The 72,089-nt window shown below is 34.9% G+C and overlaps 3 protein-coding genes, 1 non-coding gene and 1 pseudogene across 4 annotated transcripts; 3 read left to right on the top strand and 2 right to left on the bottom strand.

Moving 5' to 3' along the window:
- The first annotated feature begins 23,858 nt into the window (after positions 1–23,858).
- On the top strand, positions 23,859–24,230 carry LOC141702056 (putative mitochondrial protein AtMg00820). The gene has a single exon (XM_074505757.1). The coding sequence runs from the start codon at positions 23,859–23,861 to the stop codon at positions 24,228–24,230; it is 372 nt and encodes a 123-aa protein (XP_074361858.1).
- Positions 24,231–26,761: 2,531 nt separating this feature from the next.
- LOC141702054 (putative WRKY transcription factor 75) lies at positions 26,762–28,816 on the top strand. The gene is made up of 3 exons (XM_074505756.1): positions 26,762–27,180; positions 27,289–27,444; positions 28,349–28,816. Exons 1-3 carry the CDS (start codon positions 26,846–26,848, stop codon positions 28,506–28,508), a joined length of 651 nt encoding a protein of 216 aa, XP_074361857.1. The 5' UTR covers positions 26,762–26,845; the 3' UTR covers positions 28,509–28,816.
- A 3,574-nt stretch (positions 28,817–32,390) lies between these two features.
- On the bottom strand, positions 32,391–33,899 carry LOC141702053 (uncharacterized). Its single transcript, XM_074505755.1, has 2 exons — positions 33,430–33,899; positions 32,391–32,836 (listed from the first exon to the last, which is right to left on the bottom strand). The coding sequence occupies exons 1-2, from the start codon at positions 33,778–33,780 to the stop codon at positions 32,624–32,626; spliced, it is 564 nt and encodes a 187-aa protein (XP_074361856.1). The 5' UTR covers positions 33,781–33,899; the 3' UTR covers positions 32,391–32,623.
- A 3,535-nt stretch (positions 33,900–37,434) lies between these two features.
- LOC141702055 (uncharacterized) lies at positions 37,435–47,415 on the top strand (annotated as a pseudogene).
- Positions 47,416–47,839: 424 nt separating this feature from the next.
- LOC141702057 (small nucleolar RNA R71) lies at positions 47,840–47,944 on the bottom strand. The gene has a single exon (XR_012566993.1). It is a non-coding gene; the product is annotated as a small nucleolar RNA R71 (small nucleolar RNA).
- Positions 47,945–72,089: the final 24,145 nt, after the last annotated feature.

Genomic DNA, 72,089 nt, shown 5'->3' with positions numbered 1-72,089 from the left:
ATATGCATTATCTTGTGATAGTGCATGATTGTTATTAGCAAATTTTGCGATATATTGGAGCATGCTGATATGGTATATATGCATGTCTATTTCATAATCTGGTTATCTATCTGTTGATTTCAATGCTTATAGTTGCATAATACCTATGCTAGAAATAAGCAAGTAGTTGCGTATACCCTTAGTATAGGGGATAAAAGGTGAACATATTTCTAAACCGGGAGTCGATGTTCCCGAGTATATTATATATATATATTTATATATATATGGATATAGTTTTTAAAACTATGGATCGAATAAGGTTTATTCGATACTTTTATTTTACTTAATTGAATATTAATTTGAGTATTCATTCGAGGGCTTATGACTCAGTTTATTTTATTATTTGAATATAATTTGAGTATTCATTCGAGGGCTTATGACTCAGTTTATTTTATTATTTGAATATAATTTGAGTATTCATTCGAGGGCTTATGACTTAGTTTATATTATTATTGAATATTACTTGGATATTCATTTGAGGATGTATGACTCCTTTATTTTATGAATATTATTTATAGTATTCATTCGAGGTATTATGACTCCGCTTATTACTTAATAATATTCTTTATTGTATTAAAGAATAAGGTGTCGATAATCAAACTTACTTTTGATTATTCAAATAAAGATATTACTTTCGTATAAGTATATCTTTGATTATTTGCTATTCATTTCAAGTATAAGTTTTAATACTTCTACTTCAATTATTTTATAAAGATTATTCTTTATGGGAATATTATTTAAATAATAATATTCAGACATTTTCTAAATATTCTGGGGACTGATTTACTTCATTAAATCAGCTTCACTCCAAACATTCTTAAAAATGTTTTGCGAGTCTTCAAAATGATTTTTAAAAGTTAGAGCGGATCCCAAAACTCATTTTTTTTAAGATCCTCCTTTCGAAGGGGATTTAAATACTCGCTCAAAACCTGAGGGATCCGGCTCTGTGGTGTGTTTTATATTCGTAACAAGGTTGCTGTTTTGATAAATGAATTGATTACTTACCCAACACTCGGGAAGTAAAATTCTTGGAACAAGTTAATCCATTAACAGGCATCGCCTGGGAAATATCGGTGAGTTCTCCTTTCCAAATAGATACGACTTCTTGGTGGAGCCGTATCAACAAGTTTCTACTTGGGGAAAGTGGGGACAAGCTTTACGTTTCAGAGTCATGGATTTCATCTGAACTAGGAGTGGCGTAAGTGGCCGAGTAGCGCCGGCCCAGCCTTATTATATTGGCCCAAATGGCCTGGAAGTTCCGCTAAGGCGGTCCATTCCTTAGGAGTTCAGTGTTCGGTTGACAAGTAAATCCGACAGGTTCTCCTCTACATGTAGAAAATGGTGGGGTTGTACTACTACGACTGATCATCGTAAGTGGTCTTCCTGGCGCGGCAAACTCCCGTAATGAGTTCATCATCCAATTGGATAATTTCTGCAACACTACCCAGAGCACTTCGATAGAAAGGCTACGGTTGGGCGATTGTTGAGTGTTGGCAGGGTCAAGTTTTCAAAATGATGTTTACATCAAATGAAGTATCTCGTAACTTCATTTTATTTTGATAATATTTTAAAGATTTAATCTATTCAAATCTTGCCTTATAGTCTCATCTATGTGATGAACTTTTGAAGCTAATTATAACTTGAACGGTGGTAGTTCAAGTAGTATTTGGGAAAGATATAAGTATATTGGGGTATCTTGTAACTTCATCTTTTAAACTTATATCTAATTAATAATTGTCTTATGAATGACAAAGATTTTCAGAAAAACGTTGAGACAAGGTTAGATATATGAGATCACCTTGCAACGATATTTTTTTTATACAGTTATACACTGGGACTTTGTGTATATTATGCATGGAAGAGGACTTCCAATATTTTGAAAAGTATATATGTATATATATATATACTGAATATTTTGCGACTTCATCGCATTAAGATATCAACTTGGTTCATTTCTTTTGACCAAGACTTTCATGAGTACTATGAGAAGGCTCATATATTGTTAATCATTATACATATTATTTTGGTGGGCTTGCTGCTCACCCTTGCTTTCTTCTTTCATCACACAACATCAGATAGACAAGATGAACCGGACCAAGCTCCCGATTCGCAAGAGGTTAGGAGACGTTCCGCAGTTTTCTAGAAGCACTGATGCCGCCATAGCTGAGGTAGGAACTACCAATAGGCTAGGCTTTCAACTTTTGATGTATCAGATTATGTATATTTATGAATTGTAATAATGGCAAAGAAATGTAAATTTATTCAGAAACCTGTTTAAGGTGTATTGGCATATAATTGTGGAATAAAATGACTTGTGATTATTTTTGGATATTCATCTCTGAGACTATAACTTGTGGTGTGTGTGTTTATTGTGGGGTCACAGTACAGAGTAGTTGATTATTTATTAAGATTGGGTGTTGTTAAGGGAAATGGAACTCGTGACAACCCGGATCCCCGACCCCGGATTTGGGGGTGTTACAGAAATGGTATCAGAGCCAAGCGTTATAAACCTCAGAGATGATGTGACGTTAAGATAATAAGTTAACCAAGATAATAAGAACTCTTTCCAAGTTCATAGTCGGGCTACCTAACGTAGTACTGACAGTTAAAACCCTTATGGGAACCCTTATAAATATCGTGATAGGAGCGTAGTTCGTTATCGTATATGGTAGCGGAACTCCGAACCCTGAGGTTGAGGAGCAACAGTGTGATGATGTTTTATTACTAATTGGAGATCGGATTGTGGATCCGATAGAGTGTCCTAATGCAGGACCGGATGATGTTGATATTGAGGATGTAGCGGTTGAGGATGTTGTCCTAGAAGGGATAGTTGTTGAGGAGGATCCCATGGAGGATCCTGACAAGATTGGATAAAGGACCACTGATGAATTGATGACCATGGTTAGGTCGACTACCAGAGGTAGGATTGGCCGGTCACTACCGGAGGTTCGTTCAAGTTTGTAAAGATAGTAGCCCCTTTAACGCGGCTTACTTGTAAGACTGAGAAGTTCGAATGGATAAAGAAATACGAGAACAGCTTTCAAGAACTGAAGCAGAGGTTGGTGATGGCCCCTATGCTGGCGTTGCCAGATGGAAAAGGAGATTTTGTGAAGTGTAGTGACGCTTCGCACAAGGGCTTAGGGTGCGTGCTTATGCAGCACGGTAAGGTAATCGCGTACATGTCAAGACAATTAAGGTAATATGAAATTCGATATCCCCGCCCATGAGCTTAGGCTCGTGGCAATAGTTTTACCCTAAAGATTGGAGGCACTACTTGTATGGAGAGAAGTGCGAGAATTACCTCAGCCATAAGTGCTCTAGTACATTTTCACGTAGAAAGAGCTCAACATACGCCCGGGGAGGCGGTTAGAGCTAATCAAGAATTATGATTGGGAGATTCTGTATCATTCGGGGAAAGCCAATGTGGTGGCTGATGCCATTAGTAAAAAGGAGAGACTCAAGATGATAATGCCTTTGGGAGAGTTTATAAGAGATTTTGAGAAAATGGAAATAGTAGTGAAGGTAACCGGAGCCGGTACCGAAAAGCTGTTTGAGATAGCAATACAGCCCGAATTATTGGAAAAGAACATATTGTGCCAGTAAAAGTGATGAATGAAGGCAGAGAGCCAACAAATAGATATGAGATTAATACCGAGAGAGATGATAAGGGAATAATGAAGTATTCCTATAGAATTTGGGTTCCAAATGTTTAAGAGCTTAAAGATGAAATCTTAGATGAAAGCTAGTTTGAGGAATAAGAGTTAGAGCAAACCCTGAACGTGATAGTCAGGGAGGTTGCCACCAAGACAAAAGGAACCCATAACATGATGAAGTGGAAAATGAGGATTTAAATTATATAAGATGACCCCAATTATGGGGAGTAGGAAGAAATATTTAGACTGAGGAAACAAAAGTCGAGTAAGGACAGGAGACCCGAGATGGTACCCCTATACGGCAATTCATGGACCTGTCTAAAGAGAACTTAGACTATTATCCCCAACCACCACCCTGAGGAGACAGTGCGGTGGGAAATTCTTTCATGACCTTTAAGTCGCTAAGCTCTCAGAGTTCCAAGGAACAAGCTGACCCAGTCGAGGTAAGAGCCTGGCTAAAGGAAATAGATGAATCATTTGAGATTCTAAATGATTGACGAACCACAAAAGACTGTTTTGTCACTTACCCTCCTAAGAGAGAGACCACCCGCTGGTGAAAGGCCAAGGAAGGCACGGAGCAAGAGATTATAATAAACTGATTTAAGTTCAGTCAATTGTTTTCAGGAAAGTACTTCCCAAGGTTATGGAGATAGTGTAAAAGCTTAAGAGCCAGAACAAAGGCAGACGAGTATGATGAATTATGAATCTAAGTTGTAAAAGTTATCAAGATTCGTTCTGAAGACACGAATCCAGAATGACGGGATGTTTGAAATCAATGCTTATGTTGTGTTGGTTCATGAAATAACGATAAGAGAAAGGAATATAAAGGCAAGAGAGTTTGAGGAACGATAAGGGAGTTGGGTATGAGGAAACCCTAAAGACTCGTAGAAATAGAAATAGAAAAGTATGTAATTGTCCGGATGAGAGTGATTCACCATGAGTTAAATTGATGGTTGAAGGTATAAGAGATACATATATTTTATCCCCTGTAAGTTGGGAAGATTCGAGGAAACCTTGAGATAATTCGAAGGATAAATAATGAGACGCGGATAGACTGAGGAGACAAGAAAGTAAGAAATTAAGAAAATTGGATGAAGGAAGTGACCTTCAAGAAGGTAAAGTGTAAGACCGGTGGCATGATACCCAGAAAGGGAGACGCCAGATATGAAAGATATCCCAACATTGAGATGACTGTTGAGATAAATAACAAAAGTAAATAAGGAATTATTAAGAAGAAGTTCACGTTGAACATGACCAATATCTTCCAGAACATCCATGTTATCATTACCAAATCAGGAAAGAAAAGCGGATGACCATTGTTATCTTTTGGAGGCCATATGGATTGACCTCAATTTGAATAAGGATGCTATTATGAAGTTAGGTATAGACTATCGAGGTGGGAATGATTGAATAAGACACCCTTATCAGGGATATATGACTTGATTTATCCGTGGAAGGATGCAGGTACCTTTTAAAGGTGGAATTAAGGATAGAACATTGGTAACTTAAAATGAATCCTAGGGGACTGCATAAAGGTTGGCATGTCACCCTTAATAGGGACAGTATGAGTTTTGACAGTATGATTGGGAAAGGGTTAAGGTAACAACAACCTTTAAGGATCAGTGGAGAAATTTTTCAGAAGTATATAGACAATGGTTCTAGTAATAGTAAATGGTATCTTGATATGCCCTGTATCTAGGGAATACAGGAGGAACGATTCAAGGAAAACCTTAGGGGTTTTACAAGGAGAAAGGTAATATTCAAAAATTCTCAAGAATAGAAATGTTGATAAAGGAAATATGACGTAATTATAATGTTGCCAAGTGGGGCACGTGTTAAACCACGAGAAAGTATGGATCGAACCAGTAATGGTCGAAATTATTCAGGGCAATTAGGACTTAAGATAAAAGATGTTCTAATTATGATTGAGAGTCAGTCATGACAGTGATTAACCTCTAAAGACTGAGGCAATAACTTATGGAAAAATGGTGATTTTTTTTTACTCATCAGATTTTAAGGAAAGCATTTTCACATAAGCTGTGATTGAAATAAGGTAGAAAATTTATTTGGAGATGGTTAAAGTGACATTGACTGTAAGGAAATTTTACTATTAGGAAAGGCCAAAGAGGTGGCCGACACTTTAAAGGTAAGAGGATAATTATAGGCGCTTGTGCCAAAAGAATACAGTGATGATGGTTAAAACTGTGAAGGTTGTATTATGGTTTGGAAGATTGACATTCCTTCTGATGACTGTGCAATACCCAACTGTAATAGTAGTTGGTAAAGGTTTAATTCGTGTAATCGCCATGAATGGGCTATCTATCTTAGAAGGTCCTATCTTGAGATAAGCCAGGACCATGTTTCAAAAAGGACTAGACGAACCTTTGAGTAAGTCTTCTATTTAAGGCATATGATTTAGAATGGTATTAACCTGCTATCGTTGCTTTGATTGAAACTCTTCTGTAATTTTATCTGCTTCATGTCATGTATGTATGCCAGGATCAGGAGTGTTCTTCATGAATCATGAATGGTGATTATGTTACCTCCTTAGAAGAATTCGATACGATATGTATGGACTCCGTATAGTTAGCTATTAAGACTTCAAGGAAAATGAATGACTACAGTAGGTCACTGGTGGACCATAGTAAGGCAGCAATGATTCTGCGAGTAATGAGCTGATTACAACCGTGAGAGTTGTATTGGAATGGTTGTTGAGATTGAGTACCACTAATCGGGTCGTGGTAGTGTATAAGTTATCATTGATAGACTAATTAAGTAGAGTGTCTACCTATTGAATATTTATTCTTTCTTATCAATAGAGAGTCGTATTACTATATGAGGAAGGTTGCGGTACAAGCATAGAATTTTAGTAACGGTGATGTCTGGAATGAAAACCCAGATTCGATTTTCGATATCGAAGGAGTTTCAAAGGTGATTGTGTACAAGCTCGATGAAGAGCATGGGTCCATAGAATGATGGACGGAATAGAAATATTTAGGCATGGGAAATACGATGCTATAATACTTGATGTTGATATAAATACATATATGTTTTGTTCTCCTATGACAAACCTCTATAGTTCAGAGGTAGATTCCAAGCCAGATATTTTATGGCAATATTTTTTTACATATATACAATGCTCTTCAGTTCGTTCTTTTCTCTTCTTTTCATTTCAAGTAAGCTGAGAAGAACAACCCTTCCAGAAGGGGAGGTATTGCCGAATGACTATCTATCTTTGTGATAGAAGCCACGCTTCACATAAGGGATTGGGTTGTGTGTTAATGCAACACAGTAAGGTGATCGCGTATGCGTCAAGACAGTTGAAACCACATGAGTTGAAGTACCCGACGCATGACTTGGAACTAGCCGCCATAGTGTTCGCACTAAAGATTTGGAGACATTACCTCTACGGAGAAAAGTGTGAAATCTACACGGATCACAAGAGTTTAAAGTACATTTTCACTCAGAAGGAGCTCAATATGAGGCAGAGGAGATGGCTGGAATTGATCAAGGACTATGACTGTTCGATAAATTACCATCCTGGAAAGGCGAATGTTGTGGCCGATGCTCTAAGTAGGAAGGAGAGACTAAATATGATGACAACATCAAAGGAATTATCTGAAGAAATTAAGAGATTTGAACTGGAACTTTGTGATTGTGGAAAAGTTGAAGAAGTTTGTCGTGCAATGACTTTTCAGCCAACACTAGTGGAAAAGATAAAGAAATGTCAAGAAGAAGTAATGGAGAAAGAGAAAAATCAGTTATCTGGAGAAGAGATTAATACTCAAAGGGATGAGCAAGGGATACTAAGGTTTTCTTCCAGAATATGGATTCCTCATGTACCTGAAATAAAGAATGAGATCCTACACGAAGCCCACAATTCGAAATTTTCAATCCACCCGGGAAGTACCAAGATGTATCGGGACTTAAAGAAAAACTTTTAGTGGCCAAATATGAAGTGAGACATAGCGGAATGGGTTGCGAAGTGTTATACTTGTCAGAAAGTGAAGGCAAAACATCAACGACCAAGCGGATTAATTCAGCCCCGAAAGATTCCGGAATGGAAATGGGAAAATATCGCTATGGACTTTATAGTAGGACTACCGCGAACGAAATCCGGGCATGACGCTATATGGGTTATAGTTGACCGTCTTACAAAGTCAGCGTATTTCCTTCCAATTAACGAGAAGTCGTCATTAGACAAATTGGTTCATCTGTATGTGCGCGAAATCGTACTAAGGCATGGAGTACCTGTATCAATAGTTTCAGATAGAGATCCCCGATTTAACTCGAGATGTTGGAAGCAATTTCAAGAATGTCTTGGCACGAAATTGAATATGAGCACGACATACCACCCGCAGACTGATGGACAAAGCGAAAGGACAATTCAAACAATCGAAGACATGTTGCGCAGTTGTGCGATCGATTTTGCAGGAAGTTGGGACGACCACTTGCCGTTGATTGAATTCTCTTACAACAATAGCTATCATTCCAGTATCGGCATGCCACCATACGAAGCTTTGTAAGGGCAAAAATGTAGATCACCAACAAGTTGGGATGAAGTAGGAGAAGGAAGGATTCTCGGCTCAGAATTGGTACAATAATTGCATAACTCAGTCAAGTTAATTCAGAAAAGGCTACTTGCTGCTCAAGATAGACAGAAGAAGTATGCGGATCCGGCACGTAAGGATGTTCAATTCCAAATTGGTGAAGCTGTTTTGTTGAAGGTGTCACCTAGAAAAGGGTTGTCTAGATTCGGCAAGAAAGGGAAGTTAGCACCTAGATACATAGGTCCTTTTGAAATTTGGAGTCAAGTAGGGAAGGTGGCCTACGAGTTGGCCTTACCACCTCAGTATCAGCACGTGCATAATGTGTTCCATGTGTCATTGCTTAAGAAGTACAACCCTGACGCTAGCCATATAATAGAATATGAACCAGTAGAAATTCAGGCAGACCTGTCATTTGTGGAGCAACCGGTCAAAATACTCGACTGGCAAGAGAAGAGTCTTAGAAATAAGTCAGTAAAGTTAGTAAAAGTACTTTGGAGGAACCCTAAGGTCGAAGAATCGACTTGGGAGTTAGAGTCTGATATGCGTTCCCGGTATCCTCATCTGTTCTCTTAGATTCTGGGGACAGAATCCCTTAAGGGGGAGAGGATGTTACACCCGGCATTTCTGTGTAATATTAATTGTAAATTTGGTGTAATTATAAAGCCGAATGCCAATATATTCAACTATTGTATGCTTGTGTGAATGAGAATTTCTGCGTCTTAAATTTTCGTTATGTGGTATATGAATTTTCAAAGCAAAAATTTATTTATTTCTTTCATTTTTGATTTATAAGGAATATTTTTAAACCTTGAATAAATATCTTTTTAAAAGTTATTTGTTCACAAAATTCAAAAGTAGTTTTATAAAATTTCTAAAAATCCAAGTTATTTTATGGTATAAATTTTATAATTTTTGAACTTGTGTTTTATTTTATAAAAATAAATCTTTATAAATGTTAATTGTTATAATTAGCAAATTACATAGTTGTCCTTGCATGCAAATCCTTTCTATTCAATCCAAAAGGGCTAAAGAGACAATTACCACCCCACTAACTCTTATTTTCTAGCCAAATTCCTCCTTTACCCTTGCATGCAAAATGATCCAAGTTTAAGTGGAAGGGTGGTCATGTCAATTCCTATTTCCACTCACATTTGTCAAAACAAAAACCATAAAATAAGTAAAGACATGATCATTTCACACATCACTCACCACCACACTCTTTCTTCCCTCCCTCCTCTCTCTCACTCTCGGTTTTCCCCCCTCACTCTCGGGATTTGCCGAGATCAACCCCCTCCCCATTTTCTTTCTTTCTCAATCAAGTTCCACCTTCTAAAACAAGTAAATGTTACTTCCTATGCCATGATCACTTATATTTTAAAGAGTTTTGAGTAGGAAGTTTAAGTTTTAAGGTTGCATGTTAAGGTTTTAGTTGAAACTCAAAGTACAACCTTGATTCTTGTGAGTTTAAGGTTGTTTTTTAGAGGACTACAATGAATGGTGAAGTGCCAAGTCTTGAGAAGAAAACTCTTGATGTTAAATGGCCATTCCCTTCCATTTCATTCGGCCATGACCATAGGGGAGCCGAATGAATGGTTCTTGAGACCATTCTTGTTGCTTTGTTCAATTTTTGCATGTTTATGTGATGATGGCTTGAATTTTGTAGTAAAAATTTGCTGAAACTCCTTGCATGATAAGTGATCATCTAGATATAGCTCATGCAAGGCTTGCATGTAAATTTCTTGGTAAAACATAATTAGAAAACATGTTGTTTGGCTTGCAAAACTCGAAGACATGCATGCATATGGATTTCATTTAGAATGTTATAAGATTTTGATCATTTGGAATGATTTTATTAGTAAGCTTCAATTTCAGTAGGAATAATGTGTTAATATTGATTAATGCTTCTTGATGCATGGTAATAAGTCGTGTATATCTTTTATAATATGCATAACTTGTTGTTTCAAAAACTTGATGATTTGTGAGTTGTGAAATGTGGTTTCTTTTGTTTTGCGATGATTGCACCTTAGGTAAGGATGATCTCCACCAAGATTATTTTGAGTTTAAGGGAGTTACTTTAGTAGATCACCATGTTTAAGTCTTGTTTTGGGTATTGGGTTGTTGGTGGTTGAGTTGTCAAGACAAAACCTTGGAGAAAGGAGAGTTATAGTTTCTGCAGAAAATCAGTTTAGTACCCTGAGGTTTAGAGTGAGTTTTGACCATGTCATTGATGTGCACTTTGAGGCCCAAGCCACCAGAAGTTATTATTGGGAGTATATAAAAGTTTTTAGGTGTTGGTTGGAGGTTTGCATGTCATTTGGTTAGGTGCACAAGTAGAATAACAAAATTTGTCCAGCAGGGGACAGTTTTGTTGCAACTTAGAAATAGGGAGATTTGACCATGTCATGGGTAGGACCTCATTAGGCCCTGTTGGGCCTTAGTTAGAGGGAGTGTCAGAGAAGTTTTTCCAACCATATTTCATAGGATATGAGTTAGAACCATGTGTCACAAGTTAATTCAAGTTCGGGTGTTTTCTGCCCAGGAAAACAGGGGAACCATGGACTTTGAGCTTAGGCCCAAGAAGTTCCAAGCCAGGCCCTTGAGCCACATCAAGTTTGGGAGATGCCCTTAGGTCAGGAGAGTCTTGTGTAAGAGTTTTAAAGGTAAACCTATAGTTTAAGGGTGTCAAATGCACTCAAGAAACCATAGTTGTCATTCTGAAATTTGCACCAGTGAACACTTTCACTTAGCACATAGTTTTAGAACACTTAGGAGTGAGATTTAATATGACCACCATAGTTGTAAGATAGTATAAGGTCAGTAGAATAAAAGGCACAATTGAGGGTCAATAGGTCTTGGATAGTTTAGTAAAGGCACATCGAGTTAGGAAGCCAAAATTAGAAGACTTTGTCTAGTTTAGCGACCAAGTGACTTAAGTTGGGGGATCGAGATCATCCAAGCCTAGTGTTGCATTATGGTGTATATGGTGTTATTTGGTATTAATATATGATATGTGATTATGTGACTATGTGTGTGCAACTATAAATTAAAGGTGAATATAAATTAAGTGCATATAGGCCTAAGTGCCATCCGTGTTTAAATTCGGGTTGTAAATAGGTTAAGTTGGTGAGAGTATATTATAATGAGGATTATTATTATTTATGTAGGATCTCGAGACGAGGGAAAACTTGCCATTAAGGTCGAGTGAAGCTCCAGTTGTTGCTCCTACCAGTTAGACCAGACCAGCCTTTCTCAAGGCAAGTGATTCAACTTGTCCCTCATATTTACTGCTAATAGTTCATGCATTGCTGCAACTATCCTGAGTCATTTTGATATATATATATATATATATTTAAGTCAAGCGTACCTTATGTTTATCCTTGAAATGCCATGAACCCTTGAGTACGTATTGCAAGTAGTTCAAAAGTCTTATCATGATAGTATATTAAAGTAATTTGAATGCCATAATAAAAGAAAGGGTAGTTACAACTCTTGGTTGATTCTCTTGATTAACATGCTGATGATTCCTAAGTATTGATATCTCATCCTGATACTTGAACCCCTATAGAACATTACCTTGAACCCTAAAAGCCAGATACTTATCAAAGTGATTCCTCATTGATTGATACTCCTCTTTCTTATCCTGAAGCTTGACAATTCTGATATATCCTGAGTTAAAGATCATTTCTGCATACCTTAACACCCTTAGTATTCTTGAAGCTTATCTTCTTGATGATCCAGCACTTGAACCTTGATGAGAAACCATTGCTTTAAGCCCAATTTGGCATTACCCTTTATAATTTCCAATAGCCTCACTAAATCCCCTTGTCTAATCTTTGATATATGAAAACCATTCAGTTACTTTAATAAAGTATAGTTTTGTGAATCATGGCCCTGAGATTTAGTACCATATTTCCCGTGTTTCGAGTTGATCTATAATCCCTTGATAAAAAAAAAAGAAAAAAAATGTTTACTGTAAAAGAGATTTTGTTATAAATCGGCATCAATTTTTGAAATAAATAAAATGTGGGTTTTCAGTCCCAAAGGGGGATAAATGTTTTCTTTGAATAGTGGATCTGAACTAAGACGCGAGTCATTTCCACACTTATATTAGGCTTAAAAGTTGCCTAGGGATTCCCATTAATGTTTTAGAACCCAGCGAGGTTCGGGATTACTTCGCGGCTGATCACCGGCTGTAATCTGTAGCGTCATAAAATGATTTTGATTAAGATATGATTTTGAAATTGTTTAGATACAAACGGAATGATGCCATCACCCAAAGTTTTATCTCTCGTTATCACTGGTTATGTCTTCCCATTGACATTCTTTAATATATATCTCGATTTATGATTTGTATCGTATTGTTTAGCACTTGTGGAGCATTTGGCTCACTCCTTGCTTTACCCTGATATTTCAGCTAGCAGCTATGGTTAGATTCAAGCAGACTGCCCGTAAGACTTGTGATGCTGATGCTTATGTTCGAGCTTAGGTAGAATAAGTGATAGTAGTTTGTGTGAGGACTCGTTATTTAAAATCAGTTGTAATAGATGGTAGTGTTGGGCTGTTCCAAACCCTAAACTGTAAGATCTTGGATTTGGGTATGTTTATTTATTTGTTGTGATAGTTATATTTAATTTGTTGTTTAAGTTGGGGTGTGACAGGGTTAGTCTTGTTAACATGCATAAATTTGTGTTCAGCAATCTTCTCACAAATTGGGGGAAATTGTTGTATAAGACATGCCTGTACTTTAACAATACTAAGACAATTTGTCAACCCTAAGTAAGTTGTATTGTTATCTTAGTTTGTATTTGTACTTGTAACACTTAAAGTCTGTAAAAATGCAAAGGAGCAGACTGGAGTCTTTTTCCTGAAACAGTATCTAGCCTAAGGATTCTATCTGGAAGAAGATTAAGGTGATCATGCCTCAGAGAATTTTGAAGAAGCTTGGAGTTGAATAAATCTGTTTGAATAAATCTGTTTGAATAAAAATACTCTAAGTCAAGATCTCTACAAGTCACAGATTTAGTGTTATAGAGAAGTCATTTGAGAACTCCAAATGACTTATCGAGAAGTCAGGAAAGCTACTAGAGAACTCAGAGAGATATCGACAAGTCAAGAAGACATGAAGGTTGGAGATATCGACAAGTCATTTCTTCACTAGAGAACTCAGAGTTATCGACAAGTCTACATTCATTAGAGAACTCTGAGTTATCGATAAGTCAAAGTCCACTAGAGAACTCAGAGATATCGATAATTCAAAATTCACTAGAGAACTCTAAGTTGTCGACAAGACAAAGTGAAGACATGATGCTGAGAGATCTCGACAAGCTAAAGTTTCGTTCGAGAACTCAGAGACCTCTATAAGTCAAATTCACTAGAGCATTAGAGATCTCGATAAGTCATTATACTTATCGAGATGTCAAGATCTCTATATGCCTAATTGGAGAGCTCGAGTAAAATTCTCAAAGTACAAAATCACAGACCAGTTCAATATTCAAGATTAACAATCAACAAACAATCCAAACAACTGGATTGACAAGTCTATAAAAAGCAGCTTGAAGAATGTGCAAGATCAATGGTGAAGTTTAACTGACAGAGGAAGATTAAAATTATCACAGGATGCTGAAGATATGCTAAGCCAGAAATCGAAGATCTACTTTTCTATAAATAGAAATGACAAGTGACACTTTAGAAAAGCTAATAACATGTCTTATTGTACACTGTGTAAACCAGCAGTTAACTGAATTATAAAGTTAACACTGGTCCTTCAGTCAATTATAACAATTTAGATAGAAATCTTGTAACTCTCTCAAGAAGAAGCTAAGCTCTTTATCAACAAAGAGCCTAGAAATTTTGTAGTAAAATATTCTTAATTTTAATATAAAATTAAGTGAGTTTTGAAGATTTGTGTTCTTTATTTTCTGCAAGCTTATTTTCTGCATGAACACATTTTACTACAAGATTTAATTTACTTTGTTCAACCATAAACATTCAAGAAAAGCCTAAAAACAGAAAAACACATTCACCCCCCCCCCCATGTGTTATTCATTTCCTAACATAAACAATCTGTGGTAGCTGAAGATCAGGATCAGAAAATGCACAAGGAACCTCAACATAAAAGGAAGTTCAGATACAAAATCTTTCCCAAAAGAAGACTAGACTTCAATGATGATAAGATGGAAGATTACATTCCCAACCAGTCTACATCTACAACTCAAACATCCAAGCCCTCAGTAGTGCATGATGAATTTAAGGTGGATCCTACAAAGAACTTTCATGGTGAACCAATAGTTCCCAAGGATGAGCCTATAGACTGGGATAATTTGCCTCTTCCTGAGCTTAATTTACTAATCTTCAACAAGCTAAAGAAGACAAAGACAAGATTAATCAAGAAGGTCAAGCCTGTGAAACTCAAAACCAAAACCTTAACCAAAACTCAACCAACTGTCAGCAAGAGAGATCTTCTATATATCTATGACATCAAGGAGTTTTCAGATATAAATCTCTACATGGATGAACTAGAAGAAGTGAGAGAAATTGATACTCATAGGAATCTCCCTGAAAGACTGGTGTTCAAATATAAGGGTGGGAAAGAGATCATATGGCCCCTTTACAGGATTTTTCAGGAAAGCTATTCTGTTTTGATAAAGATCTTCTCATCTTTCAAGAAAATTTTTGGATTTAACGTAACTGCCAAGAGAATGATTCTAAAGAAGATAAAAGAACTAAGGATCATAAAAGCCTCAGATGCACTCCCAAGCACTCTATCAATTCCCTTCTCAGGAAACAGAGTGCACTTGAGGCCTTACCGGCTAATGGAATTCATGGATGAAAAAGGTGTTAGGAGATTCTTCAGGCTGGATGACCAATTGAGCATCTCAAGCAATGAGACTCTATTGGAAATGCAAGAAAAGCTAGATTTATCAAATGCTGAAGAACATGAATTTCACATACAACTCCAAAATCAAATAGAAGAGAACAACAGGAAGCTTGGGAAGAAATTAAGACAATCAGGGAAATAGATCACATTTGCTCAAACTAGAGGAGCACCTTGAAAATGATTGTGAGAACTCTTTGTACACTTTACTTTGCTCAATTTTCAAATAAACTGTAGCACTTACAAGTTTTATCTAGCATAATTCAATCTGTACATTTATGGTGTTTTGTTATCATCAAGTTTCTCTTAATTTATGGCTATAATTCCAGTAGACATAAATTGGGGGAGATTGTTAGGAATATGTTGTGAACTTGATGATAAGTTGAACAAAACACCTTAGTAGATTTAACTTAGTATTTTTATAGCTCTCTACGGATGTTATACAATAGTCCCGACATATGAACTTTATAGTCCCGACGGATGACAACTGAACATCCATCGAGAGTGTAACTTATGTAACAATAAGTCTTGTAGCATATTTCTGCAAATAATAATGTTTTAGTTGAGTAGATGTTGTAGGATTCTTTTAAGTCATGCTGACTACTAGATTGATATGCAGAATAGGTTGGCTAATTGTAAATATAAGATGTCTTGTAATTCTGTATAAGTGAAATAGAGTCAAGTGGCAGAAAGACTCTCAACGGATAATCTACAAAGGCTACCGACGGATGACCAACATAGTCCCGACAGATGATCATAATTCAAAAGAGCAGTTGACAGCGACAACACAGTCACATGCGTCAGGTGTTTGCAAATGGAATGTGGCAGCCTAATTTCAAGGTTTAGAGAACAAAAAAGCATTGCCATTTCCATGAAATTATGAAGATATTCAAAGATGCTGGATAGAGTAATGAAGTAACATGAAATTTGACTAGAAATAATCTTTGTTTTAGTTGTTTTTTGTCTTTTTATCATGTAACTTGGTAGTATATAAACCAAGTGTAGCAAGTAGAACAACTAACTAAGCAAGCATTATTTTCAGAGAGATAGAAAAAGATGTATCTATTAAGCATCTCCCTATAATTCTGTAAGTTCACTTATAAGCAGCTGTGTGCAACTCAAGCATCACAGAGTTCTCATCTTTATATATATATATAGTGGATAAGTTCAAATCCACCATAAAGTTTTAAAGCCTTGTGTTTTTTTGCTTTGTGTTTTGATTTTCATTTTACTATTCATTCCGCACTTCTTGCAAAATCAAACACAGTTATATATTAAATAAGAACATTCTTAAAATCAGAGAAAGAAGCCAGAATTACATTCAACCCCCCTTCTGTAATTTTTGTTGCATTGTTTGGGAATAACAATGGTCATATAGCGTATCAGGTCTTAAAGGATTTACATGCTCTAGAGCAGGGAGATAAATCAGTGGAAATTTACTATCATATGATGAAAAACTAATGATATAAATATTCAGCATTGAAACATGTGATTCCTTGTAAGGTTGGATGTGTTTGTGAAACTCATAAACTTCAGGAAGCAAAAGAATAAATGAATAAATTATTGCAGTTGTTAATTGGGTTAAATGAAAAATTTTCTTATGCTAGAGGTCAATTTCTAATGATAAATCATTTGCCAACAATTGCTCAAGCTTTCTCTTTAATTAAACAAGAAGATAGGCAGAGGCAAGGAGCACAGTTTCCCATATCCTTCTTCACTAATGCTAGTTATTGACAGAATAATTCTGGTAGATAAATAACTCACATTGATGGCACATCAGTTTTGTCTAAGAAATTATCCTTGAAGTGTACATACTGTTAGAAAGAAGAACACCTTAAAGAAAGTTGTTTCAATCTCATTGATTATCCACCAAAGGGTAAAGGTAGAGTAAGGTTTAATGTTTCTTCTTCTGGAATTGAGGCAAAGGTTCAACCACATGCTATGCAGGATGTTGTTCCTGGTAGCAATGTTACAACAGATACACCAAATGCTTTGGATAAACTACAACATCAAGTCACTTAAATGGCATCTAACATGCGTTAGATGATGCAGAACAACACCAGAAGATCATATTAATGGTAGGTTTGGCATGTTCGATGTTGTCTTTATCTTCTCCTGATATGAGGTATCTTGTGTTATAGATATCGGTGATGTTGTATTTTGGGGTATAAAAATACTGCGGGAATAAAATTAAAACTGTAAAAATTAAATAAAAACTGAAACCCACCGCAAGATCCATGCGAAAAACAATATTAAATTCATGAATAAGATGTTTACCTTAAAGAGCATTATGTTTATAGTTGTCAAAAGGAGATCCAAGTTTTAACCGAATACCACGTATTCCGCCTTAACGATCTACGTCGTAGAGGTATTCACGCGAAAGCCGGTACGGAGGAGGCGTGTACTAGCACCAAGAGCGGGCCTAATTTCTCCTCTCTCTCTCACCTTTTGCTGCTAGTGTTTTATGTTTTTATCTAATAAAAATATAACCTTAATTTTAACCTTAAGTATAGTTACATAGAGACGCCAAAAATAGTCCTAACCCTTATTCAAGTTAGAGTTTATTAAAATCTGAAATTCGATTTATTTAATATTTAAATCTAACTCAATTATCAAATAACAACTGATTTCGGATTTAATAATATACAAATTTAAATTTCATTCATCCCATTAATTAAGTCCAACTTAATTAATAATAAATCATTCGAATTTTCTATTTAATTCAAATCTGAATTTAAATTAAAGATTCCTTCAAACTTTTTTTGTGTGAACCTATAGGTTATTATTCGTTGGAAATAATTTAAATATCTCATATTTAAATTATAAATAATGAGCGGTATCTAGTAATACATCATTGATACCCAAGTAATAATAATTAAATCGGTGAACGATTAAACCTTTCGTGAATAATGTACAATGTCATATAATACATTTAATCATATATTATAGATTAAACTCGAGACATGTTTTTGTGTCATCCTCTTCATGGTTTAATCAAGGTTTCCTTGATCAATGAGTAGACTATCATTTCAAATCAAAACTTGAGCGCAGCGCCACGCATTTCATAGTCTAGCTCACATAAGAGGGCAATAATATCACTCTAAAATAAAAGGGTTAAATCATTTTTAGATCATTCATATTTCTCATGCAATTCATAATATACCCGAATTCCACTTTTATCGTTACCCGGTCAAAGGCAACTTTTAATGTAATCAAAGTATATTAATCATCATATAGAAATATAATGATTTCAAGTCGAAAGACCATTACATCATTATCACTGTGAGAATTACTTATGACACAACAAACATCTATAATCTCACATTGGGTCTATCCAACACCATGTATACTAACATTTGCGTGTATCTTCGACTTTAGTATATCACTATACCTATGATCAAAGAGATGTGATCATCAGTCAACAAACACACTACTCTTAATGCATTATTATTGTCTCTTAATAATAATACTCGGCTAGGGATATTTAGGAATATCAATACTATTCACATAGTCTCATTTCTAAATCATGTACTTAGAGATATAAAATGCATATTATATTTCAAGGAAATTTATTAATCTATTATTTATATCGCAGTAAATTAAGACATAATAAATTATAAAAAGAATAATCGATAGAATATAAACATTAATAATTCAAAAATATTATAAACAAAATATAATAGGGTTGTCTGTAGGGCCAAACACTAACAGGTGTTTCCCATCATATGAGTTGTGAAAAATCTTTGTTCACTCATATTCATACTACAACACATCCAGTGCACATTGCTTTACCAATGGTCAAATTATTGAAGTTAATCAAATAAGAGTAGTTTCACTTGCACCAGACTTAGATCTTCTTAATGTTCTATTTGTTCCTAAATCCAACTATAATTTTCTTTTAATAAGCAAATTAATTCATTACTCCAAAGTTAAGGTCAATTTCACTTATGATCAATACCAAGCAAGAACATGGGCCACTGGTAAAGATTGTTTGTACTACTTTTCTCCACATTCTCAAACAGCGCATCCTTCTGTTGGGTATTCACAACATGCAAATCTTAGTAGTGTCAATGTAGTTTCCATTACTGATGAATTTTGTACCAAACTTTGGCATTTAAGACCGGGCATGCCCCTAATTCTTTTTAGGCCATATATCTAATATTCATCAACTTATAGATTGTAATAAAAAGTGCCTTGTATATCCTTTATCTAAGCAAACTATGTTAAGTTTTTTACATCATAGTTCTTCTCATGCCGCATCTTTGTTTGCTTTAATTCATAAGGATGTATGGGGTCCATATCATGTTTCTACTAATCAAGATTACAAATATTTTTTGATCATTGTTGATGATTATAGTCGAGCTACATGAACATCTGTTATTTCTAGTAAGCAAGATGTATTTCAAAAATTTCGGTATTTTGTGTCTTATGTAAAAAATCAGTTTAGTGCTTCCATTGAAGCAATTAGGAACTGATAATGGTAGTGAATATTTAAATTCATTGTTTACCTTTTTTCTGCTTAAAAATGGCATTCTACACCAAATGGCTTGTTCTTAAATGTAACGCCCTCCAGACCCGGGGTATAAGTCTGGGGGTTACTAACTAATCACCAAACCTGTACAATCTGATTAACAAATAATAAAGAAATGTATCTAAACCCCTTTAACACTAACCAGGATCTTTTTAGGTTGAAGTATGAAAACAAGAACCACTAACTACTTTATTACAAACCAAATTCAAAATCTTACAACTCTCTTTATTACAAACCATTGTCTAACCAGTTTTAAACTAATTTCATCTTTTATTCAAACACACACGCTAACTATCTGCACTCCACTTGATCGGGCAACTCAAAGCTTTCTTCCTGGATTGGGATCAACACCTTGGGTATGAGAGGATCCTGAGGCTTGACCCACTTCTCTACCACTCGAGTCCTGATGGGTTTCATATTCCTTCTTAACTGAAAATAATAAGGTGAATAACAACAAAAAGGGGTGAGCCAAAAATTGCTCAACAAGTCCATAAAATATAAACAATGTTAAAACATTTTAACTGAATTGGTAACCTGGGTATATCTGCAAAGATATAACCCCGCGAGAATAGAAAGAAGGCCACTGCTGGCGAGTACAAATGAACTAAACTGGACACAAGTTCGCATCTATACCCAACTGATCAGCCAGGATACAGTGCAGATCTATATTCCACTATATAGATCCAATCGGGCACCCAGGCACTACGGCCCATCTCAAGGATCCGGTTATGTCCCGGTCCTTAGGATTAAGTAAACTTAATCCCCAAAAGTAATTATTATCCAGTCCATGGAGTAGCAACCGGAATAATCAGTATGCTTTGATATATTATAATCACCAGAATATATCAATATATGTGAGTAACAATTGGAATATGAATAAGAAATTCAAGGAAAAGGAGAAATCAAGAATCGAAATGAAATATGAACAAGAATCAAAAGAGTGCAAGCGTGATAAGAATCTGAAGAAATATCATTATTCTGAAAGTAGAATAGGGGAAAAACTTGCCTTCTGCGCGACTCACTTCAATTATATCACCTTCGTCTTTCACCGGCTCAACCTGCCTTGCTGTCTTAACTTCTGTTAGAGAAATAGACTGGTTTAGTCATTTCGTACTTCAATTGCGTCTTGAACCGACTTCACATCGTTCTTATTGTCTACCCATGCGCTTATAACTGACTCATATATTATATATTAGCAAATAAGACTCGATTAACCACATAATACACATTAGCACATAAGCACATAATCATTTTTATAGTTAAAATAATTTTTAGAATCAAAATCGACTCGTTGATCGCTCAGCTGATCATTATCTGACTCGTTTCCTATTTTTCGGAATTTTTCGGACTCGTCTCGGCACGCGATTCGACTAATAATTAAAAAAATAACAAATTCAATTAATTTCTAGAAGAAATTAGGTTTTAATATTATTTTTAATGAAAGTAATTCATTTTTCCGAGTCAAAGAGCTTTCGTTTCGCTCGAATCAGACTAACGGTCTATTTAATATCAATTAAACACGGACAATTCAATTCATTATTCAATATAAATAAATATTACTAATTTTTAAATCCTAAAAATAATTTTTAAATAATTATTTAAGAAAAATTAGAATTAAATATGATTTTTCTATAATTTTTGGAATTAAAATGAATTTATTATGATTTAATGAAAATTATTTGATTAATTATTAAAATAATTAATCATTTTTGAATAATTCATAAATAATTAATAAATAATTAATAAATAATTAAAAAAATAATTAAATCTGATTTTTAGAAAATATTTCAGAATTATTTATAATATAAATCAATTAATTAAATAATTAATTAACCAATTTATAAAATAAATAAAACTGATTTTTAAAATTATTAAAAATAAAAATAAAAATAAAAATCCAGAAACATTTGTCAGAAAATAAATTTTGACAATTTCAAATCAAACACGAGTCAACTGGACAGGTCAAACGGGTCACAATCCGTGTCATGAAGAACATGACCGGATTTTTCCAGAATTCGGCCACCGGCCAGGATTCCGGCGAGTCAAAATCAGGTCAAAAACACAATTGTTTGATGTGTTTTTCACAGGGTTTCAATCCCAAATCACTTCACCAATTTGTTTCAGGCCAAACTCGACCAAAAACATCCCTGTAACCACTTCTCCGGCCAAAAACGACATGAACTCCGGCCAAAATATGAAATCACTCATCTATACATGAAACTCGATGATTTATAGTACAAATCAAAGCTAAGAACATGTGCAATCAAAGCCCTAACATCACAAGAACCAAATATTCATAGAAATAAGAAGCTATGTTTTGAAAATTGAGTATAAAACTTAATAATCGTGAATCACTATCGAGGAATCGTTTGTTCAATTAAACACCATGAATCGACTATAAATCATCTAACAAAGCTATATCAATCATCAAAACATCATAATAACCCTAGAATCAAAAAATCATAATTCGAACATAAACCCTAGAAATCGAAAATCAAAAACGATGCATTAAAACATGAAATTGATATCAAAAACAGAAAGAACAAATGAAAACCTTTAATTTGAGTACTCGAATCACATGATTTGATGCTGTAATCAGTGACAAATCCTTGATTGATTCTTCGACCCGAAACTGTTCTACCCGACCCGGTTTGTAGAGAATTTTAATTATTTTCTAATTTTTGATTAATAATTAATAATAATTAAATAAAAATTAGGCTATTTATAGTAGTGAAATTAATTATACTAATTAAAATTAAGGCCCTATTTCTACACCTTTTAAAATTAATAAGCCCCTAATTTTATAATTTTTGAGTATTAAAAATTAATTTTTAAATATTTTATATATGCAATATATATGCCAAAATTTCCCAAAAATTGTGAATAATGCAAAATTATAAAGAAATGGTATAAATGAAAGTCCTATAATTTTATAAAAATAAAAATGTGATTTTTGTGGTGTTTTTAACACCCAATAGGGCCCGAAAAAGTCATTTTTCGCAGAAAAAGAAAATTTATAAAATGCCTAGATGTTCAGAATAATGCGATGGTAAAAGCTGCTTGATGAATAATAAGGTCCATTGTTTTTATTTGAAATACCTGCTTTAAAATCATGATTCGGGTCGTAAAACTTTTGAAATGAAAGCTATAAATGAAAAATAAAATATCTTAAAAAAATATCTTAAAAATACCAGGACGACACAGAATGCACGTAACACATATCAATTAGGGTTTGACAGTTAATTCCATAAAAATGACACATTAACACACATAATTTATTATAAATATGATATAATACAGAAGTAATTTCCCAAACGTTACATTAAACACCCCAGCAAAATTCCAGGGTGGAAAGAAAGCACAAGCACTTACTTGAAATAACCAGAGCACTTTGTTTTCAATCAGTTTTACCACCTAAATATTGGGGGGCATGCTTATTAACAACAACCTTCCTTATCAATTTACTACCCACTCTCGTGCTTCAGAATAAAAGTTCTCATGAAATTCTTCATAAAACCACCCCTGATTACTCTACTTTAAAACCTTTTGGGTGTTTATGTTATGATTCATTACATTCCGGGGACAAGTTTGCACCAAGAGCTGTGTAATGTATTTTTTTGGGTATCCCTGTTTACAAAAGGGGTACAAGTTATTTCGATTAGATAATAATAGTTTTTCACTAACATGCATGTTAAGTTCCTTGAAAACATTTTTCCTTATCATTAGAATTCTTCTGTTACTGTTTCATCTGATACAACTAGTCCTTGTAACTCATATTCTTTCTTGGACTGGTTATCTGGTGAATCTAATATTTCGGTAAATGCAATTCCAGTTCACACAGCTCCACCTTCTCAAACTGTTTTAGATGATATTTCACAATATGAGTGCATTCTCCAGTCTCATATTCCGATCCTTCACAAAATATTCCAACTATTAATTCAGACTTACCTAGTTCCAATTTTCAATATGAGATGTTTCTTAATACTTCTCCATTACATAACTCTTCTGTATTAGTTGTACCACTAAGACAATCTAATCATGTCAAAACCAGGCCCACCTGGTGGGCTGACTATCAGACTATATCAAAGTCAAAAACTCAAGCTTCTCACATCAAGTTACATGTTCCTTCTCATGTGTCACATTCTATACCACCAATTCTCTGTGAATCTTTTGATCTACTCTATTTACATATTTCACAACATTCATATAATATGAATAATCAAGAGGTTCTTGCTTTTACACATAGTTCTGCTGTTATTTTTGAACCTAACCACTATCATCAGGCCATCAAAGATGACAGATGGGTTGAAGTTATTAATAAGAAATTGGTTGTTTCAGAGTCCAACAACACCTGGACTCTCATGTCTTTACCTGCTAATAAAACCACCATTGGATGCAAGTGGGTCTTTAAGGTAAAATATTTTTCAAATGTTACAGTAGAACATTTTAAGGCAAGACTTGTAGTTAAAGGCTACACTCAAACTGATGGCATTGATTTCCATGATACTTTTTCCCCAGTGGTCAAACTTGTTACAGTACGAAATTTGTTAGCAATTGCAATGTCAAAAAGGTTGTTATATTGAACAGCTAAACATTAATAATGCATTTCTTCACGGTGATTAATAGAAGAAGTGTACATGAATCTTCCCCAAGGTTATCGTCATGTAGGTTATAACTCTCTTGATCATCTTGTTTGTAAACTCAACAAGTCTTTATATGTTTTACGACAAGCTTCTCGAGAATGGTTCACTAAGCTTACTTCTTGTCTCTTAGAAGCTGGTTATACTCAATCCATTCTGGACTACTCTTTGTTCACCTACAAAATTGGTGAAAGTTGTATTGCAGTGGTTGTGTATGTAGACGACATTCTCCTCTATGGTAACGATTTTAATCTCATTCAGTATTTAAAATCATTGCTTCACCACCGTTTCAGTATCAATAATTTAGGTTTTGTGAAATTTTACTTGGGTCTTGAGGTGCATAGGAACAAATAAGGGCTATTTCTTAGTCAACATAAATTTATAGTTGCTCTTTTAAAGTCGGCCAATATGGAGAATTGCAGGCCATTATCCGTTCCTTTACATCCTTATATTAAGTTGTGTGACAATGATTTGTCAGGACCTCTTATGTTAAATCCTTCCTTATACAGAATACTTATAGGAAAGTTGTTGTATCTTACTTCTTCTCGTCTTGAAATTTCATTCTCTGTTCAATTACCCAGTCTGTTCTTACATGCTCCTCGACAAGCACATCTTATTGCGATTGAGTGCGTGCTGCGTTACTTATAACTAACTACCCATCATACGTTGTTCGTTCCTGCTGTGAACGATTTGCAGTTCAAAGGCTTCAGTGATAGTGACTGGACAGGTGACCCAGCCGATCGTAGGTTTGTTGGAGGGTATTGTTTTATATTTGGTTTAGTTGTAATTTCATGGCGTTTTCAAAAGCAATCCTTAACTTCTAGAAACTCTTGTGAGGCAGAGTACATGGCTTTCTTAAATGTTTTGTGTGAAGTTATATGGTTAAAATGTCTTCTTTTGGAGCTTTGAGTTAATGTTAATTCTCCAGTTCCTCTTTATCGTGATAACAAATCAGCTCTTAATTTGGCAAATCCTATCTATTATACTCACACTAAGCATATCGAGTTAGCCTGTCATTTTCTACGTGAAAAGATACGACTGGCCTTCTCAATGTCTTTCAAATTCCTTCCAAGAAAAATACTGCAGATAATTTAACAAAGGGGTTGGGTAACATTCCTCATTGGTCATGGTCTACCAAATGATTCAACTTTTTCACATCATCCTCACTTTATGAAGGGCCTCACGTCATATCTCATTGTCTTTCCCTTTTTGCTACTTTTGTCAACAGCCAAGATTGTGATCACGATGATCATGCTGCACCTATTCCAGTTCAAGTGGGGCTAATCAGAATAGATTTCAAGTTTAAAATAAGATACAGCTACCATTTTCTAAACAATCCTGTATATTTATGACAGAATTAGTTACAATTGTCAAACTGCATATAAGTATACCGTATGTGTACATTTCATTTTTCAAGTTGATCTATAATATAGTTTACGGTATGAATAATATAATTTTCTTCTTCTTCTCTTTCAATAAATATTTTATCAATAATTAGAAGAAGTTAAATTATCCCAGTAAACGAAAATTGATAAATCTAATACGTTACAGATGGCACTTGTATCAGGCAAAATTAACTTTGGGCCACATAACAAAATTTTTAGTGATGAAAGTTCACGACAAAAACCCATTGGACATGGGTTCAATCTGGATCTACTTCCAATTTATTTTTTTTGCTAATTCTACTTTCAATTTCATTTGATCCGGATGAACATGTAATACCTACCAATTAGATTATTAATTTGATGTGGATGGACAGGTAATAAATTTCTATCAATTGAATTGCAAGTACGTATAAATAGTACGATAATAGAAATTCATGGATTTTTAAAAATCTTCAATAAATCGGTTAGTAATATTTGACCAATTAAATAAATCATTCAATTTATCAAAACTTGAAGTTAAATATAAATTGATATCTTAATTAAATAATTTTAATTTCCGAAATCTATAATTATAATGAATAGTTCCTTCGATTTTTAAACGAAGGGAAAATTGCGTTTATAAAATTCGCTTGTACTTTTGCTGAGAGGAACTTGTCATAGATGACAGAAGCATGTTACGTAAGCCCCCAATGGTTCTGATGTTACTAAATAAAGTAATAGTAGTATAATAAATGGTCCTTCGTGGAAGGTGTCATGAAAGCAGATTGAGAATAATTTATTTGAATAGTAAAAACAGTGTACTAGTTTATTTTTGAAAATGAATATTTTGGAAAGTCCAAATACATAAATAATTAAATTAGCTTATATTTACGTGTACCGTAACAATTAATTCCTAATAATTGTATAAATATATTAAAAAATTAAATAAAGATTAATATTTAAGAAAGGTCCCTCGTAACAATGAATCGTTGACAAACAATCATTTTCCCTCTTAATTCACAATAGTAAAATTATTAATATAAACATAAAAATTAATATATATAAGGATTGAATCAAGACACTAACTATAAAGATAAAAGTAGCATTTAAACTATTCAACCTGCTTGAATGCGAGCGTAACTATATACAAAGTCTTTCTTAAGTCTTCTCTCATATCACACACAAACACATACAATGTCTACTTCACTAGCACCATCCATTGCAGGAATGATCCAAGCTGCTCCCTCTAACCCTAACCCTAACCCTAACCCTACTATTAACGATATTTTTACCAGCAGCCACAATTACCATGATGATCTGGGGTTTGAATTATCGGATTATCTTGCTTTCGAAGATCAGCTAGGTGATGGTTATACATGTAACTTCACTTCACCTCTTTGGAATACGCCGGTGATCTTGCAACAAAATAATAATGGAGTGATCTTGCAAGAAGACAAGAACAACACAAGTACAGAAAGTTCGCTGAACTCTAATCATGATGACATGGATAGCAGTCACTTGTTGCAAACGTAATTATTATTTTCATTTGTGTTATTTGTTCATCAACTATTTTTTTTTACTGTTTAATTGTTTGTAGATTAATTGTTTCTGACAGTTTGATTTTTGTATTTGCGCAGAAATAAATGCAGCAAAAGAATGAAGACATCGGATAAAAGTAATGTTAATGGTTCTAGAGTTGCTTTCAGAATCAAGACTGAGCTTGAGATTTTGGATGACGGATATAAATGGAGAAAATATGGGAAGAAGATGGTTAAAAACAACCCTAACCCAAGGCAAGTTTTTCCCAATCACCATTCTAATATTTCTTCATTTTTTTTAAGATCTTCTCCCATGACCTAGAAGTTTATTACTAAAACACAATCGTCTTTTCTTTAAGTAAAAGAAACGACAAAGATTAAAGACAAAATTCGAACTCTCAGCATTTTTGAACGAGGGATCAGTGAGAGACCATTAGATCAAGAACTGATTTAGCATCTCTTTCGACAACTATCTAGTAATAGAACTATATTGCATCTCTTTCGTATTATGCAGTTATTTTTTAACTACAAATTCGCATTATAATCAACATATGTATCTGTAATCTGTTATTGCTGGGTGTGATCAACTAATATGAACATCTTTGGTTTAATTTGCTATATTTATGTTGGTGTTTGATTAATTAGTTATGTTGTTAGTTGCTGCTAATTGATTAGTTTATACTGTAGTTGCCAACCTTGAAAGTTTGAATATCTAATTTTAAATACGAGAACATCAACATAAGATAAGTTAATAGGAATAGAATACTCCATTCAATAACCATATGGCCTATGGCCCCCTATTACGAAGACTTGCACTATTTAGTCAACTGTAGTCCATAGATGAGTTTGCGCACACTTCGAAAGTGGCTATATTTATATCTTTGCATCGTAGCCATCTATACCAAGTACATTACTACTTGCAACAAAATAATCGACGTCAGGTATAGACCTGTATTAAGATATTGCATGTGGTCATGTGATCTAATATGCTACCGTTTCACTTTTCTTAAATGTAATTTATAAAGTCGATTAGCTTGATTGGACAAATACTCTCATCTATCATCTCAGATATAATTACAGAAATAGCATTATGCAATCTGTTATGATATTACAAGATTCTGATGTGTGTGTTCTTACTTCTTACACATGGGAAGTACAGGAATTACTACAAGTGCTCAAGCGTAGGTTGCAAAGTGAAGAAACGAGTGGAGAGAGATTTAAATGACTCCAGCTACGTGATTACTACTTATGAAGGATTTCACAATCATGAAACCCCTCATTCTTTTGTCTACTACAATACCCAGATGCAGTTTGATTAGTAGACTCCTAATTGTATAATACTTCACCCCTCAAGAAGTTAGTGATGACATAGTTGTATTCACAAATGAACAAAGGCTGTGCTTGAAGCGATATTTGTGCATCAGTACAATCGAGCTGATAGATAATTGAAAGTTGTGCTCGACGTCATATTTGTGCACTGGTAAAATCAAGTGTCTACTGCATTGTACCTCCTCTAAACCTTCTGCATTGGGTACCTCATATATTTACAACAGTCTTTTGCACTGACACTACATTCTTCATGTACACTGGTAGATAAATGAATGTTGTACAACATACATTTACTAATTCTTTTACTTTTATGTTCGTTTATCTTTTTACATTAAATTGTTGATGATTCATTCGTTTTTCTTCTGACTAGCTACAGTCTAGGTGTAAGAGTTGAGTTTATTTCAGAAAACTTTGAATGCACAAAACAATTTTACGAAGACTAGAAAAATAACTTGCCATAAACACAAGGAATGCATAAAATGTAATTGGCACTTGAGTTGAGACTGCAGTACAGTCGTAGCTCTCTATTAAGGAACGTAAGGAGTGCACATCTGTATTAATTACAAAAAAAAAAAAAAAAGTTGGCTATTCTCATAAAATTAATATAACACAACCTACTTTCACATCTTCAATATATTAAAATAACTTCCTGTAATGCTCTCAACTAAGATCAAATAGAGTAACTAGAGGAAAACTAGAGAATGCGTGCATTTAAATTGTTAGTAAACAATTTTTAGTGTTCTCTCATTTCATTATCATAAATTTGTAAAGGAGTATTGTTCTATCATTTCATTGTGATATATTTAACTCCTTAAGAGCAGCAGCACTAAAATTAAACTTCAATGTAAAAGTGAAGAGTTTCCATAAAACTAACAATAAGAACCATAAAACTAATCAGCAGTACATAACAGACAACAAGCACACTCACGAATATTTCATAATGTCCAGGCCAGTTATGAAGTCACTATTATAATTTAACCAAAACAAACAAATATATATAAATATGAATATGTAAAGCTACACAGGCTAGCAGATTTAGAAACTTCGGGTACAGGATGCATCTAAAAGTCATAAATGCAGTAGCTGATAAAAATGGTTGCTAAATGGTCACTCTTAATAGTTGCCATTGATTAATCAAGCTATCCATAGGAGAACTCCTTGTCACCTGAGTCGGTGCAAAAGCGTGGAGGGACGGAATAGCACAACTTGACACAATATAAACTGTGTATTGAAGATGGTTAATATCTTCAATTGGTAATTATAAGAAACACTATGCTTCGGTGCAACTCGAAAATACGAGTTATAAAAGATAGCTTATATAAGAACCCTGGAGCATTTACCAAACTTAATAATAATGTAAGACAAGAGGATTCTTTAAATTAAGGAGGTTGAAAAAGCAGTCGGAGTGAAGAGGTGAAAGAGAGGGGTGTCTCAGCAGGCATGTACACAATTATTAAACCAGAATACCCCAATCTAGTCCACAAATTTGTTCAGTGTTGTAATTAGATAGCGTCTATGTCTAACCATGCAGAATAATCTAACATTTGTCGGATTACTTTCTATGTACTGATAAAAAAGAGGGTTAGTATTAAGAACCCGGGCTGCAGGGGGTCATATTTGTTACAATAATGGAATTGAGAGTGATATCTCAGCTGAGGGCATCTGCTGTTTCTTAAGAATTTTGTGCTCAAACAGGTTTTACTTCATCCCGTCTCCAGAAATATTTGAAACTTTGAGGAATGAGTAAGATCAGGCCCAGAAGAGAGCTTAGCCGTTCTGAAACTCCGGGTTTTTTTGTAAATTCATTGATCGGCATTTATTTCTTAGAACTTGCACACATACTGGTCAGACAAGATGGAAGGTGTTCTGAGAGATGGGATATGTAAATGTGTTTTATATAAACTAGAGGAGGGTATTTTGGCAATTATCGAAATAGTTGTTCTGTTGTTTTCTTTAGGTATCTATGCTCTTAGGCCTGACATGGAGCCTGATGTGGAGCATAACTTAATTGTTAATTATTCCCTAGATGTGTCCTAAATCACAGGCCCAAGGTTGGTCTAATACTCATAATTCTTAAATGAAAAGGTGTCGGCCTTATCTACCTAGTTCGGAAAAGAAGCTAACCGAATCCGCAAAACGTGGCCCTTAATGCCAACTAAACATACTTCTCGAGAATGCGTGGCTGTAGATATGCATTTCAATAATGCATATATAGATAGTTAGATACATACACATAGTTCATATGCGTGAATGCTAGATACGCATTCACAAATTGTATATCCTGAATTAAAAATTAACTGGCTACAGATGGAGAAAGGAGAAACGAGGTTTCAATTACTCAATTAGGGGCAAATATGAGATTCCAATCAACTGATTTTAAAGAAAACCCAACTCTAAAGTTCCTGATGGATCCAATAGTTCTATAAGCAACAGAAGAATTATTGTGAAATGGATAGGAATGGAGAGAGAGAACAGAGAGCAATGAAGAAAGAGACGAGGGAGAGACCATTCGTCGGAGGAAGGGAAGAACAGAGCGTGGAGATTAGTAAAGAAAAAGGGGTACACATGTAAATAATGCTTATATCAATACATACAAATAGTTTATATGCATAAATGCTAGATACATCAGACGCATTCACAAGTTGCGTATCCTGAATCAAAGATTAACCGGCTACAGCTGGAGAAAGGAGAAGAAAAGAGGTTTCAATTACTCAATAAGGGGGCATATATGAGGTTTTAATTAACTAATTTTACAGAAAACCTAACTCTAAAGTTTCTTGATGAATCCAATAGCTATATAGCAACAGCCGAATCATTGTGAAATGGATAAATATGGAGAGAGAAATATGAAAACAAAGAAAGAGATGAGGGAAAGAACCATTCGTCGGAGGAAGAGAAGAACATAGTTTGGAGATTAGTAAAGAAAAAAGGGGTACACGTGTAAATATATAGTGTACGTATAGGTAGCTAAAGTAAACAAACCTGCATGTATAGGTAGTGTCGGGGAGAAAGGATGAAAAAACTGAAACAATCGCTCTTTTTACCATGTACTTAAATATATACATTGATGCGTATTTGTAGAATATAAAGGACCACTTATTTTGGGTTACTGCCGTAAGGGCCTTCCTTTCTCAGGTTGAAGTAGTTTGGTCACTTATTCTAAATAGACAAACTTCTATAGTGCTATGACTTGGAAATTTGGCAAGATTTATGAATTTGAAGGTGCTTAAAGCCTCCTGACAAAAACAAAAGTGCTTCGGGCCTTAGAGTATGGGTTAATTGCTGGCGTTGTTGGTTTTGTTTAACTTAGTCTGACCAACCTTTGTCAGCAAAATATGGAATGAATATTTTTATATGGAACAGATAGATATTGAATTGATATTACAGGATTTTATAAGAGTCAAAGCAAGTGGAATTGAACATGTTAATATTTTCTGGTTAACACGCATGTGTGTCAGCTAGAACAATAGTAAGAAAGATTTAAGGGTTTCAACAAACTATTCTCTAAGTAACAAGTTTCAACAATAAGATTCTACATATCATTACTCCAGTGAGAGAATAGGCGCACTAAGATAATTATCACAAAACCAAGCCATGTTAACAAGGAAGAATAGACATGGAAAGACTTAGCTAATATGCAGACATACAGTTCACTGAATCTAAATTAGCATAGGTATTCCGAAAAGATAAAGAATTACTGAGTGCACAAAACTCAAATTCAAGTTTTAGGTAAATCACATTAATTATCAATTCTAAAATTTTTCATATTAGTTTCATGAAGTAAGATACTCTTTTCCTAGAATAGAGGAGTTCAAAAAAGACAACAAAAGAAAGATAACATGCTTGTGACAGAAATTACAAACTTGCTTAAATTGAAACAAAAATTCCAAATTCAGAATCTGGATTGGCAGATATTGATAAATCAAATTATCTACATCTGTTGCCCTTATGATTACAAAGGAACGAGGAAAGCTATAAGCACAAATGTAATATAAATTCCCAACATTTCAGGATAGGAAGATAAAATATTATGTGTACCATACCATGTAAAATTCTCATCAAGTCAGAACTTCAAACAAGACCTGCTTTCTAAACGTTGAACCTTTCACCAACCACGTTGTTTGAGAAAGTTTTTAGTTCTCTTACTCAAGCGAGTGAAGACAATTACCACTAAAGCTAAGACCCATGGAGGGATGCTACCGCCAGAGAAATTAAACTTCTGTGCCCATTGTGGAGACTCCCTCACAACAAACACTATCACAATAGTCATAAATGCCACTCCTACTAGTATCTTAGTAATTGGATTGATGACGGAGTCCTGGAATCATTCACAAAAACAAATAAAGTCATACAAATATTAAAATCAATGCGCTAATATACTTCTCTCACACGATATAATCATTGAACTTCCCACAAATCTCTTAATATATAACATTATCATTTTCAAATCAAACTTTTCATAATAGACGATTTGTTAGCGAAAAAAACCAATATCACTTGTTTTCCTCACACACTTTCACGTAATCATTATAGTGACCTAATCACAAACTCAAAACCTAAAGTGATAATTTTATATCTACTTCGAAATTACAACATTCAAAGCATGTACAAGTTACATCTAATCTTGTGGAATCATAATTCTCATCTTAAAGTCACAATACTTATACATACATATAAAAATTACATTAAAAAGAATTAACAAAATTCAATCTCAACACTAGACAGCTTCAACTTCATTAGTCAGTACATCCATATACAGCATTTACAATTTCATAGTAACTCATCTCTACAATATAATCTCGAAAAACTTCGTAGAGTTCTATTCATTATCGAGATTAAAAATACATCATATCTATTCAATTGACACTGAGAAAAAAAAATCAATTAGTCAAAACGAAAGCGAGAACAAACCTTAGGCTCTCCATCAACGGAAATAACAGCACCATCAGTATACGGAAGCAAAGAGCGTCCATTTTTGGGATTAAACCTAATCGGAACGCCACGACCTGAAACTGAGTTGTAAGCATAAATAGCTTTAAAGCCGTACTTATCGAGAATTTCAACAACTTCGAGCTGATCCTGTTCGTAACCGCCGAGACTTGCTTTGAAGACGGCGATTGGACCTCGGCCTTGCTTGTATAGATTGATCTCGACTTCGGGAGACTTTTGATCGGAGTTTTGTGAGGTTAGTAGTGGTGATGGCTCGTCGGAGGTTTCGAATCCGGTGGTTGGAGATGCTTCGATTTCTCCGACGGTGCTCATAGTGATTTATTGTAATTTAGTTGATTGATAGCTGTGGCCTGTGTGTGTTTTTCTCTGGCCGGCGAGATTAAATGCTGGGGTTGATGAACAAAAAACAACTAGCAGTCTAAAGTTTTTTTTAATTATAATGTTTGTACCGCACCAGTATCCGTATATTGGTTTTTAAGTCAAATTTTGAAAAAATGGAGATAAAATTTATCTTCATTAAGCTCCATGTCCTCCTATATAATATTAGAAACTTCGAATGCTTCCTCAATTTTAGAAGTGAATATCCCCTTAACTATTATTATATTATATTATTCTTACCCGTTATTTTATATTTAATGAATGAATATAAACAGGGTAGTAAGTGTACGTTTAAAACGAAACGATTAAACTAAATCTGTAAAATGCCGTTAGTATGTTTACAAATAAAAAACTACAAATTAACATATATGTTGAATACGGAGTTGACCAAAATCTTGAATTTTATTTAAATAAACTATATGTACTGCTCTATATTATTACTGAGTTAACTACTAACTTACAATTAACTTACTCAATTTAAAAAGATAAAAAATGAATAACTGAAGTCAGAATAACTTGCAATCAAAATATATAATAATGTAAAATTTACATTATTGTTAATATTACAATTGATTTTAATGAAAAATATTAGTTTTTTAAATTTAACGTATGTATGTATGGGAAACTGTTAGTTTTTTTATTTACACTAGTGTTAACAAGATTAAGTTATCGTAAATTGTTGTATGTTACATCTCTTAGTAAATTATGATGGTTTCAATTATTTATATGCTAAATATCTGATTTATGTACATGTATAATCATTATTAACATCTAGTGAGATAATTGATTACTCAAATAACATGCATCTATAATTATTCAAAAATTAAAATTATGTAAGAAATAAATTGTTATAATTTATATATGATATTCACATTATCACTGACAAACAATCCATATCTATTTTTTAGGCAACCGATTATCAATCATGGTTGTAACATAAAAATGAATTATATATTTTTAAGACTTATTATTGATATTCATGATTTTTTTCAAGAATTCGAAAGAAAATTTGTATTTATATCGTTATTTAAACCGTTTTCAAGTTTCTTTCATTACGACTACAATATTTTTTCATATAATAATTTGATAACATTTTATACTATTCTTCTAAAATAAAAAATTTCATTTGGATAAAGTTTTTTAAATATCATGAACTGGTTAATTCTTTCAAATTATTGAACAATATATGTTTTTTTCCTTAAATAATATAAATTGCATTGAATCAAATGCTACAATATAGTATAGATATAAATTTTATTTGAATAATTCAAAATTTTAAAATAATTCAAAATATTTGTACAATATTATCTTGATCAATGAATATTGTTGATATAAAAGAATTCTTTTTAAAAAGTTAGTTTTTTTTAAAGTGAAAAATGAAAAATAAACTGATTTAATATATAATCGTAGTTTTAACCAATTTAGTGAGATCTCATTTCAAATTTCAAATATTCCTAAAATTGGGACAAATCCCAAAAATAATAATGCGTTATCAGTGAAGTTAGTAATTTTAATATAAATAATTAATTGACTCGATCCTATAAAAATCTCAAACACATTAATTTATATTAACATAAGATATTAAAAAATTTCACATTATTGGTAAGATATTTTCGCCGAGCTTTTAATTTAAATTTACTAAACGTAAAATATGACGATGTTTTTCGGCCGGGTCATGTAGTCAAATTTCGAGTATTTTTTGAATAATGGGCCAAGTTTTAAAATGCATTGACTCATTAAAATTCGAACTTATCTAAATATGTAATAACAATATAGATTATTAATATATAAGCGATTCTATATTCAATATTTTTTAAAAATTATATATGTACATTTTAATTACTTTTATAATAAAAAATATGTTAAAAATACATGAGATATATTTTCAAACTAAAAAATAATTAATAAAGAAGATTATAATCCATTTATGTATTATGCCTAATTTTGTATCTGCAATTCAATTCTTTAAAATTAATTGTACAAATATTCAACTAACTATCTTTTTTTGCGGAATTCAAGTAAGTATCTTTAAAGTTAAATAAAATATTCATTTAGCACACTTAGATATTATGTGTATGATAAAAAGCACATGTGACAATATGGTGTAGTGTTAAGAGATTATATAGTTGAATGAAATAACGTGAGTTCGATTCCCACAAACCACATCTTTTATATAAATATTAAAAACAGGGGTAATTTAGTCTTTTCAATGAGACTTTTTAATCTCATCAAATTATACGCATGTTCTCCTATTATATATAGATGAGATTACTTCGTTGGTTATTCTCTATTTTTTCCCACGAGGACTCGAATATACGACAAAAATAACCAATTTTTTTTATAAATAAATAAAAAAAATCGGATATATTTTATTTACTGACAAAAAAATTCTATGAATGACCACATATTTATCGGAGATTTCGGAGACCACCTATATTCTGCAATCAAAACACTATCAAATATACTATTTTGTGAAATATGTTTTACACATATCACTAATTTATTAAAATTGCTGAAGATCATTTAAGTTTAATAAGTATAGAATTAATAACATTTTCAGCCTCAATTTTGCACCCGTGTACCCATAAAGTCCTCAAATTTGAAAGCTTATCTTTTCAGCTCTCGGGTATCCAAAATGTGCCTTTTTACCCTTGTGCCGAGATAAGTCAGAAAACGTTATGTAACAGCGAGGCTAATTCAGTAATTAACCAGCCGATATTCAGATAAGTTTAAAACGTACCTTTTGGACCTTAAAATTTAGAATTGCACCCATAAGCCCCTAAAAATAAAATTAATTATGTGTAAATACCTAATGACCTTGTTGCCACAACAGATGCTCATGACTTGAAAGTTTGTTGCTCGAACCTTTTTATTCTGATCTGTTCAACTAAAGTGGCAAGAAGAGCATTCTCTTTGATTTAATAATGTTGGGCATTCGCCTTGTTTTAATATTGTAGCCTCCACGGATACCAAGAATGGACCTCTCCTACAAGCAATGAAGAAACATTTAGTTTAACCATTCCATTAACATTATGTTCTTTTTATTTTAAGAATATTCAAGCTAATAAAACACATTCAGAATTTGTCATACAATACTTGGTGTTAGAAGAATCTAATAGTACCATAGACTTTGCTAATAAAGTCTACAGGAATATAAAAGATGAAAGAGAAATAGAAGTTTCAAACTTAAAGTCTACAAAGACTATAGAAATAACAGTAATAGAAAAATTACATCCAACTCGTTTTATTACTTGTTTTGAACCTTATATAAATGTACAAAATATTTTTTTTTTCAATTTCAAATAAAGATCTCATCACAAATCAAATCAACCTTAGAGAAGTGGCTGTTGGTTTAAGTTATAGATGCTCACAGTCTTATGCTTATGATAATAAAGTGAACCCAGAATGAAATCAGGTGTTTGCATTTTCCAAGGAGCGGATTCAATCATCAATCCTAGAACCAGGTAGGAAGTTAGTGCTTAAAAGATAAGTCCAGCACGGACGTTAAATCCACTGTGGAATGAAGATTTAGTTTTTGTTGTTGCTAAACCTTTTGAAGAACAATTCACAAGAATAATTCAGCAGAAGATGGGTCATGCTGAAAGTATTACTACGTACATAAAATAGAGTGTTGATGAAGAATTGAGGGATGATACTTCCAGTTTGGATGTCAAGCCAAGCCAGAAAAAGCGTCTTACCTTCTGTGTTGAATGGGATATTAGTGTTGGGAAATCCACTTTCCTGCAAAAAATAGCCAATGAAACACTTGAACTACAGGATCTTGTTGAAATTGTTCCAAAATCCGTCAACAAGTGGAAATATGTAGGACCTGATTACTTCAATATATTTGATGCTTTTTATGCTGAGCCCGAAAGGTATGTGTATACCTTCCATAGTTACGTGTTTGTCACACGACTAATGTAGGAGAAGGAGTCCTCCGGCGGAATTAAACCTCTTAGGTTGATGGAAAGAAGTGTTTTTAGTGATAGAATGGTATGTATTATAACTTATAAAATCTTATTGTCTGTCTGATGCAAAGTATAATGCTGCTATTGACTTACAATAGAATTAGAAAATGCTTAAGCTATTCAATTTCGTTTGCATGTTGAAGCACCTAAAATTAGCATACCATGGCTAATTATGTTTTCCTTAAGGTGTTTGTACGAGCTGTTCATGAAGCAAAGTGGATGAATGAAATGGAAATTAACATATACGACTCTTGGTTTGATCCAGTTGTGTCATCTTTTCCTGGACTTGTTCCTGATGCCTTCATTTATCTTAGAGCAAGCCCTGATACTTGTCATAAGAGAATGCTGCTACGGAAGAGGCCTGAGGAAGGGGGTGTGAGCATCGATTATTTGCGTAGTTTACATGAAAAACTTGAAAGCTGGCTTTTTCCATCAGAAAGTGGAAATCATGGTGTATCTTCAATAATGGATTCAAAAATTGGAAAGGTACGAATTCGATTATCAACCCTTGAAGCTCATCGAATATACAAATGCTCACTATCCTCTTCTTGTTCTTCATTAGATTTTAGGGGTTTATGTGCGCAATTTCAAATAATAAGGTCCAAAAGGTACATTTCAAAAGTATCTAAATATCGACTGAATAATTACTAAAATATCCTCGCCGTTAAATACCGTTTTCTGACCCGTTTCGGTCCAAGGATAAAAGAGAACATTTTGGATACCGGAGGGCTGAAAAGGTACGATTTCAAACTTGAGGGTTTTGTGGGTACACTGGTGCAAACACTGAGGCTGAAGAGGTCGTTAAGCCATAAGTATAATGTGTATGTTCTGCAATTTGAACGAATGTTCTACAAACTAAACAAGTTTTATAAAATAAAATATTTTGTAATGTTCTACATGCAGTACATGTATGATGTTAAATATTTTGAATAAAATAATGATCTTTATAGAACATAATTCGCAAAATAATACGTTTTGCAATATTTTTATGCAAGATTTTAGTTGCAGAACATAAATGGTCTCCGTGGTCTCCAACAAAAACGTGGTCTCCATTGAATTTGACTCTATATATGGAATATTTCACCGATGACATGTTGGGATATCTGAGGCTTAAGTTGGTCAATTTTCAAAAATAATTATGTTTGCTAATTTTTTAAAAAATAAACTAAACTTGTACTTCACCCTACTATTCATTCATTTTTAAATTTTCTCGATTTATCAAACTTAAATTTTCTTTATCATCTTCCATATTTTTAATATTTTACTACTTAAGTTTGAATTGATATCGCATAATTTTACTGATTTAAAAAAATTTCTTTTTCTTTTTTAAATTCATAAACAACCCAAATATAAAAATTTGGGAAAGACAAAATAAATGTAGTTTAAGAAAAATAAATTTATTTAGTCTATTCATCATACTTATATAATAAAAAATACTACTTTATTCATGATTTTTTAAATAATATATTCTCAAAATATCTGTTCACGTACAGATTACAACAAAAAATGACCAAATATGACCTTCTTGTTTTCTTTTTGAAAAAGAATAATTGAAGTTAATTTTTGTTTGCATTTAATGTTATATTAAATCTTAAATTTTCACAAAGATAATATGAAATTATGAACTAAATCAGAAAGTCAAATTTTATGGAAACCACTTATTTTTGGAGATCGTGAAAATTACTCACATTCTGCAATTGCATAAAAATATTACGAAATATATTAATCTGTCAATCATGATCTGTAAAGATCATCATTTTATTCAAAATATTGAATATAATACTTACACTGCATGTAGAACATTATAATTTTATTCTATCAAATATTTTTAGTTTGCAAAATATATACATTCTACTCATTAAACTTAATTAATCTTTAACAATTTTAATAAATGAGTGATATTCGTAGAATATATTTCACAAAATAATATATTTTATAGTATTTTGATTGGAGAACATACATGGTCTCCAAGTTATCCGACGATGAAATTACTTATGTACCATTTTAACCATATTAGTGTCAAAAAATGCATTTAATTGAAACTGAACCGATTACCTCATAAGGTGATGAACTTAATGTCACATCTACAACCATTGTATCAGCACAACATTTGATGCATTTCTTAAAGGCTTCTACTTTCGGTAATTAAATATGTATATTGTATAAACAATCTTAATATGTAATGATTAAAATTTAAATTATGTGAAAAATAATTTACACTAATTGTTAGATATTGAATGCGAAATGTAACACAAAGGGGGGTGAATATGTTTCTTGGATTTTACTTGGCTATCAAAACTATTTGGATTGTGGTTGAACAAAGCAGTTAAGAATTGTAGAGATATTATGTTTAACAGTACTCAAACAAAACACAGTATATCAAAAACACTTAATAGTATTAATTAAGTTTGTCTTGCTACAGATCTGTGTTCTTAGAAAAATAAGAACTCGGCTATTATCTTGAGAGAATACAAGATTTTTCTAGATCTGTTTGTTACTACTAAACTAAGGGCTTATTGTAATATCCGTGAATTTTAGATAATAATAATAATAATAATAATAATAATAATAATAATAATACTCCAACTGAGATAATTATTAAATCATTAATTAGATAAAGAAAGAAGGAGTTAACGAATTCTAACACAAGTCGGGTAACCTATGCCTGTATATACAGTGACATTAAATCAACCCTAAACACAATTGTGAAGCAGATGATAGACTGAAATCGCAGCGGAGCAATAGAATAGAAGCAGAGAGAGAGAGAGAGAGTTAATATTCGTGAATAAAAGGTACATGTCCTCTATGTCTACAACTTTAGTTAACTAATTCCATATTCATATTAGTTAATTTATATGTACTATATTAATATATTATGATTGAGGAACATTACCAATTTGGCATGTCTGGTAACTTGTGTCTTTGCTGCTTGTGTCAGGGTATAAGTATTGATTGTTAACATCATATGTGTGCCTTGTATATTTTAGCAATTACTATCTTCTAACATATGTTTGAATTATGAAATTTGTTTGCTAAGTTTTTCTTGTAGCTCCGATAACTAGATCTTGTAGCTCTGATACCAACTTGTGACGCCCTCAATATCGGGGTTAGAAAATGAGGACCCACACACTATTAAACTAATACAATAACAACAGATATAATAAACCCCGATAATAATAACATGATCTATTCATGATTAAATATGAGACAAGATTGCAACTACCAACTAAAATAAATATAATACAACCCAAAATATACTTAAATTCAAATTTATTCGATTCCGACATGGAATCGACAGAAAACCCAAAATATCTGATCCAACTTATACGAGTTCTCCAACTAACACGCTTTCTCAGACACACAGCAACTAACTGCTCTGGCATCTGGAAATTTACAACCCGGTAGGGACAGCCAGGAATGCTCTTGCGGGTGGTGCGCCTAAGTCTGGCCATCTTCTTGCTTAACTGTCATGGTTAGATCAAAGCAAATAAATGAGCAAAGAAGCTCATCAAGTAACTAAATAAACAGTTCTATAATGTAATATCAATATCAATATCTAAATTTGAGGCATTCTACTTTAAATCTCCAAGTGGCAGATTTCCATGAATGGCTAAGTGAAGGTCATGAAGATGGTTTTGGGCTTTCAAGAATCAAGGCTCAGGATTGGGTGAAAGACTATCCCCGATAGACTCTTACATTACTGGACTAGTCCCACTAGTCTCTTACGTCTATATCCAATCCATCAGGAATTCATTTGGAAAACCTTTGTGTTGGAAGAAGGAAGACTTGTCTAATTTTTTTTTATCATTACCAAGAATATGAAATCATTTGGACTCATTCAAGTCGAAAATCATTCTTAAGTTCAATTCGATTATCAACCCTTGAAGCTCATCGAATATATAAATTCTCACTATCCTTTTCTTGTTCTTCATTAGATTGTTGGGGTTTATGTGTGCAATTTCAAACAATAAGGTCCAAAAGGTACATTTCAAAAGTATCTGAATATCGGCTGAATAATTGCTAAAATATCTCGGCCGTTGCATACCGTTTTCTAACCCGTTTCGGCCCAAGGGTAAAAGAGCACATTTTCGATACCGGAGGGATGAAAAGGTACGCTTTCAAACTTGAGGGTTTTGTGGGTACACTGGTGCAAACACTGAGGCTGAAAAGGTCATTAAGCCATAAGTATAATGTTTATGTTCTGCAATTTGAACGAATGTTCTACAAACTAAACATGTTTTGTAAAATAAAACATTTTGTAATGTTCTATATGCAGTACATGTATGATGTTAAAGATTTTGAATAAAATAATGATCTTTATAGAATATAACTCATAAAATAATAGGTTTCGCAATGTTGTTATGCAAGATTTTAGTTGTAGAACATAAATGGTCTCCGTGGTCTCCAACAAAAATGTGGTCTCCATTAAGGGTGAGCAAAACCGAACCGAAACCGAAAAACCGAACCGAACCGGTAAAATTCGGTTCAGTTCGGTTTGGTCTAAGTTTTTTTGAAAAAATTTGATATTTCGGTTTTTCAGTTTTAACCGAAATAAAATCGGTTCGGTTCAATTCAGTCTTTCAAAATATTAATTCAGTTTTAACCGAATTAATCGAATAGTGTATATATATTAATTATATTTTATGTATAATATAATATAGATAATTAGAATTAGTTAGTAAATATTAATTGAAAGTACACTAATACACACTCGATTCGATTAACAAGGAACACAATACAGATCTTAACCTAATTCACATAGACTTTCAACGACGTAGATTCTATAGTCATCATAAATCATATATACTTTGAAATTTTCAGGGCACTTCATGGCACACCCTAGTCACCAAGTAGCATTCCTTCTGTCTGTCCCTTCGTGAGAATTGTTTTCAAGTTCCTTTTGATAGATTATCAAATTAATTACAATTACTATCAAGCTTTAAAATTATTGTCAGGATGAATATATGAAGTGGTTTATCATGAGCACATTTGTTGATAGTTCTGCATTTATTCTGCTGATCACACATTTTACTTTTTATCTTGCCTTTTAAAAAAAAATCAATTTACAACTTCATTTGTATTTGCAGAAACATATTTTTTTAAATATTTCGGTTTCATAAACTGAACCGAATAAACCGAAATAATTCGATTTAGTTTTCAGTTCGGTTTTATACATAAGTTCGGTTCTGTTCCGTTATAAAAAAAATCAACAATTCGGTTTTCGGCTAATTCGATTCGGTTCAGTTTCAGACCGAACCGACCGAATGCTCAGCACTAGTCTCCATAGAATTTGACTCTATATATGGAATATTTCACCGATGGCAGGTTGGGATATCTAAGACTTAAGTTGGTCAATTTTCAAAAATAATTATTTTTGCTAATTTTTTTATAAAATAAACCAAACTTGTACTTCACCCAACTATTCATTCATTTTTAAATTTTTTCGATTTATCAAACCTAAATTTTCTTTACCATCTTCCATATTTTAATATTTTACTACTTAAGTTTGAATTGATATCGCATAATTTTACTGATTTAAAATAATATCTTTTTCTTTTTAAATTCATAAACAACCCTAATATAAAAATTTGGGAGAGACAAAATAAGTATATTTTAAGAAAAAAATAATTTATTTAGTCTTTTCATCATACTTATAAAATAAAAAAAACTACTTTATTCATGATTTTTTAAATAATATATTCTCAAAATATTTGTTCACGTACAGATTACAACAAAAAATGACCAAATACGACCTTCTTTTTTTCTTTTTGGAAAAGAATAATTGAAGTTAATTTTTGTTTGCATTTAATGTTATATTAAATCTTAAATTTTCACAAAGATAATATGAAATTATGAACTAAATCAGAATGTTAAATTTTATGGAGACCACTTATTTTTGGAGACCGTGAAAATCAATCATGTTCTGTAATTGCATAAAAATATTACGAAATATATTAATTTTCCTCATGATCTATAAAGATCATCATTTTATTCAAAATCTTGAATATAATATTTACACTTCTTATAGAACATTGTAAAATATTTTATTCTATCAAATATTTTTAGTTTGCAAAACATATACATTCTATTCATTAAACTTAATTGATCTTTGAAAATTTTAATAAATGAGTGATATTCATAAAATACAGTTCAAAAAATAATATATTTTATAGTATTTTGATTGCAGAACATACATGGTCTCCAAGTTATCCGACGATGAAATTACTTATGTACCATTTTAACCATATTAGTGTAAAAATGCATTTAATTGAAATTGAACCGATGTCCTTATTAGGTGATGAACTTAATGTCACATCTACAACCATTGTATCGGCACAACATTTGATGCATTTCTTAAAGGCATCGCCTTTCGGTAATTAAATATGTATATTGTATAAACAATCTTAATATGTAATGATTAAAATTCAAATTATATGAAGTATAATTTACACTAATTGTTAGTAATTGAATGCGAAATGTAACACAAAGGGGGGGTGAATATGTTTCTTGGATTTTACTTGGCTATCAAAATTATTTGGATTGTGGTTGAACAAAGCAGTTAAGAATTGTAGAGATATTATGTTTAACAGTAATCAAACAAAACACAGCATATCAAAAACTCACTTAATTGTATTAATTAAGTTTGTCTTGCTACAAATCTGTGTTCTTAAAAAATAAGAACTCGGCTACTATCTTGAGAGAATACAAGATTTTTCTAGATCTGTTTGTTAATACTAAACTAAGGGCCTATTGTAATATTCGTGAATTTTAGATAATAATAATAATAATAATAATAATAATAATAATAATAATAATAATAATATTACTCCAACTGAGATAATTATTAAATCACTAATTAGATAAAGAAAAGAAGGAGTTAACGAATTCTAACACAATTCTAACACAAGTCGGGTAACCTATGCATGTATATATAGTGACATTAAATCAACCCTAAACACAATTGTGAAGCACATGATAGACTGAAATCGCAGCGGCGCAATAGAATAGAAGCAGATAGAGCGTTAATATCCGTGAATAAAAGGTACATATCCTCTATGTCTACAACTTTAGTTAACTAATTCCATATTCATGTTAATTAATTTATATATAATATATTAATATATTATGATTGAAGAACATTACCAATTTGGCATGTCTGGTAACTTATTTGTCTGATGCTTGTGTCAGGGTATAAGTATTGATTGTTAACATCATATGTGTGCCTTGTATATATTTAAGTAATTACTATCTTCTGACATATGTTTTAATTATGAAATTTGTTTGCTAAGTTTTTTTTAGCTCCGATAACTAGATCTTGTAACTCTGATACCAACTTTTGACGCCCTCAGTCTCCGGGTTAGGAAATGAGGACCCACACACTATTAAAATAATACAATAACAGCAGATATAATAAACCCCGATAATAATAACAGGATCTAAACAGGATTAAATATGAGACAAGATTACGACTACCAACAAAAATAAATATATTACAACCCAAAATATACTTAAATTCAAATTTATTCGATTCTAACATGGAATCGACAGAAAACCCAAAGTATCTGATCCAACTTATACGAGTTCTCCAACTAACACGCTTTCTCACACACACAGCAACTAACTGCTCTGGCATCTGGAAATCTACAACCCGGTAGGGACAGCCAGGAACGCTCTTGCGAGCGGTGCGCCTAAGTCTGACCATCTTTTTGCTTAACTGTCATGGTTAGATCAAAGCAAATAAATGAGCAAAGAAGCTCAGCAAGTAACTAAATAAACAGTTCTATAATGCAATATTAATATCAATATCCAAATATGTGGAATTCTACTTTAAATCTCTAGGTGGAAGATTTCCATGATTGGCTAAGTAAAGGTCATGAAGAAGGTTTTAGGCTTTGAAGAATCAAGGCTCAGGATTGGATGAAAGCCGACATTCATTACAAATTATTAGCAGGACTTTGATGAGTTGATCAATTGAAAGGAAGCATATAATCAAGTTCAAGAATCAATATCAATATCAATACAAAGTAACAGGGTTCTGTTAAGTGGAATTTATGTCCACTTAGAACGTCCTATAATGGCTTGAATTGATGTTTTGTACTCGAGTTATTTGTATATTTGATGTGTTTTTGTAGTGTTTTTGTATTTCAGGCAAAAATAAGGGATAAAGGAGATTTAGCATTGCTATGGTACTAAATTGGTGTTAGGAATGTGTCTAGGATGAAAGCTCGTGGAAAGCCATCTCAAACTAGTCAAGAAAATAAAAATCAGAACATTTTCCAGAATGTCAGCGCGCTCGCGCTGTAGTAGCGCGCGCCCGCGCCGGGTGGGCAGGAAGACAGCGCGCCTGTGCCGGTAAAGCGCGCGCCCGCGCCGGTGAAGCACGCGCCCGCGCCAGGGCGATAATTCAGAATCCTGTTTCAAGTACAAGAGTGCTTTTCTGGACTTCTCTTCTGATTTGGGGCTGCTATATAAAGACAAATAAAAGACGTTTTTCATAACAGAGCTTAAGGAGAAGACATCAAGAAGACATAGGAGCACAAATACAACCAAGGCGAAGAGAATCTAGTTTATTCTTGTGATTCTATGTTTAAGTTATAATCTTGGATGCTAGTTTTCTTGTTTTGTTGAACCTATACTCTTGATTAATGTACTTTGTTTATTATTCAGTTTTATAAAGACTTAGTTTATTATACCATGTTTTTATCGGAACCCACGGTGATGATGAGTTCGGTTATTGGCTAATCGTTATCGTGAGGTTCTAGCGGATTTACTTATGGATTTCAATAGTTAATATGTTTTGATGCCTTAGTGTGTGGTGATCGTATGATATCCTAGTATTGGTTGTGCTTATTCGTCTTATGAGCGTCGCGAACTTATAAGATAGCGTGTTAATCTCTATTGAAGCGAAACTGAATATAGGGGTTTAGAACTTACCATGCTAGCATAGGTTCATATATTTGATATGCATGATTCGTAGGTAATTTTGTGGATGTCTGGTAGTAGGGTATTCGTACAACGAAAGTTGGCGTTTACTAGTTTCTGTTATCTGATTAGTTGTCATCACCATTGTATGCTAAGTTTAAGAATAAAAAGGCTATTTAATGAAGTAGTAATGAAGTTAGAAGCCCATGTTTGTGTTATATAAGTAAATCAACCTTTTAATCTTTTAGTTAATTGCAAGTTAGTTAATAATCTTAGTTATAGAAAATCTCAACTTGTTATCATCTTAGCATTGAATAATAACCATACTATTGTTGCATAAGTACATTGATTGAAATTAACCTAAACTAGTCTCTGTGGGAACGAACTAGAATTAATTCTATATTACTTGCGATCGCGTATACTTGCGTGAATATTAGCGCATGTTTTCATCCTAACAAGTTTTTGGCGCCGCTGCCGGGGACTCGGTGTTAATTTTTAGTTTATGTGTTTGACATCAGTGGTCGTTAAAGTTCAGTGACTTGGATAATTTACTTACTTGTTTACTGTTTGCTTTTTCAGGTACTCTAGAGAGCGTTTATGCAAACACGTTCTCGATCTTGAAAGAGAATACTGGATAAAGCGGAGGACGAAGTTTTTGCAGAGGAAGAAGTGTTTTTAGAAGAGGAGAAAGTTGAAGAAGAAGCTCTTGCTGCGATGGGTGAACCAGAAGCAAATACAAAGGCTTTGATGGACTACTCTCAGCTGAAAATCAGTGATATTCAGTCTAGCATTTCCAGACCAGCCATCGCTAACACTTTTCAAATCAAGGCTAGCACGATTCGGATGGTGCAGAACTCGGTTCAGTTTGGGGGTTCTCCGACGGAAGATCCCAATATGCATATTAGAGATTTCATTGAGATTTGCGACACTTTCAAATTCAACAATGTTTCTGAAGATGCTATTAAGTTGAGGCTTTTCCTATTTTCTCTGAGGGATAAAGCTAAGTGTTGGTTGCATTCTCTACCACCAGGCTCTATCACCAAGTGGGAAGATCTTGCTCAGAAGTTTCTCACTAAATTCTTCCCTATGGCGAAAACAGCTGCAACCAGGAATGCTCTTACTTAATTTCCGCAGCAATCGGGAAAATCTTTGTGTGAAGCTTGGGATTGTTATAAGGAGATGCTTAGAAAGTGTCCTCATTATGGGATGCCTGACTGGATGATCATTAACTGCTTTTATAATGGATTGGGTGCGAATTCTAGACCCATGCTTGATGCAGCATCAGGTGGAACCTTATGGGCTAAAAGCTACGATGAAGCTTATGATTTGATTGAACTGATGGCTGCTAATGAATACCAGAACCCTTCTCAGAGACTAACTCAAGGAAAGGTAGCATGAATTCTAGAGGTAGATGCAGCTACTGCTATTGCTGCTCAGCTTAATGCTTTGGCGATGAAGGTGGATTCTTTGGCTAATTATGGAGTTAATCAGATCACTAGTGTCTGTGAGCTTTGTGCTGGTGCGCATGAGACATAGTGGTGTGCTATTTCTAGTGAATCAGCTCAGTTCGTGAGCAACTTTCAGAGATCTCAGCAACCAATTCCATCCACCTATCATCCCAGCAAGCGCAATCATCCTAACTTCAGCTGAAGCAACAATCAGAATGCGTTGTAGCAGCCTTATCAGGAGTATACAGCAAAGCAATACGACCCTCCTGGTTTTCATCAACCGCAATACGCACCAAGATAAAAACTCCAACTGCAACAATCTAATGAAAAATCTGAATTGGAGGAGTTGAGGCTCATGTGCAAGAGCCAAGCGATTTGATTAAGACCTTGGAGAATGAAATTGGGCAGATTGTCAATGTCTTGCTGAATCGACAACCTGGTACACTCCCTAGTAACACTGAAGTGCCAAGCAAGAAGGAAGGAAAAGAGCAGGTTAAGGCAATTACATTAAGGTATGAGAAGGTTGCAAATCCCGAAAAACTCAATTTCCAGAATTTGAAGATGTGGTTAAAGAAGAAGTGCAGAAGGAAGCAGAAGTGGAACCAAGGAAGAAAACTGTGGAACACACTCCTCCTGAGGGTAATACAGGGGAGTAACATATTTATCCTCCACCTCCTTTTTCTAAGAGGCTGCAGAAGCAAAAACTGGATAAGCAGTTTACGAAGTTTCTGGAGATGTTCAAGAAACTTCATATCAACATACCTTTCGCTGAAGCTCTTGAACAGATGCCTAGCTATGCGAAATTTATGAAAGGTATTCTCTCTCGGAAAGTGAATCTCGATGAAATAGAGACAGTTGCTCTCACGGAGGAATGCAGTGTTGTACTACAACAGAAGTTGCCTCCGAAACTTAAAGATCCTGGAAGCTTCACTATTCCTTGTACCATTGGAAAAGTGTCATTTGAAAAATGCTTATGCGACTTGGGAGCTATCATCAATCTGATGCCTTTATTTATCTTCAAGAAGTTGGACTTACCTAATCCAAAGCCTACTTATATGACCTTATAGTTGGCCGATCGCTCTATTACATATCTACGAGGCATTGTGGAGGATGTCTTGGTCAAGGTGGCCAAACTCATCTTTCCTGCGGACTTTATAATTCTTAATCGAGGAGGATAAAAAGATTCCCATAATCTTGGGAAGACCATTCTTGGCTACGGGCCGAATCTTGATTGATGTGCAGAAGGGTGAGCTCACTATGCGAGTACTGGATCAGGATGTGACTTTTAATGTGTTCAATGCCATGAAATTCCCTACTGATAATGAGGAGTGCTTAAAAGTGGAGTTGGTCAATTCTGTAATTACTTCAGAACTTGATCAAATGCTAAGGTCGATGCCTTAGAGAAAGCCTTGTTGGGAAATTCAGATAGTGAAGATGATGAAGGTGATAAGCAATTGTAATATTTTAATGCTTCTCCTTGGAAGCGAAGGCTGGATATGCGTTTGAATCTCTTGGATTGGAAGAGCTGAAAAATTCTTCAAAGCGCCTCAAGCCATCTATTGAGGAAGCTCATACACTCAAGCTTAAACCATTTCCTGAACACTTGAGGTATGCGTTTTTAGGTGATGCATCTATTTTGCTTGTTATTATTGCATATGACCTTTCAGGTAGTGATGAGGAAAAGCTTTTGAGAATTCTGAGAGAGTTCAAATAGGCAATTGGATGGACTATAGCAGATATCAAGGGAATCAGCCCTTTTTATTGTATGCATAAAATTCTGATAGAGGAAGGAAGTAAATCGACTGTTGAGCAACAGAGAAGGCTTAATCCAATCATGAAAGAGGTTGTGAAGAAGGAAATTCTCAAGTGGCTAGATGCAGGGATCATCTATCCTATTTCTGACAGTTCTTGGGTGAGTCCAGTTCAGCGTATGCCGAAGAAAGAAGGCATCACAGTTGTTTCTAATGAGAAGAATGAGCTCATTCCTACTCGAACAGTCACGGGGTGGAGAGTTTGCATGGATTACAGGAAGTTGAACAAAGCCACAAGGAAGGATCACTTCCCTCTTCCTTTCATTGATCAAATGCTTGACAGGTTGGCTGGACATGAGTACTATTGTCTTCTGGATGGCTATTCGGGTTATAGTCAGATTTTTATCGCTCCATAGAATCAGGAAAAGACTACCTTCACTTGTTTGTTTGGTACTTTTCCCTTCATAAGAGTTTCTTTTGGGTTGTGTGGTGCACCTGCCACATTTCAGATATGCATGATGGCCATTTTCTCTGACATGATTGGTCAGAATGTGGAGGTGTTTATGGATGATTTCTCTGTGTTCAGTGATCCATTTGACGAGTACTTGCAAAATCTTGGCGTCATTCTTAAAAGGTGTGTTGAGACTAATCTGGTTCTCAACTGGGAGAAATGTCACTTTATGGTACAACAGGGCATCATTCTTGGGCACCATGTTTCTAATAATGGCTTTGAGGTGGATAAAGCCAAGGTGGGGGTCATTGAAAACCTGCTCTCACCAATTTCTGTTAAGGAAGTCCGCAGCTTTCTTGGTTATGCGGGTTTTTATCGGCATTTCATCAAGGACTTCTCTAAGATCTCTAAATCATTGTGCAATCTTCTAGAGAAAGATGTCCCTTTCAAGTTTAATGACGAGTGTCTAACTGGTTTTGAGAGCTTAAAGAAGAGCTTGATCATGGCACCGGTCATAACTGCACCTAATTGGGATGAACCTTTTGAAATGATGTGCGATGCAAGTGACTATGCAGTTGGAGCAGTTCTTGGGCAGAGAAAGAACAACATATTTCATGCGGCCTACTATGCTAGTAAAACCCTCAATGGTGCTCAACTGAACTATACTGCTACTGAGAATGAGCTATTGGCTATTGTCTATGGTTTTGAGAAGTTTCGATCTTATTTGCTTGGGACGAAGGTGACAGTTTTCACTGATCACGCTACAATTCACTATCTCGTCTCGAAGAAGGACTCGAAGCCTAGATTGATTCGATGGGTGCTTTTACTTTAAGAGTTTGAGTTGGAGATCAAGGACAAGAAAGGTACTGAGAATCAAGTTACTGATCATCTATCTCGGTTAGAAGATCCGGGTATAACTTCACAGGATAAGACATTGATTAACAATTCTTTTCCCGATGAGCTGTTGTTTGGGGTGCAAGAGGAAGAACTGTGGTTCGCAGACATTGTAAACTACCTTGTAAGCAAAATTATGCCTTCAGAGTTATCTTTTGCTCAAAGGAAGAAGTATCTTCATGAGATGAAGTGGTACATATAAGATGAGCCATTTTTGTTTAGGCAAGGAGCTGACCAAATTATCAGGAGATATATTCCATACAGCGAGACAGAGGGTATCTTGTGAGACTGTCATTTGACTGTTTATGGAGGCCACTATGGTGGAGAGAAGACAGCAGCTCGTATCCTTCAAGCGGGATTCTTCTGGCCTACATTGTTTAAGGATGCACATCGGTTTATTTTGAAATGTGATCGCTGCCAGCATGTTGGTAATATGTCCAAGAGGGATGAGATGCCTCTTAATATGCTTCTCGAGGTTGAGGTCTTCGATGTTTGGGGAATTGACTTTTTGGGGCCATTTGTCTCATCTTGCAATAATTAGTATATCTTGTTGGCGGTTAATGATGTCTCAAAATGGGTTGAAGTCAAGGCTTTGCTAACAAATGATGCAAAGGTAATGCTTAATTTTCTTCACAAGCAGATATTCACAAGGTTTGGAACTCCAAGAGTCATAATCAGTGACGAGGGATCGTATTTCTGCAATCGCAAGTTCACTGCTATGATGCAGCGATATAATGTGAATCATCACATTACTACAGCCTACCATCCCCAGACTAATGGTCAAGCTGAGGTATCTAACAGAGAGATCAAGTGTATTTTAGAGAAAGTTATGTATCCATCAAGGAAGGATTGGTCTTTGAAGCTGGATGAAGCTGTTTGGGCGTATCGAACAGCATACAAGACTCCGCTAGGCATGTCGCCATTTTAGTTTTTTAATGGAAAATGATGTCATTTGCCTGTGGAGCTCGAGCATAAAGCATATTGGAATTTGAAGAAGTTGAACCTTGATATGGATGCAGATGGAAAGAAAAGTATGCTTCAATTGAATGAACTCGACGAATTTCGGCTTCAAGCGTATGAGAATAATAAAATGTATAAGAAAAAAGTCAAGAGGTGGCATGATAGGAGTCTAGTGCTCAAATTATTTATACCGGGGCAACAAGTTCTTTTGTTCAACTCTCGTCTCCGTCTTTTTCCTGGAAAATTGAAGTCGAGGTGGTCAGGGCCGTTTGTTATCAAAACCGTGTTTCCACATGGAGCAGTGGAGATTTTTGAGAATAATCCAGCCAAACGTTCAAGGTAAATGGACAGAGGTTGATGCATTACTATGGAGATATGGCAAACCGTGAGGTGGTTAGTGCCATTTTATTGTCAATTTGATCTTGGGATTCTATGTCAAGCTAACGACGTAAACTAAGCACTTCTTGGTAGGCAAACCAAGTTTGTTGTACAATAGTAGGTAGAGGAAGAAGAAAAGTAGAAGAAAACTCCAAAAAAATTAGAAATAAAAGAAAAATTTCAGTGCTAACTACAGTAGCACGGCGCGCCCGCGCTATTTTTCCAGTAGCACGGCGCGCCCGCGCTGGTATGTGGGGCGGCCACGCTAGAATTCTAGTAGCACGGCACACCCGCGCTGGCTCCCCGGACCTGAAAAAAAAAAGAAATCAGAAAAAATGAAAATCAAACACAAAATCAATTCCCAGCCGAATTTTCCTCTCTCACCTTTCATATTTCCTTCTCCAAATCGGTTTCAATCACCCCATTATTTCCATTATTCCCACAATCAATTCCCACTTCTTTTCCATAATTAATTCCTAATTCCCTATATATACACACACTTATACACAATCTTCTCCATCACTTCTCAATTCTCAAACATACAAATCTCTCTTATACACTTTTCTTTTCTCTCTTATTCGAATTCAATGGCACCCAAGAGACAACGAAGCAAAGTTAGCAGCAGCACCACCGATTCTTCAAGTGTTGGAGGTGTGAGGACCAGGTTTTCTACTCCGAAGGCTGAAACGGAGTATGCGAGGTTGCTATCGAAGTCCATAGCTAAGGAGAGAGGATTTCTGCCATCGGGGAGGGATGGTAAGTTGCTCGAGATGATTCTGGAGATGGGTTGGATTTCTTTTTACGAGACACTAGCTGTTGTGCCCATAAGTGTGGTTCGCGAGTTTTACGCAAATGCGAAAGTGGACAAGAATGGTTTTACTGTGGTGAGGGGATTGACGGTAGATTACAGTGCTGATGCTATTAGGAGGGTGATTAACCAGCCCGAGAGGAGGCCAGAACATGAGGATTGGAATGCTAAGATTGGGGATGATTTTAACTTGGATTTGATTATTGCTACATTGTGTGTTCCTGAGACTCACTGGAAGTTCAAGAGGGGCACGAACGAGTATGTCACTTTCCCTGCCTCGTGCATGAACATGTTTGCACGTGCATGCAATTCTTTCTTTTATGTCAACATCATGCCATCTTCTAACGTGCATGATGTTACTGTGGAGCGTGCACGGTTATTGTGGGGGATTCTTCAGGGAGATTATGTGGATCTCGGATCGGTGATTTATCAGGGTTTTTGAGGTTTCTGCGAGGCAGCACTACGGGCTCTATTCCCTATGCGTCCATTGTGACGAAACTGTGTGTGGCGGTTGGAGTTCATTGGCCCGCACACGAGCAGCTTCAGCTTCCTAGTGCTTTTATTGACAGTTATACACTTTTGAGCATGCAGGAGTGGTACGGTAGGAAGCCTGATCCGAAGGGGCTTGGTTACTTATATGATCACTTGTCGGGTGGACGGCCAATGCCTCAGGAATATGCTGGGGGACGACTCAGGCGAGCAGAGCCGCATGGAGAGCTGAGTTGGGTGAGGTCGGTCCTTCACAGCAGTAGCGGCAGGATGTTGAGGATAATGTTGGTTTGTGTTCAGCGCAGTATAGGCGCTTGATGAGGAGGATGGATGCGATGCATGATATCCATAGTAGGTTTGCACATGATCTCACCCAGGCATTGGGGACTACATTCAGAGCCACATGAGTTGACATATAGTGGCCAGTTTTCGGTGAGGACTCTGTGTACCTGCCTCCTGATACTCTACACTCCTGACGCTCCTGACACTCCATCCATTGAGGGTGATGATCCTGATTCCGAGTAGGTATGCCCGATTCCTTACTATTACCTTCACTGAGGACAATGAATATTTTAAGTATGGGGGTGGTAGTTAAGGAATATGTTTGTGTGTGTCTCATATAGTTTGCATATTCATGATAGTTTAGTTCATATAGTTGCATATTTGTTATGTCATGTAGTTTTTTTATTTTGCATGTTATTATGTTGCATATAGTTTCATACATTTGCATTATAACATGATCCCTTAAGTTTACTTGTCCGATTGATTTGTGATATTGATGCAAGTGTAGTGATGTCGTGTATAGTGATGTTAAGTCCTATTGAGTTGATTTGCATGCTAGAAGCAATAAAATTTCACTAAGTCTTACAGGTTGCTTGAATGCTAGATCATGGTCATGATTTGTCTGTTTTTTGAGGTTTAATCGCTTGTTTATATTTAGAATTTAAGATATTCTCTTAATGGCAATATAACATGGATATAAAAAAAATTGGAGAAAAACATTGGATTTTATTGTTAGTTGTTGTGGCTAGGTTTCAAATGGCTAGTAGCCGGCTCATATTTATATGAGTAGTCTAGGGTTGAGCGAGATGGAGCGAAACACACTCGTTCAGAAATTAAAAAGAAAAAAATAAAAAAAATGAAAAAATGAAAAAAAAGAAAGAAGAAAAGAAATAAATATGTGTTGATGCATAATTGATCACGAGTGGGCACTTTAATACTCGAGTTAATAAGTTCTTAGAGGACTTTGTGTCTAGTGACCTAAGGCTTTTATAGTCTGGGATCCATTAACCTAACACACGCTATATGGGTATTATTGATGCTGAAAATTGGATTGTTCATCTCGAGAAGATTTTTGATGCACTGGGTTGTGATGAGATTCAAAAGGTCAGGTTAGCTGTGTATAAGTTGGAGGGGGATGCTTAGAGGTGGTAGAGAGGAGTGAAAGCTATTAGAGGGGAGCAGTTTGCAGAGGCTTTGGAATGGCAGGGATTCAAGAAGTTATTCTATGAGCAGTACTTCTCTAATGCTGATAGGGAGGCTTATTTGAGGGAGTTTCATTCTATTGTGCAGCACCATGATGAGAGCATTACTGATTATATGGAGAGGTTTATACGGTTAGCTGGATTTGCTGGGACAGTTGCAGGGACTGCTACACAGTAGGCTAAGAAATTTAAATGGGGGTTGAAGTCTTATATGAGGAATTCCATAATTTCTGCCATATTTGATAAATGTGATAGAGGTGGCTGGTGCAGCAAAGGATGTTGAGAAGGAGCGCATAGATTTCAGGACTTCCAGGTCTAATAGTGATAGTAAGATGATTAGGGATGATTATGGTTTTGTACAGGGTAGACAGTGGTATGGAGGTCAGAGTGGTCATCAGGGACAATGGCGCGGACATAATCAGAATAGGAGTGGTCAGTCATTTCATGGCCGGAATCAGTATGTTTGTCAGAATTATTATCAGCAGTTTCAGCGACGGAAGCAGCCTAGGCAGTGGCATAATTGTCAACAGGGGCAGAGCCGTTACTCAGTGTATGGGGGAAACCCCAATATGATTCCATTTCCTCCTTGTGCTACATGTGGTGGACATCATCCAGGTAGAGCTTGTTACAAACATACTAGGGCTTGTTTCTTGTGTGGTAGCATGTCCCATAGGGAAAAGGATTATATAGTATCGCGCAATACTGGTGGAGGAGGAGCTGGTGGTGGTAGTGGCAGTGGCAATCAATAGAATCCTACAGCCAGAGTGTTTGCATTGACTGCAAATCAGGCAACAACTAATTCAGGTACCGTTTTAGGAACACTTCTTGTTGGTAGACGTGATGCTTATATGTTATTTGATACTGGTTCGACCCATTCTGTTGTGTCTTTATCATATGTTCGTTATCTTGGCGTTACACCTTCATTATTATATCCTCATATGTCTATTGCTACCCCGATGGGGAATTCTGTTATTATATCTTATGTATATCAAGAGTGTCCGATAGTTGTTGGAGATAGAAATTGTAAGGTTAACTTACTTTTTATGGAGATGCAGAACTTTGACATTATTTTGGGCATGGATTGGTTGAGTGAGCATCGTGCCACAATGGATTGTCAAGGAAAAAAGGTTATCTTTAGAGATGTAGATAAACCATAATTTGTATACTAAGGGTCTCAGCCGAAAGGGGAGGTTAAGTTAATTGCTGCTTTAAAGGCGAGTAAATTATTGTCTAAGGGCTGTAATGGCTACCTTGATTTCGTGAAGGATACATCGAAGGATAAATCTCGCATCGAGTATTATCGAGTTGTTAGGGAGTATGAAGATGTGTTCCCCGATGAGATACCAGGTTTTCCACCACATAGAGAGGTGGAGTTAACTATTGAACTAGTTCCAGGTGCTGAGCCTATTTCTAAGGCGTCTTACCGGATGTCACCACTTGAGTTACAAGAATTGAAGGAACAGTTGCAAGATTTATTAGATAGGGGATTTATCAAGCCAAGTATGTCTCCGTGGGGCACTCCTGTGTTGTTTGTGAAGAAGAATGATGGTTCCATGAGATTGTGTATTGACTATAGGGAGTTGAATAAGGTGACTGATAGAAATAGGTATCCTTTGCCACGCATTGATGACTTATTAGATCAGTTATAAAGGGAGAAGTACTTCTCGAAGATAGATTTGAGATATGGTTACCATCAGTTACGAGTAAGAGAAGAGGATATTTCAAAGACTGCATTTCGCACTCATTATGGTCGTTATGAGTTTCTTATGATGTTCTTTAGGTTGACGAATGCACCAGCGGTATTTATAGATATGACGAATCGGGAATTTTATGATTATCTGGATAAATTTGTGGTGGTCCTCATCGATGATATCTTGATATACTCTAGGAGCAGAGAGGAACATTTACGTACTGTACTTGAAATTTTGAGGGAGAAGAGTTGTTTGTAAAATTTTTAAAGTGTGAATTTTGGTTGGAGGTGGTGGCATTCCTGGGGCATATTATATCTGGTAGAGGCATTGAATTGGATCCTGAGAAATTCGAGGCTATTACTAATTGTCCAAGACCTAGCTATATGACATAGGTGAGGAGTTTCTTGGGTTTAGCAGGTTATTATAGGCGCTTTGTAGAAGGTTTATCTTTCATAGCTTTGCCACTGACTCAGCTCATAAGGAAGGGCATTAAGTTTGAGTGGAATGATGATCGTAAGAAGAGCTTTCAAGAGTTGAAGAAGAGGTTGGTGTCTGCTCCAATACTTGTGTTATTCCCAAACAATCTAAACAAGAATTACAGAAGGGGGGTTGAATGTAATTCTGGCTTCTTTTCAATTTTAAGATAAGTTCTTCAATAAATATATAACTGTGTTTGATTTAGCAGTGATGCGGAATGAAAGAAGTATAGAAATCAAAACACAAAGTATTTAAATACAAGTACTTAAAAACTTTCTGGTGGATTAAACTTTTCCACCAGAGATATATATTAATATGAGAACTCTATGATGCAATATTTGCACAACCTGCTTACAAGTTGAATACTTAAATAATAGAGAAATTCTTTACATATGTAGCCCTTTCTATTTCTCTGGTAATTGCTTACTTGGATATTTTTCAACTTGTTACTCTTGCTTTATATATAACCAAGTTACATGAAAAGAAGACAAATAAATAAGACAACATGTTTCTAGTCTAACTTCATGCTGCTTCACTTCTCTTTCCAGCATCTTTGAATATCTTCAGTTTATCATGGAAATGGAAATGCTTCTTTCTTCTCTAAAACCCGCAAACAGGCTGCCATATACCATTTGCATACAACCAACGCATGTGACTGTCAAGTCACTATCAACTGCTCTTTTGAATTTGATCATCCGTTGAAACTCAGGTTGATCATCCGTTGAAACTTTGGTTGATCATCTGTTGAAACTCTATTTGATCATCCGTCGAGACTTAAGTTGATTATCCGTTGAAACTTTGTGAATCATCCATTGAGACTGTCTTCTTGGCAGTTAACTCCATTTCATTTATACAAGATTACAAGGCATCTAATATTTACAGTTATCCAACCTATCTTGCTATCAATATAGTAATTAACATGACTTAAACATTTTACAACATCTAGATCACTAAGCTATTTAAGTATGCAGAAATGTGCTACTAATCTTATTGTTATATAAGCTACTCTTTCAACGGATGTTGAAATGATCATCCGTTGAAAGCTACAAATTTCACTTAAATAAAATCTACTAAGTGTTTTGTTCAAGTTATCATCAAGTACACAACATATTCCTAACAATCTCCCCCAATTTATGTCTACTGGAATTGTAGCCATAAATTAAGAGAAACTTGATGCTAACAAAACACTCTATTAATACCAAATGAAATAAGGTAGATAAAATTTACAAGTGCTGTAATTTATTGAAATTTTTCACAAAGAGGATTTGTAAAGTGTCTTACAGATCATTTTCAAGGTGCCCCTCTAGACTGAGCATATTTAGATCATTTCCTTGATTGTCTTGACTTCTTTCCCAGCTTCACATTGTTCTCCTCAATTTTATTTTGAAGTTGCCTATAAAATTCAGATTCATCCTCATTTGTCTAATCCAGCTTTCTTTGCATCTCCATAAGAATTTCATTGCTTGAAATTTTTAGCTGATCTTCCAACCTGAAGAATCTTCTGATGCATTTTTCATCTTTAAACTCTAAAATCCAGTAAGGCCTCAAATGCACCCTATCACTAGTGAAAGGGATTGTCAATACTCTTGGGAGTGCATTTGGTCCCCTACAGCTATTCCTTATCTCCTCAATCTTGTTCGGTACCATCTTCTTGGAAACTATGTTGAATCCAAAGTTTTTCTTGATTTTAGAGAAGATGGTCACCAAAGTGGAATAACCTTCATTGAGAATTCTGTAAAGTCGCCATGTAATCTCTCTACCACCCTTGTACCTTAAGACTAGTATCTTTGGAAGGTGCTTGTAGGCATCAATAGCTCTAACTTCTTATAGCTCATCCAGATAGAGATCTATGTCTGAAAATTCTTTGATGTCACAAATGTAGAGTTGATCTCCCTTGTTGACAGTAGGTTTGGGTTTGGCCACTTGCTTGGATTGAAGCTTGACAGGCTTGACTGTTTTGTCTGCTCTTTTCTTTGTCTTCCCTGGTTTGGCAAAGATTGGAATGTTTAGATCAGGAAGAGGCAGGCTAGCCCAATCTATAGGTTCATCCTTGGGAATTACAGGTTCACCATGGAAAGTAATGTTAGGATCAACCTTGAATTCAGCCTCCTTCACAGTAGGTATGGCTAATTAGCTTGAAGTTGTAGATTGGGTTGGCAAGTAGTCTTCCTTATCTTCATCAAAATCTAGCTTTCTCTTTGAGTGGAGTTTGTATCTAAACTTCCTCTTAGTCTGCTTTGGTTATTCTTTCTTTCCTTCATTCAAATTTCAGTTGTCACAGTAAGCAATGCAACTTCTGTGGTTGCAGGCTTCTTGGCTAGGTTCTTGGTTTCTAAAGCAGCTTATTTTTGTTGTTGTTTAAGCCTCACCTTTTCTTCTTTCTTAGCCTCTGCAAACTGTGGATGTCCGGCCACTACATAGATTAATTTACCATTCTTGTAGATCTTAGCAATTCTGTTATTTGACACTATGTCTCTGGGATCTTTGGATAAGGCAATAGATATTGCAAGCAGCTTCTTTTCATCTGGCCTAGAGGTTTCATAGGACAGGTCCAGTGGATTTTTGTCTGAATTCTTTGGATAATTTATTTTTGGCTGAAAAATCACACTAGCCTTTGGAGACTTGATTGATGAGGGTTGACCCTTTTCCATGTTCCCTAAGCTCATTTCATTAACTGAAATTTGTCTCAATTGAGAGAAGTGAGAAAAGACCTTGTCTTGCTTCCCAATTGGACCAAACTTCTTCTTGATGTTTTCATCAAGCTTCTTCCATTTTGCAGCTAGCTCTTACTCAATTGCTGCTACATCAAGCTTTTTCAATGTGTCATTTGATTCTAACTTAGCAGCTGCTATCTTGATCAGATCAATATTGTCAAGAGCTGGTGGCTTAAGGAAAGCAATTGATGGCACAATCACTTTACTGACTTGAATGTTTAGCACTTTCTCCCCCTCACTTGTTGACTACCCCTGACTAACTTGAATGAAATAGTCTTTATCCCCCTTTTTGTTAGCATCAATTTGAGTTAAGGTGGAGGTTTGTGCAGCCACCAGTTTCTGAAGAAGCAGAGTTTGTTGGGCTTGATGTAGATGTATTTCAGTAATTGATGTTTTCAGGGTCTTGAGCCTTTTATCTAAGGAGTCCACTTTGCTGGCTAGATCAGTGTTTTTCCTAAGTTGTCTGTTGATATCTAGAATTGTTGTGTTAGGAAAGGTAGCCTCCAATATTACCGTAATATCCATCTTGACTTGATCAATTTCTGTCTTCAGCTCAGTGACATCCAGGTTCTGCTTGAGAGATTGAATTTGGTGTAGTTGAAGAGAGTTTAGATGTGCTTGTAGAAGTCTCTTGGTGTTGGAATTTGTAGTAGCTTGAAGAGCTGTCTGAGTTTGTTGAATGATGTAAAAAGGAGTGGATTTGAAATGGTGCTCATCACATTCTTTGGCAAACATCCAACATGGCATGTTTGATCTTGAGCCAGGGCCTGCTTCTCCCCTTATATCCATGGAATCTCCTTCATCATCATCTTCATCCCCAAATATATCTTTAGAACCACCAGTTGGATAATCAACATCATCACCAGCTGTGGATAGCATGGCAGTGATGGCATCCTTGGCCCTTTGCATAGAAGCAGTAGTATGCACCAAGTTCAATGTCTTCTCTGCCTCTTCATTGCCCTGTCTAGCCAGAATTTGATATGCTGGAACAGGATGAGTAAATGTCTCAGCATCCAAAGAGATAAAATCTATTACAGCTTGATATTCTTGCTGAAACAGTTTCTCCTTTTTTATATTACTGAAATTCATTGACTCACAAGAAATGGTTTCCACCCATATCTCTCCTGTACCTGCTTTTTTCTCATGTTCTCTCTGTTTTTGCATCAAGGGCTCCCCTTGGTTTCCCACCCTCACACCCTCACCTTCACCTACTAAGGTGGGACTCCATCACTCACTTTTGCTAAGCTGGAAGAAATAACTTGCATATTTTCACTCTTTTCCTCTCCTTTTGCATGAGAGCAACTCAGCCTCTCACTCTTTTCACTCCCTTCCCTCAATCCTAAGAGTGACGGTACAACCACTAGATCATCTGCACTTGTAACAGTAGTTGAAATTTGAAGTGGCACAGTGATGGTCAACAGATGAGAAACATCTGTCGAGGTAGTAGTTGAAAGTGTAATATCCGGGACATAGCGTGTAATTATTTTTATCAATAAATAATTATTAAATGATTATTATGTGATTTTTGGTGAATTATCTGATGATTGGTGTTGATATGTGGATGTTTATATGTGGTAAAGTATAGGTATATTAATTTTATTATGTCCAAAATTAAATATAGATAATTATGGTATTTTTCTGGTGATTTTTGGAGTGTTATATGATTTTATAATGATTTATGAATTTATTAATTATTTTCTAAATAATTACAAAAACTATTTTATAAACCGGGAATCGTCCAACTTCAACCGTTTTTATATTTTTACAACTCGAAAACTCTTCCGAAAACTCCTTCCTAACCTAATTTGGTAATTCCGGACATTTTCCGTGTTTTAACTTTTTCAATCCGGATTACGGTTTGACCCGTACGCATCCCGGCGCAAAATTTTCGATACGATAATCATTTTGATAAATCAGCAAAACCCGTATTCTTAAAAGACGGGATATTAGTACATTATTTTTCGTGTAAAGTGTTTTATAAGAAGCCCGGTTTGGATAATTATCCAATACGGGTATCAAATCAGATCGTTTATGTACTTACTTAGCGGCTAAGTAACTAATTTATCGATCCAATAGGATCCAACATGAACCAATATTCCATAAATATAAATAGCCTATTTGTTATTTCATTTTATTCGTATAATCATAATCAATCAGTAAAAATATAGAATTTACAGAGAAAACCCTAATTATTCGTTACGTTCTTGAAAATCAAACGCACAAACGAAGGCGTTATCGAACTCCGGTTCGGGCGTACCATATATCAAATCGAAGTTCTCGAATAGTTCTTTCTGAATCAATCAACTATTTTGGTGCAGAAATCGAGGTTAATTTCTTATCTAATTATTTTATTTCAAATTATTTATTGATTAAAATAAGAATTTTGTTCTTGATGTTGTTGATGTGATTTGATGGCTTAGTCTTGTAGATAATTTCTTCCTGGTCATTTTGGTATATTATATGACTAATTTGGAGTTCAATAACATGTTCAAATTGATGTTTGATTCTCGGATTTTAAAATTAGGGTTTTTAGTTTTGAATGTTCTTAATTGAAATCTGGATATTTCTGTGTTTCGGGTTATTACTTGAAATTGATTGCACCAAGTTGTCATTTCGTGAAAAACAAATCGAATGGTATATATCTAGCTAATAGACGATTCCTGGATTGCTCTAATCAAGCTTCACCGAAAAAGTAAACCCAGGCGGCGGCGAAATCTTCAGTTGGGTTTTCTAGCTATTATGGTGATCTGTTGATGATATAGTTTATAAAATTGAGTTCTTGGTATGAAGAACTCCTGATATGCACTTTCTGGAAATGTATTGAGTTGATTTGGACGTCGCCGGAAAAGCTTGGACCGCCGTTAACGGCGTCCGGCCGGCAACCAGCGACGGGGATGGAAAATTACAGAATAGCCCCTGTAGTTTGCCTAGACTTGTAGATTAGTCCTTCCTGTTTTCAAAACTTATAAAAATTGGATTTCTATTTATAAAAATTATAAAAATGATATTCTGTTTATTTTCATTTTTAGAAAATTATTTTTGATTATTTTAAAATTCCAAAAATCAATATTTTTAATTCTAAAAATTATTTTAAATTCGAAATTAATTCTTAATTATTTAATTAATTAATTTTAATTAATAATTAATTATTTAATTAGTCAATTAATTTAAATATTAATTGATTAATTGATTTAATCAATTATTAAATAATTTTAATTAATTATTTTATTTGATTTATTTACTTCTTTTGATTTAAAAATTCCAAAAAATAGTTTCGAGTTTTAAAATATTTTTTAAAATTATTTTCAAGGCTCGATAATTATTTTAAATTCATATTCGGGTATTCGAACTCTGTTATTTAATTATAAAACGATTCGGAGACCCATTTTAATTCTGAAAAATGTTCAAAAATTCGTATTAAATAGACTGTTCGTCCGTTTAATACGAAACGAACGTGTCTAGACTCAGAAAAATATTCTGCTTCCATTAAAAATACTTTTGAGACATAAAATCTTTCATTTCGAAAATTCGCTTAAATTCGTAAACGTTTCTAAGTCGCGTAATTATCATAAAATTGTATTTCGACTCGATTTTAGTTTTGAACATATCGGGTCGAATGTTTTGACAAATGGAGTTATATGTTATATAAAAAATGTGATATGTGCCTTGTGTGTATGTGTTATGTGAATTGTGAGTCCACGTGTCGATTAAACTTTATATGATTAAAGATGATCCTTATCTGTTATTACCGGGCGGGTAGACGATAAGGATAAGCGATAAGGATAAGCGTATAGATTAGACAATTATATATTATCAGTTAATTAAATGGTATCTTTTATGATAGATACACATAGTGCGAGGCATTCAAGGCCAGACAGAGATTGTAAAAGTAAAGCCTGATTACGTGTAGTAATGGAACGAGTGGATTCAAAATAGATATAAACTGGAAATGGTGAATGACAAGAAAGGTCAAGTAGCCTGTCAATGGAAATACAGATATATCAGGACTGAGTGATATTGCAGATAGTTATAGATCAGAGGGTTATCAATTGAGGCAAGTATTCCTAAACCTTCTTATTATATAGTGCAAATACTTCATTCCTATTCTAAGTTCAGAATAGTTAAATGTTTTTACATTTCACTGCAATTACTCTTATTTATGCAAGTACCTTTTTGATCTTGTTCCTTGATTATCGATTGATCTCTTGAGTAAATACCCATTATTTCGGGTTATTTGCGAACCCTGAACTGGGATGTTTTGAAATCAAACTGATTTTGTGACGGCCTCAACCCCGGGGTCAGGAGTTGACGTCACTAATCACAATTACTAAAAATATAAACAACAGAATTATTATTAAAATATACTAACTTGACCCCAAACCAAGATCTGATCCAGGTTCAAGTATAATTCAGGTTTTCACTATTACAAACTTTTTATTCAATATCTAAGACACACTAACTTTATTCAGCAACTCCTCAGACCTCATGGTCTGATACAAACTACCTCAGAGGAGCCAGGTCCAGAAGGGGCGGGAACATAGGTCGGTCTGACTGATCTTCTAGGCATCTGCGAAATATACATAACAGTTTTCAAAACACTTGTACCTATCTCATTTTCAAAATCATTTAATTAACCAGCACACATATAAAATCCGTTTCACAAATCATTTCATTTGAGACAGGTACCTTTCGAAGTTACTTTTCCCCAAAACAATTTGAAAACAGTAATTTTATAACTACAGGGGATACGTAACCTAAAACGTTTCTGTTCCATTACGAAAATAAAACATTTAGCTATTCATATGCACTGAACCATAAAAGAATGGTCAGGGGTACTTGCCTTGCAATGCTTTACAAACCCTAAATAGCTTTCACGCTGACTTTGATCCTGGAACAACTCGACTGGGATCTACAATTACAGAATACCCTAATTAGTTATATCGACATGCTTGATATCCTCAAATCCTAATAACCCCAAATCCGACAACCCGACTCGTATCATTATTATACATATAATCATGTAATTACATTTCTTGAACATAAATAGGGATAACACGTAAAACATAATTATGTACGAATACAAATATATTTTAGAAAATTTTGGCAGCACTTCTTTATTTATAAGACTACCCATCGATTATAATCGACGTCAACAATTCCCAACAATCCACAACATTATTCCGTACAACCCAATACCAATCAAAATTAGTTATTTAAATCTAAACATAATTTACATAATTATTTTATTTTATTTATTTATAGAATTTAGGACTCAGAACATCGTCATCACCGTCCACCGTCCGTTCGTAAAAGTCATTGCGGACGGCGGCAAAATTTCACGGGTACCCGAATATCCACACAGCATCCACACAGATATATATACAGGAGTATATATATATATATATATATATATATATATATATATATATATATAGCAAACCAAACAAGGAACAAAGAATCGCCGAAAATTCAGCCGGAGAACTCACCGGAATAACCGAGAGCAACACGGCTGGAATCGACGGGGAAGAAAAAGAAACGAAGGAAACAGAGAAGAAAATGGAAGATGACCGAATAAAGAAGGGGAGAGAGAGAAGACTGTAGAGAGATCGAGATAGAGAGACAGGGACAAAGAGATGATGTTTTTGGGAAATAAACTGCCTGCCTGCACGTGTCCCTCAAATGGGACGCGTGTTGATATTCTTTTATAAATTGTTAACACGTGTCCCGGAGTATTAGGGGTCAATTATTTAACCGAATTTTGAAATCAACGAGTCAAGGCACTCGAAAACAATCTCATTAAATCCCGATAATACTTTTAAAGTATTGTAAATAGTCCTGGGTTTATAAAAATATATATTTTGAAATTTTTTAACAATTTCTAAAACGCAACTGGTACCCGTTTTTAACAAATAAACGAAACAACGGGCGGGTGAAATGACTTCCGAAAATTTCCAAAATAATTTTAAAATTCTCAAAATAATGCGAACTTAATAAAATATAAGTTTCATAATTTTTAAAGATTCCCATAATTAAATATGGATTTTAGCATTTAACACACTCAGAAAATCATTTAAAAATGAATAATTAACGAAATATTGATTTCTCAATTTTATAAAGTCCTAAAAATAATTATCGAAATTGTAAAATTAGAAAACCAATTTTAAAGACAACCCAAATATTTATGAAATTAAAATTACAATAAAATCACTTTTACAAGCGAAATAAAATCATATAACTCACCTATAAATCACATAATTCCAATCCCACATATCAACAAATCATAAATAATTAGATAACAATCAATAACCGCTGCCAAAATCAATACACACCTTTTATTTATTTACTTAAACTTTTATTACACTTCCAAGTATTAGAAATAAAATAAAAATACACGAGTCGTTATATCCTTTCCCCCTTAAAAAGATTCTGTCCCCAGAATCTAAATCAACTAAACAAATGAGGATATTTATCAAGCATGTCTGACTCTAATTCCCAAGTAGACTCTTCTACTCGAGGATTTCTCCACAGAACTTTTACTATAGGAATTGACTTATTCTTAAGGACTCGTTCCTTACGGTCTAGGATTTGAACCGGTTGTTCTATATAGGACAAATATGGTTGAAGCTCAATCGGTTCGTATTCTATGACTTGATTCGAATTAGGGACATAGGGCTTCAACATAGACACGTGGAACACATTATGAATGTGCTGCCACTGAGGTGGTAACGCTATCTCATAAGCGACCTTTCCCACTTTCTTCAAAACCTCAAAGGGTCCTATGAATCTAGGGCTAAGTTTACCCTTCTGACCAAATCGTACTAACCCTTTCCAAGGTGATACCCTTAGCAACACCAAAGCTCCTATCTCGAAGTCCATGTCTTTTCTATATAAATCTGCATATTTTCTTTGTCTATCTTGAGCTGCTTCTAACCTTTTGCGAATCAACACTATGGCATCCTTAGTCTGCTGAACCAACTCAGGACCTAACACTTTCTTTTCTCCTACCTCATTCCAATACAACGGTGATTAGCACTTACGCCCATACAAAGCTTCATAAGGTGGCATCCCAATACTGGCATGGTAACTGTTATTATACGAGAACTCAATCAAAGGTAGGTGCTCATCCCAATTACCTTTAAAATCTAGAACACATACTCTCAACATATCCTCTATGGTCTGAATCATTCTCTAACTTCGGCCATCCGTCTGAGGATGATAGGCGGTGCTCATATTCAATTTCGTTCCTAGGCACTCTTGGAATTTAGTCCAGAACCTGGAATTAAATCTCGGGTCTCGATCCGATACTTTAGAAACAGGAACTCCATGTTTGGTAACTATCTCATCCAAGTATAACTTTACTAGCCTTTCCAATGAATACCTTTCATTAATCGGAAGGAAATGCGCCGACTTAGTTAATCTATCAATGATTACCCAAATAGCATCATGATTCGCTCTCGTCTTTGGCAATCCCACTACAAAATCCATAGCAATGTCTTCCCATTTCTATTGGGGAATCTCCAAAGGTTGTAACAATCCACTCGGCCGTTGATGCTCTTCTTTCACCGTTTGACACACGTGACACTTACTTACCCAATTGGCAATATCCTTCTTCATTCCTGGCCACCAAATATTTTTTTTCAAATCCTGGTACATCTTGGTGCTACCAGGGTGAATAGAAAACCTAGAGTTATGAGCTTCCTGCATTACTTCATTCTTCAATTCCGTTACATTAGGAATCCAAACTCTGGACAAAAATCTATACAAACCTTGACTATCTTTTTGAGTATATAACTCTTCTCCTGTCAAAGTATCCCACTCTTGCTCCCTAACTCCTTCTTGACATCTTCTAATCTTTTCCATCAATGCCGGCTGGAAAGTAATTTCATATAGCTGCTCCTGACTTTTGTTAGATACTCGAACTTCAATTTCTATTCTTTCCAAGTCTCGTGCCAATTCCTCTGCAATCTTAACCATATTCAGCCTTTCCTTCCTACTTAAGGCATCAGCCACTACATTGGCTTTACCTGGGTGATAATTAATCGAACAATCATAGTCCTTAATCAACTCCAACCACCTTCTCTGCCTCATGTTCAGATCTTTCTGCGTGAATATGTACTTCAGGCTCTTGTGGTCTGTATAAATGTCGTATTTCTCGCCATACAGGTAGTGATGCCATAACTTTAAAGCAAATACTATAGCCGCCATGTCAAGGTCATGAACCGGATATTTCTGCTCGTAAGGCTTTAACTGTCTGGAGGCATACGCAATCACTTTGTCATGCTGCATTAACACACATCCCAATCATTTCAAAGAAGCATCACTATAAATTACAAAGTTTCCCGTCTCATCTGGTAATGCTAACACTGGAGCCGTCACTAGTCTTCGTTTTAACTCCTGAAAACTCTCTTCACACTTCTCCGTCCAAACAAACTTCTCATTCTTCTTGGTCAACTTGGTTAGTGGGGATGCAATCTTCGAGAAATCTTTCACAAACCTTCGATAATATCCTGCTAATCCAAGAAAACTCCTGATTTCTGTTGGTGTCTTCGGTTGCTCCCATTTTGATACGGCTTCAATCTTTACCGGGTCTACTTTGATACCTTCTTTACTTATTACATGACCAAGGAACTGTACTTCCGTCAGCCAAAACTCACACTTAGAAAACTTAGCATACAATTGCTTTTCTCTTAACTTTTGAAGGGCAATCTGCAGATGTACTGCGTGATCTTCTGGATTCTTCAAATATATGAGGATGTCATCAATAAATACAATAACAAATTTATCCAAATATTCCTTATATACCCTATTCATCAAATCCATGAAAGCTGCTGGCACATTCGTCAATCCAAACGACATCACTAGAAATTCATAATGGCCATACCTTGTTCGAAATGCAGTTTTGGGGATATCTTCCGACTTTATCTTCAGTTGGTGGTAGCCAGATCTTAAATTAATCTTTGAGAAGTAACATGCGCCCTTAAGCTGATCAAACAAATCGTTGATTCATGGCAATGGATACTTATTCTTTATTGTCAACTTGTTCAACTCTCTATAATCAATGCACAATCTCATGCTTCCATCCTTTTTCTTCACAAATAACACTGGAGCACTCCACGGAGAAACACTGGGTCGAATAACTCCTTTATCCAATAGTTCTTGAAGTTGCTTAGCCAATTCTTTCATTTCCATCGGGGCCATTCTGTATGGAGCCTTAGAAACTGGTTCAGCTCCAGGTATCAAATCAATGGAAAACTCTATCTCACGATCAGGTGGCAATCCTGGTAATTCTTCTGGAAAAACGTCAGGAAATTCTCTTACTATAGGGATTTCATCCAAAATAGAGGTCTCTTTCTTCGTATCCACTACATGAACCAAGTACGCTTCACATCCTTGTCTCAGCAATCTTCTTGCTTGCATCACTGAGAGAAACTTCCTATCTTGCCTCTGCCCTTGGTAACTGATCCTTCTATTATCTGAGGTGTACATAACAACTCTCTTTTTCTTATAATCAATATTTGCCCTATATCGAGACAACCAATCCATACCTAAAATAACATCAAAGTCTCCCAACTTGAAGGGTATTAAGTCAACAAGGAACATATACCCCGAAATCTCTAGGGAACAACTAGGACAAAATTGCTTTACAGGTACTTTATCTTTATTAGCCACTTCTATAGTTAAAGGTTCATCTAAGTCTTCTAACATCAATTGCATTTTATTCACACAATTCACAGATATGAAAGATTTGGACGCTCCCGAATCAAACAAAACGTTAACAGGTATGAAATTTAAAGTAAGCGTACCTGCAACCACATCAGAATCATGAACTGGAGACTTCTGGGTCATCTTAAAAGTCCTAGCTCTCGTAACACTGGTTGCTGGTCCTTGAGACACACTCCTTCCCGCATTACCTTGGGTCACTGACTTGCAATTCCTAGCTATATGTCCCATTTTGCCGCAACTAAAACAAGTAATTCCTTGAATTTCAGACTTACATTCCGTGGAATAGTGACCTTTCTGTCCACACTTAAAACAGTTAACATTCTCTCGGCACTGTCCACTATGCTTTTTCCCACACGTCTTACAATCAACCACTGGCTTACTCATCCTTGTCGGGGCAGAGTTAACTGATGTTGTACCGGGCTTAACTTGGGGAAAGTTCTGTCCTTTAAACTTTTAATTCTTATTCCTTCCAAACCAACGCTGAAACTTCCGACTCGCTATTCCTGATTCTGATCTAACGGGTCCACTTTCAAATTTTCTTTTCTTCTCACCCTGCTCTTTTGCAGCTAATTTCTGATCACTTTCTATCACAAGGGCATCCTGAACTACCGAAGTATATGTCTTGAGTTGTAAGGCTACAACTCTACTCCTTATTTCTGGCTTCAACCCTTGTTGAAACCGCTTCGCTCATTGGGCTTCTGAACTCACATATTCTGGTGCTATACTGGCCAACTCCGTAAACTTCGCTTCATATTCCATGACACTCCTATTTCCTTGTTTCAGCTCCAAAAATTCCATCTCCATTTGACTTTGGAGACAGGCTGGAAAGTATTTTTCCAAAAATAATTCTGTGAATCTGGCCCAGGGAATCGGACCTTCTCCTTCTAGGGCTCGTGTAGATTCCCACCAATAATTCGAATCATTCCTCAGAAAATAACTAGAATAATCAGTCTTTAAATCCTCACTCACCTTAGTGAGCACAAACGCTTTTTCCATTTCCTTTAACCATATCCTGGCAGCAACCGGATCTACCTCTCCTTTAAACTCTGGGGGCTTCACTGCTTGAAAAGACTTAAAACTGACACCTTGATTTTCCCCTCTCATCTCATGCTGCTGTTGGATTTGTAGTTGCTGCTGTTGGATTTGCTGTTGTTGTTGCTGTATGAGCTGCTATTGCTGTTGTTGTTGTTGTTACAATTGTTGCTACTGTTGCTGGAATTGTTGTTCCTGTTGGGCCAGCTGTACAGTCTGCTGACGCAACAAGTTCATCAAATCACTCATGGAAGGATCCCCAGCAGATCCGTTATTGGGCTGAGAATTTCTCTTTGGTGGCATCTCCTGAAACATAATAGTCATATATAAGAAAATGGATTGCTCCAGCAGTTTATATTTATGCATCAGGAGAGCGTTGCCACTAAGACAATATTCTCATCCCCCATTATAATTGGATACGTCCTGAGTGAATGATTATAATCTAAAAATGCCAGCAACAGAAACAACAATAATAATAATAACAATAATAGCAACGCACAATATATAAAAACTGAACAATAATATAAAGCAGCTGAACTACAATAACCAACAGAATCCAACTAGTACAACTGAAAATCCAACCACAAAGAACCATCCGAATACACACCAAAATTGGTTGCCATAACAGCCTCGCCTACTACAACCTATCACAACATAATGTACATATACAAAGTAAACAACTGCAGAACTCCTGGAGGTCAACTCTGAGCTCTGCATCCCTCTACAGCAGCTCTGTCTAGCCACTACCACTGCCACCAATGGAACCTAGCTCAAACACTAGCCAGTTCACTAGGTCCTGATACTGCACAACTCTGAACTCTGAGCTAATGAAACGGTCAACAGATCTAGCCCTCTCTACAACCATCTGGGTCAATGCTCTCACACGGGCTCGTACCTCAGGGGAAGGGGCAGAAATACCCTGAAATAGTGCAATAGGTACCTGGTCCAACTAGGCAGCAAACTCTGGACTCTGATCTCTGATAAAGGAAGTATTCACCGCCCTATGGACATGATAAGGGATCGGTGAAGAAGTACCACTAGGGGCCACAGGAG

The sequence above is a fragment of the Apium graveolens genome, unplaced genomic scaffold, assembly GCF_009905375.1.
Source record: "Apium graveolens cultivar Ventura unplaced genomic scaffold, ASM990537v1 ctg458_1, whole genome shotgun sequence".
In the NCBI taxonomy this organism is placed as follows: Eukaryota; Viridiplantae; Streptophyta; class Magnoliopsida; order Apiales; family Apiaceae; genus Apium; species Apium graveolens.
This window is presented reverse-complemented; position numbering and strand designations above follow the sequence as displayed.

Excerpts from the sequence above, each read along its gene's own strand:
- LOC141702056 (XM_074505757.1), top strand. The coding sequence starts at position 23,859 with ATGAATAATCAAGAGGTTCTTGCTTTTACACATAGTTCTGCTGTTATT.
- LOC141702054 (XM_074505756.1), top strand. The coding sequence starts at position 26,846 with ATGTCTACTTCACTAGCACCATCCATTGCAGGAATGATCCAAGCTGCT. Across the intron at positions 27,181-27,288 it reads AGCAGTCACTTGTTGCAAAC|AAATAAATGCAGCAAAAGAA; the intron begins GTAATTATTATT and ends GTATTTGCGCAG. Across the intron at positions 27,445-28,348 it reads AAAAACAACCCTAACCCAAG|GAATTACTACAAGTGCTCAA; the intron begins GCAAGTTTTTCC and ends TGGGAAGTACAG.
- LOC141702053 (XM_074505755.1), bottom strand. The coding sequence starts at position 33,780 with ATGAGCACCGTCGGAGAAATCGAAGCATCTCCAACCACCGGATTCGAA. Across the intron at positions 32,837-33,429 it reads CCGTTGATGGAGAGCCTAAG|GACTCCGTCATCAATCCAAT; the intron begins GTTTGTTCTCGC and ends GAATGATTCCAG.